The sequence below is a fragment of the Rutidosis leptorrhynchoides genome, chromosome 11, assembly GCF_046630445.1.
Source record: "Rutidosis leptorrhynchoides isolate AG116_Rl617_1_P2 chromosome 11, CSIRO_AGI_Rlap_v1, whole genome shotgun sequence".
Lineage (NCBI taxonomy): Eukaryota > Viridiplantae > Streptophyta > Magnoliopsida > Asterales > Asteraceae > Rutidosis > Rutidosis leptorrhynchoides.
This window is the reverse complement of record NC_092343.1, coordinates 402,096,285-402,168,373: the sequence shown is the minus strand read 5'-3', so window position 1 is coordinate 402,168,373 and position 72,089 is coordinate 402,096,285. Positions and strand designations below refer to the sequence as shown.

Below are 72,089 nucleotides of genomic sequence, written 5' to 3'. Positions count from 1 at the left end.
CACGAACCTATAACAATATATACATATATATCAAAGTATGTTCAAAATATATTTACAACACTTTTTATATATTTTAATGTTTTAAGTTTATTAAGTCAGCTGTCCTCGTTCGTAACCTACAACTAGTTGTCCACAGTTAGATGTACAGAAATAAATCGATAAATATTATCTTGAATCAATCCACGACCCAGTGTATACGTATCTCAGTATTGATCACAACTCAAACTATATATATTTTGGAATCAACCTCAACCCTGTATAGCTAACTCCAACATTCACATATAGAGTGTCTATGGTTGTTCCGAAATATATATAGATGTGTCGACATGATAGGTCGAAACATTGTATACTTGTCTATGGTATCTCAAGTTTACATAATATATAATACAAGTTGATTAAGTTATGGTTGGAATAGATTTGTTACCAATTTTCACGTAGCTAAAATGAGAAAAAATTATCCAATCTTGTTTTACCCATAACTTCTTCATTTTAAATCCGTTTTGAGTGAATCAAATTGCTATGGTTTCATATTGAACTCTATTTTATGAATCTAAACAGAAAAAGTATAGGTTTATAGTCGGAAAAATAAGTTACAAGTCGTTTTTGTAAAGGTAGTCATTTCAGTCGAAAGAACGACGTCTAGATGACCATTTTAGAAAACATACTTCCACTTTGAGTTTAACCATAATTTTTGGATATAGTTTCATGTTCATAATAAAAATCATTTTCCCATAATAACAACTTTTAAATCAAAGTTTATCATAGTTTTTAATTAACTAACCCAAAACAGCCCTCGGTGTTACTACGACGGCGTAAATCCGGTTTTACGGTGTTTTTCGTGTTTCCAGGTTTTAAATCATTAAGTTAGCATATCATATAGATATAGAACATGTGTTTAGTTGATTTTAAAAGTCAAGTTAGAAGGATTAACTTTTATTTGCGAACAAGTTTAGAATTAACTAAACTATGTTCTAGTGATTACAAGTTTAAACCTTCGAATAAGATAGCTTTATATGTATGAATCGAATGATGTTATGAACATCATTACTACCTTAAGTTCCTTGGATAAACCTACTGGAAAAGAGAAAAGTGGATCTAGCTTCAATGGATCCTTGGATGGCTCGAAGTTCTTGAAGCAGAATCATGACACGAAAACAAGTTCAAGTAAGATCATCACTTGAAATAAGATTGTTATAATTATAGAAATTGAACCAAAGTTTGAATATGATTATTACCTTGTATTAGAATGATAACCTACTGTAAGAAACAAAGATTTCTTGAGGTTGGATGATCACCTTATAAGATTGGAAGTGAGCTAGCAAACTTGAAAGTATTCTTGATTTTATGAAACTAGAACTTTTGGAATTTATGAAGAACACTTAGAACTTGAAGATAGAACTTGAGAGAGATCAATTAGATGAAGAAAATTGAAGAATGAAAGTGTTTGTAGGTGTTTTTGGTCATTGGTGTATGGATTAGATATAAAGGATATGTAATTTTGTTTTCATGTAAATAAGTCATGAATGATTACTCATATTTTTGTAATTTTATGAGATATTTCATGCTAGTTGCCAAATGATGGTTCCCACATGTGTTAGGTGACTCACATGGGCTGCTAAGAGCTAATCATTGGAGTGTATATACCAATAGTACATACATCTAAAAGCTGTGTATTGTACGAGTACGAATACGGGTGCATACGAGTAGAATTGTTGATGAAACTGAACGAGGATGTAATTGTAAGCATTTTTGTTAAGTAGAAGTATTTTGATAAGTGTATTGAAGTCTTTTAAAAGTGTATAAATACATATTAAAACACTACATGTATATACATTTTAACTGAGTCGTTAAGTCATCGTTAGTCGTTACATGTAAGTGTTGTTTTGAAACCTTTAGGTTAACGATCTTGTTAAATGTTGTTAACCCAATGTTTATAATATCAAATGAGATTTTAAATTATTATATTATTATGATATTATGATGTATGAATATCTCTTAATATGATATATATACATTAAATGTCGTTACAACGATAATCGTTACATATATGTCTCGTTTCAAAATCATTAAGTTAGTAGTCTTGCTTTTACATATGTAGTTCATTGTTAATATACTTCATGATATGTTTAATTATCATAATATCATGTTAAATATATATATAACCATATATATGTCATCATATAGTTTTTACAAGTTTTAACGTTCGTGAATCACCGGTCAACTTGGGTGGTCAATTGTCTATATGAAACATATTTCAATTAATCAAGTCTTAACAAGTTTGATTGCTTAACATGTTGGAAACATTTAATTATGTAAATATCAATCTCAATTAATATATATAAACATGGAAAAGTTCGGGTCACTACAGTACCTACCCGTTAAATAAATTTCGTCCCGAAATTTTAAGCTGTTGAAGGTGTTGACGAATCTTCTGGAAATAGATGCGGGTATTTATTCTTCATCTGATCTTTAGGCTCCTAGGTGAACTCGGGTCCTCTACGAGCATTCCATCGAACCTTAACAATTGGTATCTTGTTTTGCTTAAGTCTTTTAACCTCACGATCCATTATTTCGACGGGTTCTTCGATGAATTGAAGTTTTTCGTTGATTTGGATTTCATCTAACGGAATAGTGAGATCTTCTTTAGCAAAACATTTCTTCAAATTCGAGACGTGGAAAGTGTTATGTACAGCCGCGAGTTGTTGAGGTAACTCAAGTCGGTAAGCTACTGGTCCGACACGATCAATAATCTTGAATGGTCCAATATACCTTGGATTTAATTTCCCTCGTTTACCAAATCGAACAACGCCTTTCCAAGGTGCAACTTTAAGCATGACCATCTCTCCAATTTCAAATTCTATATCTTTTCTTTTAATGTCAGCGTAGCTCTTTTGTCGACTTTGGGCGGTTTTCAACCGTTGTTGAATTTGGATGATCTTCTCGGTAGTTTCTTGTATAATCTCCGGACCCGTAATCTGTCTATCCCCCACTTCACTCCAAAAAATCGGAGACCTGCACTTTCTACCATAAAGTGCTTCAAACGGTGCCATCTCAATGCTTGAATGGTAGCTGTTGTTGTAGGAAAATTCTGCTAATGGTAGATGTCGATCCCAACTGTTTCTGAAATCAATAACACATGCTCGTAGCATGTCTTCAAGCGTTTGTATCGTCCTTTCGCTCTGCCCATCAGTTTGTGGATGATAGGCAGTACTCATGTCTAGACGAGTTCCTAATGCTTGCTGTAATGTCTGCCAGAATCTTGAAATAAATCTGCCATCCCTTTCAGAGATAATAGAGATTGGTATTCCATGTCTGGAGACGACTTCCTTCAAATACAGTCGTGCTAACTTCTCCATCTTGTCATCTTCTCTTATTGGTAGGAAGTGTGCGGATTTGGTGAGACGATCAACTATTACCCAAATAGTATCAAAACCACTTGCAGTCCTTGGCAATTTAGTGATGAAATCCATGGTAATGTTTTCCCATTTCCATTCCGGGATTTCGGGTTGTTGAAGTAGACCTGATGGCTTCTGATGCTCAGCTTTGACCTTAGAACACGTCAAACATTCTCCTACGTATTTAGCAACATCGGCTTTCATACCCGGCCACCAAAAATGTTTCTTGAGATCCTTGTACATCTTCCCCGTTCCAGGATGTATTGAGTATCTGGTTTTATGAGCTTCTCTAAGTACCATTTCTCTCATATCTCCAAATTTTGGTACCCAAATCCTTTCAGCCCTATACCGGGTTCCGTCTTCCCGAATATTAAGATGCTTCTCCGATCCCTTGGGTATTTCATCCTTTAAATTTCCCTCTTTTAAAACTCCTTGTTGCGCCTCCTTTATTTGAGTAGTAAGGTTATTATGAATCATTATATTCATAGATTTTACTCGAATGGGTTCTCTGTCCTTCCTACTCAAGGCATCGGCTACCACATTTGCCTTCCCCGGGTGGTAACGAATCTCAAAGTCGTAATCATTCAATAATTCAATCCACCTACGCTGCCTCATATTCAGTTGTTTCTGATTAAATATGTGTTGAAGACTTTTGTGGTCGGTATATATAATACTTTTGACCCCATATAAGTAGTGCCTCCAAGTCTTTAATGCAAAAACAACCGCGCCTAATTCCAAATCATGCGTCGTATAATTTTGCTCGTGAATCTTCAATTGTCTAGACGCATAAGCAATCACCTTCGTTCGTTGCATTAATACACAACCGAGACCTTGCTTTGATGCGTCACAATAAATCACAAAATCATAATTCCCTTCAGGCAATGACAATATAGGTGCCGTAGTTAGCTTTTTCTTCAATAACTGAAACGCTTTCTCTTGTTCATCCTTCCATTCAAATTTCTTCCCTTTATGCGTTAATGCTGTCAAGGGTTTTGCTATTCTGGAAAAGTCTTGGATGAACCTTCTGTAGTAACCAGCTAGTCCTAAAAACTGGCGTATGTGTTTAGGAGTTTTCGGGGTTTCCCACTTTTCAACAGTTTCTATCTTTGCCGGATCCACCTTAATACCTTCTTTGTTCACTATGTGACCGAGGAATTGAACTTCTTCCAACCAAAATGCACACTTTGAAAACTTAGCGTACAATTCTTCCTTCCTCAATACTTCTAACACCTTTCTCAAATGTTCACCGTGTTCTTGGTCATTCTTTGAGTAAATAAGTATGTCATCAATGAAAATAATGACAAACTTGTCAAGGTATGGTCCACACACTCGGTTCATAAGGTCCATGAACACAGCTGGTGCATTAGTTAAACCAAACGGCATGACCATAAACTCGTAATGACCGTAACGTGTTCTGAAAGCAGTCTTTGGAATATCATCTTCTTTCACCCGCATTTGATGATACCCGGAACGTAAGTCAATCTTTGAATAAACAGACGAGCCTTGTAGTTGATCAAATAAGTCGTCGATTCTCGGTAGTGGGTAGCGGTTCTTGATGGTAAGTTTGTTCAACTCTCGGTAGTCGATACACAACCTAAATGTACCATCTTTCTTCTTGACAAACAAAACAGGAGCTCCCCACGATGATGTGCTTGGTCGAATGAAACCATGCTCTAAAAGTTCTTGTAATTGGCTTTGCAGTTCTTTCATCTCGCTGGGTGCGAGTCTGTAAGGAGCACGAGCTATTGGTGCAGCTCCTGGTACAAGATCTATTTGAAATTCAACGGATCGATGTGGGGGTAATCCCGGTAATTCTTTCGGAAATACATCGGGAAATTCTTTTGCAATGGGAACATCATTGATGCTCTTTTCTTCAGTTTGTACTTTCTCAACGTGTGCTAGAACAGCATAGCAACCTTTTCTTATTAGTTTTTGTGCCTTCAAATTACTAATAAGATGTAGCTTCGTGTTGCCCTTTTCTCCGTACACCATTAAGGGTTTTCCTTTTTCTCGTATAATGCGAATTGCATTTTTGTAACAAACGATCTCTGCTTTCACTTCTTTCAACCAGTCCATACCGATTATCACATCAAAACTCCCTAACTCTACTGGTATCAAATCAATCTTAAATGTTTCGCTAACCAGTTTAATTTCTCGATTCCGACATATATTATCTGCTGAAATTAATTTACCATTTGCTAATTCGAGTAAAAATTTACTATCCAAAGGCGTCAATGGACAACTTAATTTAGCACAAAAATATCTACTCATATAGCTTCTATCCGCACCCGAATCAAATAAAACGTAAGCAGATTTATTGTCAATAAGAAACGTACCCGTAACAAGCTCCGGGTCTTCCTGTGCCTCTGCCGCATTAATATTGAAAACTCTTCCGCGGCCTTGTCCATTCGTGTTCTCCTGGTTCGGGCAATTTCTAATGATGTGGCCCGGTTTTCCACATTTATAACAAACTACATTGGCATAACTTGCTCCGACACTACTTGCTCCGCCATTACTCGTTCCGACACCATTTGTTCCTTTCGTTCTATTAACCCCTGGTCCGTAGACCTCACACTTCATCGCGCTATGACCATTTCTTTTACACTTGTTGCAAAATTTAGTGCAGAACCCCGAGTGATACTTTTCACACCTTTGGCATAGCTGCTTCTGATTGTTATTGTTGTTGCGGTTATTATTGTTGTTGGGATGATTGTTGTAGTTGCTGTTGTTGTTGTTGTTGTTGTTGTTGTTGTTGTTGTTGGGCCGTTTGTTGTAGTTGCGATTGATGTTGCGATTGTTGGGATAATTGTTGCGATTATTGTTGTAATTGCTGTTGTTGTTGTATTGGTGATTCTTATCACCGTTTTCCTCCCACTTTCTTTTGACTTGCTTCACATTGGCCTCTTCAGCAGTCTGTTCTTTAATTCTTTCTTCAATCTGGTTCACTAGTTTGTGAGCCATTCTACATGCCTGTTGTATGGAGGCGGGCTCGTGTGAACTTATATCTTCTTGGATTCTTTCCGGTAATCCTTTCACAAACGCGTCGATCTTCTCTTCCTCATCTTCGAATGCTCCCGGACACAATAGGCACAATTCTGTGAATCGTCTTTCGTACGTGGTAATATCAAATCCTTGGGTTCGTAACCCTCTAAGTTCTGTCTTGAGCTTATTGACCTCGGTTCTGGGACGGTACTTCTCGTTCATCAAGTGCTTGAATGCTGACCACGGTAGTGCGTACGCATCGTCTTGTCCCACTTGCTCTAGATAGGTATTCCACCATGTTAACGCAGAACCTGTGAAGGTATGCGTAGCGTACTTCACTTTGTCCTCTTCAGTACACTTACTTATGGCAAACACCGATTCGACCTTCTCGGTCCACCGTTTCAATCCGATCGGTCCTTCGGTTCCATCAAATTCCAAAGGTTTGCAGGCAGTGAATTCTTTGTAGGTGCATCCTACACGATTTCCTGTACTGCTAGATCCAAGGTTATTGTTGGTATGTAGCGCAGCCTGTACTGCGGCTATGTTTGAAGCTAGAAAAGTACGGAATTCCTCTTCATTCATATTCACGGTGTGTCGAGTAGTCGGTGCCATTTCCTTCAAAATAGTCAAATGGAACAAGTTAATCATACAGAATATTAAGAGTAGTTAATAGTATTTCGTAGCATAATATGAACTCATTTATAAAAGCTTTTTCTTCATATTAGCGTTTTATAAGTTTAAATTCGGGTAGTACCTACCCGTTGAGTTCATACTTAGTAGCTAACATACAATTCAACTACTACAATTCTATATGAAAAACTGATTATAATAATATTTCGCGTTCAAACTTTTACACAATATTTTACAAACTTACAATACCGCTTATTTTACATATAGCATGAAATATAGCACACAATAAATTTGATACAAGATGGTTGTGAAGATAATTCTAGCTAGTACACAAGTCGTTCAGCAAAGGCAATAAAGACACGTAATTCATACGTCCAGAAACAAGTCATGCATTCTGGTTTTACTAGGATTACTTCCCATCCTTGGTCTTGTGGAACATAACCGTTATGGCCATTGATAAGACAGCGTGTTGTAACGTCGTCAAAGGGACGAGGGTTACGTAATGTCCAACAGTCCCGTAACAATCTAAAACCCTCATTTCTTACCCCAATTACCGACTCCGTCACTTGTGGGAACGTTTTGTTTAATAGTTGTAGACCGATGTTCTTGTTCTCACTTTGGTGAGAAGCGAACATTACTAATCCGTAAACATAACATGCTTCTTTATTTTGCATTTTAGCCGCTTTTTCTAAATCACGAAGTCCAATATTCGGATATATTGAGTCAAAATAATTTCTTAACCCATTGCGTAAAATAGCATTTGGGTTCCCCGCAATATATGCGTCAAAGTAAACACATCGTAACTTATGGATTTCCCAATGTGATATCCCCCATCTTTCGAACGAAAGCCTTTTATAAACCAAGGCATTCTTGGAACGTTCTTCGAATGTCTTACAAACTGATCTCGCCTTAAATAGTTGTGCCGAAGAATTCTGACCGACTCTAGACAAGATTTCATCAATCATGTCTCCGGGTAGGTCTCTTAAAATATTGGGTTGTCTATCCATTTTGTGTTTTTATACTGTAAAATAGACAAGAGTTAGATTCATAAAAAAAAATACTTATTAATACAAGCAATTTTTACATATATCATAAAGCATAAGCACACTATATTACATATATTACACCACACGAATACAACTATCTTATTCCGACTCGCTTGTTTCTTCTTCTTCGGTTTTGGTTCGTTTTGCCAGGTTTCTAGGGATATATGATGTTCCCCTAATACGAGCCGTAATTTTCCACATTGGTTTAGAAAAACCTGGTGGTTTAGAGGTTCCCGGGTCATTGTTACAACTTAAGGACTTCGGGGGTTGACGATACATATAAAGTTCATCGGGGTTGGAATTAGATTTCTCTATTTTTATGCCCTTTCCCTTATTATTTTCTTTTGCCTTTTTAAATTCAGTTGGGGTAATTTCTATAACATCATCGGAATTCTCGTCGGAATCCGATTCATCGGAGAATTGGTAATCCTCCCAATATTTTGCTTCCTTGGCGGAAACACCATTGACCATAATTAACCTTGGTCGGTTGGTTGAGGATTTTCTTTTACTTAACCGTTTTATTATTTCCCCCACCGGTTCTATTTCTTCATCCGGTTCCGATTCTTCTTCTGGTTCCGATTCTTCTTCTGATTCCGACTCTTCTTCCGGTTCCTCTTCGGGAACTTGTGAATCAGTCCACGAATCATTCCAATTTACATTTGACTCTTCATTATTATTAGGTGAGTCAATGGGACTTGTTCTAGAGGTAGACATCTATCACATAATATCAAACGCGTTAAGAGATTAATATATCACATAATATTCACATGTTAAAAATATATAGTTTCCAACAAAATTTGTTAAGCAATCATTTTTTTAAGTAAACACGGTCGAAGTCCAGACTCACTAATGCATCCTAACAAACTCGATAAGACACACTAATGCAAAATTCTGGTTCTCTAAGACCAACGCTCGGATACCAACTGAAATGTCCCGTTCTTATTGATTAAAAAGGTTCCATATTAATTGATTTCGTTGCGAGGTTTTGACCTCTATATGAGACGTTTTTCAAAGACTGCATTCATTTTTAAAACAAACCATAACCTTTATTTCATAAATAAAGGTTTAAAAAGCTTTACGTAGATTATCAAATAATGATAATCTAAAATATCCTGTTTACACACGACCATTACATAATGGTTTACAATACAAATATGTTACATCGAAATCAGTTTCTTGAATGCAGTTTTTACACAATATCATACAAACATGGACTCCAAATCTTGTTCTTATTTTAGTATGCAACAGCGGAAGCTCTTAGTATTCACCTGAGAATAAACATGCTTTAAACGTCAACAAAAATATTGGTGAGTTATAGGTTTAACCTATATATATCAAATCATAACAATAGACCACAAGATTTCATATTTCAATACACATCTCATACATAGAGATAAAAATCATTCATATGGTGAACACCTGGTAACCGACATTAACAAGATGCATATATAAGAATATCCCCATCATTCCGGGACACCCTTCGGATATGATATAAATTTCGAAGTACTAAAGCATCCGGTACTTTGGATGGGGTTTGTTAGACCCAATAGATCTATCTTTAGGATTCGCGTCAATTAGGGTGTCTGTTCCCTAATTCTTAGATTACCAGACTTAATAAAAAGGGGCATATTCGATTTCGATAATTCAACCATAGAATGTAGTTTCACGTACTTGTGTCTATTTTGTAAATCATTTATAAAACCTGCATGTATTCTCATCCCAAAAATATTAGATTTTAAAAGTGGGACTATAACTCACTTTCACAGATTTTTACTTCGTCGGGAAGTAAGACTTGGCCACTGGTTGATTCACGAACCTATAACAATATATACATATATATCAAAGTATGTTCAAAATATATTTACAACACTTTTTATATATTTTGATGTTTTAAGTTTATTAAGTCAGCTGTCCTCGTTAGTAACCTACAACTAGTTGTCCACAGTTAGATGTACAGAAATAAATCGATAAATATTATCTTGAATCAATCCACGACCCAGTGTATACGTATCTCAGTATTGATCACAACTCAAACTATATATATTTTGGAATCAACCTCAACTCTGTATAGCTAACTCCAACATTCACATATAGAGTGTCTATGGTTGTTCCGAAATATATATAGATGTGTCGACATGATAGGTCGAAACATTGTATACTTGTCTATGGTATCTCAAGATTACATAATATATAATACAAGTTGATTAAGTTATGGTTGGAATAGATTTGTTACCAATTTTCACGTAGCTAAAATGAGAAAAAATTATCCAATCTTGTTTTACCCATAACTTCTTCATTTTAAATCCGTTTTGAGTGAATCAAATTGCTATGGTTTCATATTGAACTCTATTTTATGAATCTAAACAGAAAAAGTATAGGTTTATAGTCGGAAAAATAAGTTACAAGTCGTTTTTGTAAAGGTAGTCATTTCAGTCGAAAGAACGACGTCTAGATGACCATTTTAGAAAACATACTTCCACTTTGAGTTTAACCATAATTTTTGGATATAGTTTCATGTTCATAATAAAAATCATTTTCCCATAATAACAACTTTTAAATCAAAGTTTATCATAGTTTTTAATTAACTAACCCAAAACAGCCCTCGGTGTTACTACGACGGCGTAAATCCGGTTTTACGGTGTTTTTCGTGTTTTCAGGTTTTAAATCATTAAGTTAGCATATCATATAGATATAGAACATGTGTTTAGTTGATTTTAAAAGTCAAGTTAGAAGGATTAACTTTTATTTGCGAACAAGTTTAGAATTAACTAAACTATGTTCTAGTGATTACAAGTTTAAACCTTCGAATAAGATAGCTTTATATGTATGAATCGAATGATGTTATGAACATCATTACTACCTTAAGTTCCTTGGATAAACCTACTGGAAAAGAGAAAAGTGGATCTAGCTTCAATGGATCCTTGGATGGCTCGAAGTTCTTGAAGCAGAATCATGACACGAAAACAAGTTCAAGTAAGATCATCACTTGAAATAAGATTGTTATAGTTATAGAAATTGAACCAAAGTTTGAATATGATTATTACCTTGTATTAGAATGATAACCTACTGTAAGAAACAAAGATTTCTTGAGGTTGGATGATCACCTTATAAGATTGGAAGTGAGCTAGCAAACTTGAAAGTATTCTTGATTTTATGAAACTAGAACTTTTGGAATTTATGAAGAACACTTAGAACTTGAAGATAGAACTTGAAAGAGATCAATTAGATAAAGAAAATTGAAGAATGAAAGTGTTTGTAGGTGTTTTTGGTCGTTGGTGTATGGATTAGATATAAAGGATATGTAATTTTGTTTTCATGTAAATAAGTCATGAATGATTACTCATATTTTTGTAATTTTATGAGATATTTCATACTAGTTGCCAAATGATGGTTCCCACATGTGTTAGGTGACTCACATGGGCTGCTAAGAGCTGATCATTGGAGTGTATATACCAATAGTACATACATCTAAAAGCTGTGTATTGTATGAGTACGAATACGGGTGCATACGAGTAGAATTATTGATGAAACTGAACGAGGATGTAATTGTAAGCATTTTTGTTAAGTAGAGGTATTTTGATAAGTGTATTGAAGTCTTTCAAAAGTGTATAAATACATATTAAAACACTACATGTATATACATTTTAACTGAGTCGTTAAGTCATCGTTAGTCGTTACATGTAAGTGTTGTTTTGAAACCTTTAGGTTAACGATCTTGTTAAATGTTGTTAACCCAATGTTTATAATATCAAATGAGATTTTAAATTATTATATTATTATGATATTATGATGTATGAATATCTCTTAATATGATATATATACATTAAATGTCGTTACAACGATAATCGTTACATATATGTCTCGTTTCAAAATCATTAAGTTAGTAGTCTTGCTTTTACATATGTAGTTCATTGTTAATATACTTCATGATATGTTTAATTATCATAATATCATGTTAACTATATATATAACCATATATATGTCATCATATAGTTTTTACAAGTTTTAACGTTCGTGAATCACCGGTCAACTTGGGTGGTCAATTGTCTATATGAAACATATTTCAATTAATCAAGTCTTAACAAGTTTGATTGCTTAACATGTTGGAAACATTTAATTATGTAAATATCAATCTCAATTAATATATATAAACATGGAAAAGTTCGGGTCACTACAGTGGATTGATTCAAGATATATATTAAATTATTCATGTACGATCAATTGTGGACTTCTAACGTTGGACCGCTAACTGGACAACTAAAATCATCAACACGTAATAAAGAAAATATTGTGAATATATTTCGATCATATTTTGATATATATGTATATATTGTTATAGGTTCGTGAATCAACTCGTGGCCAAGTCTAATTCCCGACGAAGTGATAATCGGTGAAAGTGAGTTATAGTCCTACTTTTAAAATCTAATATTTTTGGGATGAGAATACATGCAGTTTTATAAATGCTTTACAAAATAGACACAGGTATGTGAAACTACATTCTATGGTTGAATGATCGAATTTGGATATGCCCCTTTTAGCTTGGTAGCCTAAGAATTAGGGAACAGACACCCTAATTGACGCGAATCCTAAAGATAGATCTATCGGGCCCAACAAGCCCCATTCTGGAATTTGGAATGTTTTAGTACTTCGATTTTATCATGTCCGATGGGTGTCTCGGAATGATGGAGATATTCTATATGTATCTAATTAATGTCGGTTACCAGGTGTTCACCATATGAATGATTTTTATCTCTGCAGTTTGCGAAATGCCTGATGTGAGATGGTTGTTATGAAAAATGAAATCTTGTGGTCTATTATTATGATTTGATAAATGTAGAAATTAAATCTATAACTCACCAACATTTTTGTTGACGTTTAAAGCATGTTTATTCTCAGGTGATTATTAAGAGCTTCCGTTGTCGCATACTTAAATAAGGACAAGATTTGGAGTCCATGCTTGTATGATATTGTGTAAAAACTGCATTCAAGAAACTTATTTCGATGTAACATATTTGTATTATAAACCATTATGTAATGGTCGTGTGTAAACATGATATTTTAGATTATCATTATTTGATAATCTACGTAAAGCTTTTTAAACCTTTATTGATGAAATAAAGGTTATGGTTTGTTTTAAAAATGAATGCAGTCTTTGAAAAACGTCTCATATAGAGGTCAAAATCTCGCAACGAAATCAATTAATATGGAACGTTTTTAATCAATAAGAACGGGACATTTCAAACAACACCAATTACTAGCTTCAAACTTTCATTAATGAGCTAGATGAGTTTTCTCAAGAACTTACCAGTTAAAACCCTAACATGAACATCAAATCAAACAAATAAAATTCACAGTTAGAACTTACCACTACTACCACAACGTAGCTAGGAACGAGATGAGCAACTTTAATACTAGCACTTTGATGAGATTTTCACTTCTTCTTCTCCAAACCAAGCTTTCTCACTCTAGGAATCACTCTCTCTCTTAAAATAAGATGGGAGTGTTTTGTGTGGGTGAAAATGAGGCTTGAAAGAGCCTTGGATCAATTTTGATGATCCCAAACCGACCCTCAAGTGAAAAGACTAAAACGCCCTCAAAATACCCCTTAAAACGTGTTTAGGAAGCTTCCAAACTGAATTCTCGTGACCGCAATAGCCGGAATCGCGCTCGCAATCTCACTCTTAAAAAAAAGAGTTGTTCGTTGCACTGTATTTCGCGACCAAAATTTAAACTCTTGCGACCGCGAGATTACCTTTCTCACATCTAATTTTCTGCGCGAGGGCCAATGTCGCAACCGCGACTTCCTGTTTTCTAGCTGCTTCTTCGTTTTAAATTACACGATTCACATGCGGTCCACGTTTAACGTTCCACGAGCTTTAACACATAGCGAAGGACATAGTTACCGCCACTAGTACACGATACGAAAAACGGGGTGTTACATTGATTACCCGGGGTTTTACCTTCTATGGGAAGCCAATGTGCTCGTTCATACAGACGTTTCCTCGTTTACCCAAAAAAAATTATTTTTTACCCAATGCCTACTCATATTTTTTGCAGATTACCCAAAATCTATGTATAAAAAAAAATTGCCATTCATGACAATTTACCTTTAAAATTTTACTATGTTACGTTACAATCAAAATCTTATATTTCCTCCTAAAACTTGAAACTTGCCTATAGAGTCACTTTCAAGGTAACATGTGTCTGTCGAATTCACTTTGATGAATGATTTGAGAGACTAGCGAATGAAATTGTGTGACATTTTTTTTTCGTAATTTTTGAGTGGCTCTAGCATTGTTGAATGTACATACAATCAGGAGAACTAGTGATCTTATTATTTCCAAATGACAAGAAAAAAAATAGTGATCTTGATATAATCAAATATAATATATGTTGATTCCAGTTTAAGTGTCACGAAAACTTACTTGAAACATATCACTTAACATAACCCCCAAAACGTATTCAAGGCCATGTATAATTCAAAGTAAGGTTTTCATATAGATTTTCTTATATTGGTCTAAACTCGAGACCACTATGGTACCTGTAGAACTCAATCTGGTAACTATGGAAACACACACACACACACAATTAAATGAAGATTACACAGTGATATGCCCTTAAACGATGTGCAGTTTTCTGAATATATTATCAAATGAAAGATGCCTTTTAAATAGGCTTACAACTGGACTACTAAGCAACTACCACTACTTCCATGATTTTAGCCACTACACAATGACTAAATCAATAACATCAAATCAGGAACAAATAACTGACTTATTCAAATAAAAAGAAAGAAAGAAAGTACCAGATAGATAGTTGTCTGACTAAGTCATAGACTTAGTCATTATTGGTGTTGTACATTTTACACTCCCCTTCAACACCAACTTCCTTCATTCCTATTTGACCATACAAATATTCAAACTTGCTGCCAACTAAGCTTTTAGTAAACATATCTGCAACTTGATCTTCTGTTCGAACATGCTCCAACTTGATCTCTCCCTTTAATACCTTCTCACGTATGAAGTGGTAATGAACTTCCACATGTTTCGTTCTAGCATGAAAGACTGGATTTTCAGCGAGATGAATCGAAGACATATAATCACAATATAAAGGGATACCATGTTCAACTTCTTGATGTAACTATGATAATAATTGCACGATCCAAGTAGTTTCTTGGGCTGCCATGGTTGCTGCTAGATATTCTGCTTCTGTAGTCGATAAAGAAACAGTTGGTTGCCTTTTACTGCACCACGAACAGCTCCATCTCTGAGTAGAAACACGAAACTAGTGGTTGATCTTCGAGTTGTTGGAGTGCGAAGTTCGAATTAAACAACGTTTGCTGAATCAGTGAATTTGGTGACCATGAGTTTTTGAGTTATGGTCGCAAAAATCACATGTGTGCTGAGAAAACAAAACTCGCGACCACCAGAATTTAGTTGCGGTCGCGAAAATGGTGCTGACGGGAGAAAATTCTAGAATTGAGTTTTCTTGCTCGTTAAGTAGTTTCCTTGTTTAGATTTACCTATATAAACACCCTATGTAACCCATACAATGTGTGCACGAATATAATAGTGAAAAATATCTGGTTTGCGCCCGTGGATTAAACCCTTCTCTGTGTTTGGAGTTGGGATATAACTACGTTAAATCCTTGTGTCTTTTTATGCTTTTATTTATCGTTCTTATGCTTTAATCATTTTTGTTTGTCGTTCGTGGGTTGTTTGTGATTGACGATACCACAATCACATGTTCTTGTTTGGGTCCTAATTCCTAACAAGTGGTATCAAGAGCTTCAAGATTACGAGTTCGGGCACGATGGCGAATTGAAAGCAAGTGTTTTCGATATGGTTGATGATTCAGTTTTTTCATCAAGGTTAGATCAAATGACGGGCAGAGGGATTTGTTTTGCAACATCTATCGAGACCATGTGACTTAATTGGTCGCGATGAACTCATGGATATGTCTATGTATCCGGGAGAGTTGATCACACAAGATTCGGGTATCGGTTCTTGGAAGTTATTTTTTAATCGGGACGTTGATTGCATCATAATGGTGATTTTTTCGCGAAGGGTTTCGGAGTCAGAGGTCGGTTTGATGGGTTCGTAGCGGAGAGATTTTTCGGGAGATCCGGGTGTCGGATCTGAGTTCTCGTTCTTCGCGATCCCGTACGAAAGAATGATTGAACTATCAAATTAGGAGTTTCAGGAGCTGCTGTAGTAGAAATTTCGTAGCGAGTTCGTTAATCGTTGGATAGACTTGAATTTTTGTGTGTGGATAGTAGACTTACTAATCTACACGTGCTAAAAATTTGAGGCTGATCTGACCGTTAATTCTTGAGATATGATTTTTCGAATCTGGGCAGTTTTCGGGATGAAGTTTTTCGAGTTTGATGGCGCGAGCGTGAGATGGTTTTGTCTCGGAAACTTCGAGCGATACGAGCTATGTTTTAGTAGATGTGGGTTTGTTATGGAAGCTTAGGAGGGTGTTGTTCTCTCGGTTTAGAGCAGTTGTTGTAATGAACAAGATGCATCGGGGAAGTTTGATGCTTGTGGTTTGGAAACGGGATGACCAATGGTGTATGGTCAATATTCCATGATCTATGGAGTATGCGGGTGGATTAGAGTTCCTTGTCACTAAGGAAATTGATTGTCGAAGGGTGTCGGATAGAACGCGTTCGACGGTTGCTCGGGTTTGGTTGATGTTTCAACAAAAAGAGCGGTTTCCTTCGAGGGTGATCAATTAGGAGTCTTTAGGTGATGGAAGAGGGGAGGATAATCTTGTAAGTCCCGGAACTTGAGCTTTCTAGGATCGTTGAGGGTGTCGGGAACTAGGTATGAGTTTGGTAATCGACAGAAGTTATCGAGCTAGTGGGAGTTAGTCAACTAGTAGAGTGGTGGAGATGATTATGCGACGTTGTCTCCAATGTTCTCAAGATTAATGTGATGATTCCGGTTAACACTAGGGCTTCGAGTACTTGTTTTACTCTCCGATGGCAAAGAAATTTGTGACTGACTGGTGGTACGAACCAAGTTTCTTCTCGAGTAGCCGCGGTTTTATTTCTTACTCGTACAGTGGGAGCGTGCTTGGGATGAGAAGATGGGTTTGTGAAATGCATAGCTATGAGGAGGTTAGTGAACTAGCGAGAGAGCGGAAAGTTGAAAAGTTAGTAGCTTTCAAGGTTGTGATTGCGTTGTCACTGGAGCCTTTATGAAGAGTCTACGAGGAGTCTGTTGGATTTTCTAATTGTTGGGAAGGAAAATCATAGATAGACTGTGAAATCCTGTACGAGGGTGATCATTGACATGTGTGTTCGGGATTGGACATGTCTAGGGTGATCGGTGAGGCAGTGCAGTCTCATGAAGAATCCTATAATTGAAGAGTCGCATGCTTCAATTGGTCTTCTGATGTAAGAAGATGATCTTCGTGTTAGAAGATGGTGGCGATAGAAACCGAGATGGCCCAAGCTAGTAACTATGAGATTGTATTATCACTCAGCGGTGGTTTTTGGTGTCTGCTCGTAGGCTAACGAGTGAAGTGCGGTGTGATTTGGGTGTCTCATCCGGCGGTATCAAAAGGAGTTGGTAATCTGCTAATCTGGAGTTATTGTGGGTTGTTGAAGAAACATAGTGACGGGTTGGCGAAGGTTGTTTAATGTCTCCTTCGAGTGGGAGATTGTTGGAGTGCGAAGTTCTAATTAAACAAGGTTTGCTGAATCAGTGAATTTGGTGACCACGAGTTTTTGAGTTATGGTAGCAAGAATCACATCTGTGCTGAGAAAACAAAACTCGCGACCACCAGAATTTAGTTGCGGTCGCGAAAATGGTGCTGATGGGAGAAAATTCTAGAATTGAGTTTTCTTGCTAAGTAGTTTCCTTGTTTAGATTTGCCTATATAAACACCCTATGTAACCCATACAATGTGTGCACGAATATAATAGTGAAAAATATCTGGTTTGCGCCCGTGGATTAAACCCTTCTCTGTGTTTGGAGTTGGGATATAACTACGTTAAATCCTTGTGTCTTTTTATGCTTTTATTTATCGTTCTTATGCTTTAATCATTTTTGTTTGTCGTTCGTGGGTTGTTTGTGATTGACGATACCACAATCACATGTTCTTGTTTGGGTCCTAATTCCTAACAAGTGGTATCAAGAGCTTCAAGATTACGAGTTCGGGCACGATGGCGAATTGAAAGCAAGTGTTTTCGATATGGTTGATGATTCAGTTTTTTCATCAAGGTTAGATCAAATGACGGGCAGAGGGATTTGTTTTGCAACATCTATCGAGACCATGTGACTTAATTGGTCGCGATGAACTCATGGATATGTCTATGTATCCGGGAGAGTTGATCACACAAGATTCGGGTATCGGTTCTTGGAAGTTATTTTTTAATCGGGACGTTGATTGCATCATAATGGTGATTTTTTCTCGAAGGGTTTCGGAGTCAGAGGTCGGTTTGATGGGTTCGTAGCGGAGAGATTTTTCGGGAGATCCGGGTGTCGGATCTGAGTTCTCGTTCTTCGCGATCCCGTGCGAAAGAATGATTGAACTATCAAATTAGGAGTTTCAGGAGCTGCTGTAGTAGAAATTTTGTAGCGGGTTCGTTAACCGTTGGATTGACTTGAATTTTTGTGTGTGGATAGTACACTTACTGATCTACACGTGCTAAAAATTTGAGGCTGATCTGACCGTTAATTCTTGAGATATGATTTTTCGAATCTGGGCAGTTTTCGGGATGAAGTTTTTCGAGTTTGATGGCGCGAGCGTGAGATGGTTTTGTCTCGGAAACTTCGAGCGATACGAGCTATGTTTTAGTAGATGTGGGTTTGTTATGGAAGCTTAGGAGGGTGTTGTTCTCTCGGTTTAGAGCAGTTGTTGTAATGAACAAGATGCATCGGGGAAGTTTGATGCTTGTGGTTTGGAAACGGGATGACCAATGGTGTATGGTCAATATTCCATGATCTATGGAGTATGCGGGTGGATTAGAGTTCCTTGTCACTAAGGAAATTGATTGTCGAAGGGTGTCGGATAGAACGCGTTCGACGGTTGCTCGGGTTTGGTTGATGTTTCAACAAAAAGAGCGGTTTCCTTCGAGGGTGATCAATTAGGAGTCTTTAGGTGATGGAAGAGGGGAGGATAATCTTGTAAGTCCCGGAACTTGAGCTTTCTAGGATCGTTGAGGGTGTCGGGAACTAGGTATGAGTTTGGTAATCGACAGAAGTTATCGAGCTAGTGGGAGTTAGTCAACTAGTAGAGTGGTGGAGATGATTATGCGACGTTGTCTCCAATGTTCTCAAGATTAATGTGATGATTCCGGTTAACACTAGGGCTTCGAGTACTTGTTTTACTCTCCGATGGCAAAGAAATTTGTGACTGACTGGTGGTACGAACCAAGTTTCTTCTCGAGTAGCCGCGGTTTTATTTCTTACTCGTACAGTGGGAGCGTGCTTGGGATGAGAAGATGGGTTTGTGAAATGCATAGCTATGAGGAGGTTAGTGAACTAGCGAGAGAGCGGAAAGTTGAAAAGTTAGTAGCTTTCAAGGTTGTGATTGCGTTGTCACTGGAGCCTTTATGAAGAGTCTACGAGGAGTCTGTTGGATTTTCTGATTGTTGGGAAGGAAAATCATAGATAGACTGTGAAATCCTGTACGAGGGTGATCATTGACATGTGTGTTCGGGATTGGACATGTCTAGGGTGATCGGTGAGGCAGTGCAGTCTCATGAAGAATCCTATAATTGAAGAGTCGCATGCTTCAATTGGTCTTCTGATGTAAGAAGATGATCTTCGTGTTAGAAGATGGTGGCGATAGAAACCGAGATGGCCCAAGCTAGTAACTATGAGATTGTATTATCACTCAGCGGTGGTTTTTGGTGTCTGCTCGTAGGCTAACGAGTGAAGTGCGGTGTGATTTGGGTGTCTCATCCGGCGGTATCAAAAGGAGTTGGTAATCTGCTAATCTGGAGTTATTGTGGGTTGTTGAAGAAACATAGTGACGGGTTGGCGAAGGTTGTTTAATGTCTCCTTCGAGTGGGAGATTGTTGGAGTGCGAAGTTCTAATTAAACAAGGTTTGCTGAATCAGTGAATTTGGTGACCACGAGTTTTTGAGTTATGGTAGCAAGAATCACATCTGTGCTGAGAAAACAAAACTCGCGACCACCAGAATTTAGTTGCGGTCGCGAAAATGGTGCTGATGGGAGAAAATTCTAGAATTGAGTTTTCTTGCTAAGTAGTTTCCTTGTTTAGATTTGCCTATATAAACACCCTATGTAACCCATACAATGTGTGCACGAATATAATAGTGAAAAATATCTGGTTTGCGCCCGTGGATTAAACCCTTCTCTGTGTTTGGAGTTGGGATATAACTACGTTAAATCCTTGTGTCTTTTTATGCTTTTATTTATCGTTCTTATGCTTTAATCATTTTTGTTTGTCGTTCGTGGGTTGTTTGTGATTGACGATACCACAATCACATGTTCTTGTTTGGGTCCTAATTCCTAACAAGTGGTATCAAGAGCTTCAAGATTACGAGTTCGGGCACGATGGCGAATTGAAAGCAAGTGTTTTCGATATGGTTGATGATTCAGTTTTTTCATCAAGGTTAGATCAAATGACGGGCAGAGGGATTTGTTTTGCAACATCTATCGAGACCATGTGACTTAATTGGTCGCGATGAACTCATGGATATGTCTATGTATCCGGGAGAGTTGATCACACAAGATTCGGGTATCGGTTCTTGGAAGTTATTTTTTAATCGGGACGTTGATTGCATCATAATGGTGATTTTTTCTCGAAGGGTTTCGGAGTCAGAGGTCGGTTTGATGGGTTCGTAGCGGAGAGATTTTTCGGGAGATCCGGGTGTCGGATCTGAGTTCTCGTTCTTCGCGATCCCGTGCGAAAGAATGATTGAACTATCAAATTAGGAGTTTCAGGAGCTGCTGTAGTAGAAATTTCGTAGCGGGTTCGTTAACCTTTGGATTGACTTGAATTTTTGTGTGTGGATAGTACACTTACTGATCTACACGTGCTAAAAATTTGAGGCTGATCTGACCGTTAATTCTTGAGATATGATTTTTCGAATCTGGGCAGTTTTCGGGATGAAGTTTTTCGAGTTTGATGGCGCGAGCGTGAGATGGTTTTGTCTCGGAAACTTCGAGCGATACGATCTATGTTTTAGTAGATGTGGGTTTGTTATGGAAGCTTAGGAGGGTGTTGTTCTCTCCGTTTAGAGCGGTTGTTGTAATGAACAAGATGCATCGGGGAAGTTTGATGCTTGTGGTTTGGAAACGGGATGACCAATGGTGTATGGTCAATATTCCATGATCTATGGAGTATGCGGGTGGATTAGAGTTCCTTGTCACTAAGGAAATTGATTGTCGAAGGGTGTCGGATAGAACGCGTTCGACGGTTGCTCGGGTTTGGTTGATGTTTCAACAAAAGGAGCGGTTTCCTTCGAGGGTGATCAATTAGGAGTCTTTAGGTGATGGAAGAGGGGCGGATAATCTTGTAAGTCCCGGAACTTGAGCTTTCTAGGATCGTTGAGGGTGTCGGGAACTAGGTATGAGTTTGGTAACCGACAGAAGTTATCGAGCTAGTGGGAGTTAGTCAACTAGTAGAGTGGTGGAGATGATTATGCGACGTTGTCTCCAATGTTCTCAAGATTAATGTGATGATTCCGGTTAACACTAGGGCTTCGAGTACTTGTTTTACTCTCCGATGGCAAAGAAATTTGTGACTGACTGGTGGTACGAACCAAGTTTCTTCTCGAGTAGCCGCGGTTTTATTTCTTACTCGTACAGTGGGAGCGTGCTTGGGATGAGAAGATGGGTTTGTGAAATGCATAGCTATGAGGAGGTTAGTGAACTAGCGAGAGAGCGGAAAGTTGAAAAGTTAGTAGCTTTCAAGGTTGTGATTGCGTTGTCACTGGAGCCTTTATGAAGAGTCTACGAGGAGTCTGTTGGATTTTCTGATTGTTGGGAAGGAAATTCATAGATAGACTGTGAAATCCTGTACGAGGGTGATCATTGACATGTGTGTTCGGGATTGGACATGTCTAGGGTGATCGGTGAGGAGGTGCAGTCTCATGAAGAATCCTATAATTGAAGAGTCGCATGCTTCAATTGGTCTTCTGATGTAAGAAGATGATCTTCGTGTTAGAAGATGGTGGCGATAGAAACCGAGATGGTCCAAGCTAGTAACTATGAGATTGTATTATCACTCAGCGGTGGTTTTTGGTGTCTGCTCGTAGGCTAACGAGTGAAGTGCGGTGTGATTCGGGTGTCTCATCCGGCGATATCAAAAGGAGTAGGTAATCTGCTAATCTGGAGTTATTTTGGGTTGTTGAAGAAACATAGTGACGGGTTGGCGAAGGTTGTTTAATGTCTCCTTCGAGTGGGAGATTGTTGGAGTGCGAAGTTCTAATTAAACAAGGTTTGCTGAATCAGTGAATTTGGTGACCACGAGTTTTTGAGTTATGGTAGCAAGAATCACATCTGTGCTGAGAAAACAAAACTCGCGACCACCAGAATTTAGTTGCGGTCGCGAAAATGGTGCTGATGGGAGAAAATTCTAGAATTGAGTTTTCTTGCTCGTTAAGTAGTTTCCTTGTTTAGATTTGCCTATATAAACACCCTATGTAACCCATACAATATGTGCACGAATATAATAGTGAAAAATATCTGGTTTGCGCCCGTGGATTAAACCCTTCTCTGTGTTTGGAGTTGGGATATAACTACGTTAAATCCTTGTGTCTTTTTATGCTTTTATTTATCGTTCTTATGCTTTAATCATTTTTGTTTGTCGTTCGTGGGTTGTTTGTGATTGACGATACCACAATCACATGTTCTTGTTTGGGTCCTAATTCCTAACAAGTGGTATCAAGAGCTTCAAGATTACGAGTTCGGGCACGATGGCGAATTGAAAGCAAGTGTTTTCGATATGGTTGATGATTCAGTTTTTTCATCAAGGTTAGATCAAACGACTGGCTGAGGGATTTGTTTTGCAACATGTATCGAGACCATGTGACTTAATTGGTCGCGATGAACTCATGGATATGTCTATGTATCCGGGAGAGTTGATCACACAAGATTCGGGTATCGGTTCTTGGAAGTTATTTTGTAATCGGGACGTTGATTGCATCATAATGGTGATTTTTTCGCGAAGGGTTACGGAGTCAGAGGTAGTTTGATGGGTGCGTAGCGGAGAGATTTTTCGGGAGATCCGGGTGTCGGATCTGAGTTCTCGTTCTTCGCGATCCCGTGCGAAAGAATGATTGAACTATCAAATTAGGAGTTTCATGAGCTGCTGTAGTAGAAATTTCGTAGCGGGTTCGTTAACCGTTGGATCGACTTGAATTTTTGTGTGTGGATAGTAGACTTACTGATCTACACGTGCTAAAAATTTGAGGCTGATCTGACCGTTGGATCTTGAGATACGATTTTTCGAATCTGGGCAGTTTTCGGGATGAAGTTTTTCGAGTTTGATGGCGCGAGCGTGAGATGGTTTTGTCTCGGAAACTTCGAGCGATACGAGCTATGTTTTAGAAGATGTGGGTTTGTTATGGAAGCTTAGGAGGGTGTTGTTCTCTCGGTTTAGAGCGGTTGTTGTAATGAACAAGATGCATCGGGGAAGTTTGATGCTTGTGGTTTGGAAACGGGATGACCAATGGTGTATGGCCAATATTCCATGATCTATGGAGTATGCGGGTGGATTAGAGTTCCTTGTCACTAAGGAAATTGATTGTCGAAGGGTGTCGGATAGAACGCGTTCGACGGTTGCTCGGGTTTAGTTGATGTTTCAACAAAAGGAGCGGTTTCCTTAGAGGCTGATCAATTAGGAGTCTTTAGGTGATGGAAGAGGGGCGGATAATCTTGTAAGTCCCGGAACTTGAGCTTTATAGGATCGTTGAGGGTGTCGGGAACTAGATTTAAGTTTGGTAACCGACAGAAGTTATCGAGCTAGTGGGAGTTAGTCAACTAGTAGAATGGTGGAGATGATTATGCGACGTTGTCTCCAATGTTCTCAAGATTAATGTGATGATTCCTGTTAACCTTAGGGCTTCGAGTACTTGTTTTACTCTCCGATGGCAAAGAAATTTGCGACTGACTGGTGGTACGAACCAAGTTTCTTCTCGAGTAGCCGCGGTTTTATTTCTTACTCGTACAGTGGGAGCGTGCTTGGGATGAGAAGATGGGTTTGTGAAATGCATAGCTATGAGGAGGTTAGTGAACTAGCGAGAGAGCGGAAAGTTGAAAAGTTAGTAGCTTTCAAGGTTGTGATTGCGTTCTCACTGGAGCCTTGATGAAGAGTCTACGAGGAGTCTGTTGGATTTTCTGATTGTTGGGAAGGAAAATCATAGATAGACTGTGAAATCCTGTACGAGGGTGATCATTGACATGTGTGTTCGGGATTGGACATGTCTAGGGTGATCGGTGAGGCGGTGCAGTCTCATGAAGAATCCTATAATTGAAGAGTTGCATGCTTCAATTGGTCTTCTGATGTAAGAAGATGATCTTCGTGTTAGAAGATGGTGGTGATAGAAACCGAGATGGCCCAAGCTAGTAACTATGAGATTGTATTATCACTCAGCGGTGGTTTTTGGTGTCTGCTCGTAGGCTAACGAGTGAAGTGCGGTGTGATTCGGGTGTCTCATCCGGCGGTATCAAAAGGAGTTGGTAATCTGCTAATCTGGAGTTATTGTGGGTTGTTGAAGAAACATAGTGACGGGTTGGCGAAGGTTGTTTAATGTCTCCTTCGAGTGGGAGAATGTTGGAGTGCGAAGTTAGAATTAAACAAGGTTTGCTGAATCAGTGAATTTGGTGACCACGAGTTTTTGAGTTATGGTCGCAAGAATCACATCTGTGCTGAGAAAACAAAACACGCGACCACCAGAATTTAGTTGCGGTCGCGAAAATGGTGCTGACGGGAGAAAATTCTAGAATTGAGTTTTCTTGCTCGTTAAGTAGTTTCCTTGTTTAGATTTACCTATATAAACACCATATGTAACCCATACAATGTGTACACGGATATAATAGTGAAAAATATCTGGTTTGCGCCCGTGGATTAAACCCTTCTCTGTGTTTGGAGTTGGGATATAACTACGTTAAATCCTTGTGTCTTTTTATGCTTTTATTTATCGTTCTTATGCTTTAATCATTTTTGTTTGTCGTTCGTGGGTTGTTTGTGATTGACGATACCACAATCACATGTTCTTGTTTGGGTCCTAATTCCTAACAAGTGGTATCAAGAGCTTCAAGATTACGAGTTCGGGTACGATGGCTAATTGAAAGCAAGTGTTTTCGATATGGTTGATGATTCAGTTTTTTCATCAAGGTTAGATCAAACGACGGGCTGAGGGATTTGTTTTGCAACATGTATCGAGACCATGTGACTTAATTGGTTGCGATGAACTCATGGATATGTCTATGTATCCGGGAGAGTTGATCACACAAGATTCGGGTATCGGTTCTTGGAAGTTATTTTTTAATCGGGACGTTGATTGCATCATAATGGTGATTTTTTCGCGAAGGGTTACGGAGTCAGAGGTCAGTTTGATGGGTTCGTAGCGGAGAGATTTTTCGGGAGATCCGGGTGTCGGATCTGAGTTCTCGTTCTTCGCGATCCCGTGCGAAAGAATGATTGAACTATCAAATTAGGAATTTCAGGAGCTGCTGTAGTAGAAATTTCGTAGCGGGTTCATTAACCGTTGGATCGACTTGAATTTTTGTGTGTGGATAGTAGAATTACTTATCTACACGTGCTAAAATTTTGAGGCTGATCTGACCGTTGGATCTGGAGATACGATTTTTCGAATCTGGGCAGTTTTCGGGATGAAGTTTTTCGAGTTTGATGGCGCGAGCGTGAGATGGTTTTGTCTCGGAAACTTCGAGCGATACGAGCTATGTTTTAGAAGATGTGGGTTTGTTATGGAAGCTTAGGAGGGTGTTGTTCTCTCGGTTTAGAGCGGTTGTTGTAATGAACAAGATGCATCGGGGAAGTTTGATGCTTGTGGTTTGGAAACGGGATGACCAATGGTGTATGGTCAATATTCCATGATCTATGGAGTATGCGGGTGGATTAGAGTTCCTTGTCACTAAGGAAATTGATTGTCGAAGGGTGTCGGATAGAACGCGTTCGACGGTTGCTCGAGTTTGGTTGATGTTTCAACAAAAGGAGCGGTTTCCTTCGAGGGTGATCAATTAGGAGTCTTTAGGTGATGGAAGAGGGGCGGATAATCTTGTAAGTCCCGGAACTTGAGCTTTCTAGGATCGTTGAGGGTGTCGGGAACTAGGTATGAGTTTGGTAACCGACAGAAGTTATCGAGCTAGTGGGAGTTAGTCAACTAGTAGAGTGGTGGAGATGATTATGTGACGTTGTCTCCAATGTTCTCAAGATTAATGTGATGATTCCGGTTAACCTTAGGGCTTCGAGTACTTGTTTTACTCTCCGATGGCCAAGAAATTTGTGACTAACTGGTGGTACGAACCAAGTTTCTTCTCAAGTAGCCGCAGTTTTATTTCTTACTCGTACAGTGGGAGCGTGCTTGGGATGAGAAGATGGGTTTGTGAAATGCATAGCTATGAGGAGGTTAGTGAACTAGTGAGAGAGCGGAAAGTTGAAAAGTTATTAGCTTTCAAGGATGTGATTGCGTTGTCACTGGAGCCTTGATGAAGAGTCTACCAGGAGTCTGTTGGATTTTCTGATTGTTTGGAAGGAAAATCATAGATAGACTGTGAAATCCTGTACGAGGGTGATCATTGACATGTGTGTTCGGGATTGGACATGTCTAGGGTGATTGGTGAGGCGGTGCAGTCTCATGAAGAATCCTATAATTGAAGAGTCGCATGCTTCAATTGGTCTTCTGATGTAAGAAGATGATCTTCGTGTTAGAAGATGGTGGCGATAGAAACCGAGATGGCCCAAGCTAGTAACTATGAGATTGTATTATCACTCAGCGGTGGTTTTTGGTGTCTGCTCGTAGGCTAACGAGTGAAGTGCGGTGTGATTCGGGTGTCTCATCCGGCAGTATCAAAAGGAGTTGGTAATCTGCTAATCTGGAGTTATTGTGGGTTGTTGAAGAAACATAGTGACGGGTTGGCGAAGGTTGTTTAATGTCTCCTTCGAGTGGGAGATTGTTGGAGTGCGAAGTTCGAATTAAACAAGCTTTGCTGAATCAGCGAATTTGGTGACCACGAGTTTTTGAGTTATGGTCGCAAGAAACACATATGTGCTGAGAAAACAAAACTCGCGACCACCAGAATTTAGTTGTGGTCGCGAAAATGGTGCTGACGGGAGAAAATTCTAGAATTGAGTTTTCTTGCTCGTTAAGTAGTTTCCTTGTTTAGATTTACCTATATAAACACCCTATGTAACCCATACAATGTGTGTACGAATATAATAGTGAAAAATATATGGTTTGCGCCCTTGAATTAAACCCTTCTCTGTGTTTGGAGTTGGGATATAACTACGTTAAATCCTTGTGTCTTTTTATGCTTTTATTTATCGTTCTTATGCTTTAATCATTTTTGTTTGTCGTTCGTGGGTTGTTTGTGATTGACGATACCACAATCACATGTTCTTGTTTGGGTCCTAATTCCTAACAAGTGGTATCAAGAGCTTCAAGATTACGAGTTCAGGCACGATGGCGAATTGAAAGCAAGTGTTTTCGATATGGTTAATGATTCAGTTTTTTCATCAAGGTTAGATCAAACGACGGGCTGAGGGATTTGTTTTGCAACATGTATCGAGACCATGTGATTTAATTGGTCGCGATGAACTCATGGATATGTCTATGTATCCGGGAGAGTTGATCACACAAGATTCGGGTATCGGTTCTTGGAAGTTATTTTTTAATCGGGACGTTGATTGCATCATAATGGTGATTTTTTCGCGAAGGGTTACGGAGTCAGAGGTCGGTTTGATGGGTTCGTAGCGGAGAGATTTTTCGGGAGATCCGGGTGTCGGATCTGAGTTCTCGTTCTTCGCGATCCCGTGCGAAAGAATGATTGAACTATCAAATTAGGAATTTCAGAAGCTGCTGTAGTAGAAATTTCGTAGCGGGTTCGTTAACCGTTGGATCGACTTGAATTTTTGTGTGTGGATAGTAGAATTACTGATCTACACGTGCTAAAAATTTGAGGCTGATCTGACCGTTGGATCTGGAGATACGATTTTTCGAATCTGGGCAGTTTTCGGGATGAAGTTTTTCGAGTTTGATGGCGCGATCGTGAGATGGTTTTGTCTCGGAAACTTCGAGCGATACGAGCTATGTTTTAGAAGATGTGGGTTTGTTATGGAAGCTTAGGAGGGTGTTGTTCTCTCGGTTTAGAGCGGTTGTTGTAATGAACAAGATGCATCGGGGAAGTTTGATGCTTGTGGTTTGGAAACGGGATGACCAATGGTGTATGGTCAATATTCCATTATCTATGGAGTATGCGGGTGGATTAGAGTTCCTTGTCACTAAGGAAATTGATTGTCGAAGGGTGTCGGATAGAACGCGTTCGACGGTTGCTCGGGTTTGGTTGATGTTTCAACAAAAGGAGCGGTTTCCTTCGAGGGTGATCAATTAGGAGTCTTTAGGTAATGGAAGAGGGGCGGATAATCTTGTAAGTCCCGGAACTTGAGCTTTCTAGGATCGTTGAGGGTGTCGGGAACTAGGTATGAGTTTGGTAACCGACAGAAGTTATCGAGCTAGTGGGAGTTAGTCAACTAGTAGAGTGGTGGAGATGATTATGCGACGTTGTCTCCAATGTTCTCAAGATTAATGTGATGATTCCGGTTAACACTAGGGCTTCGAGTACTTGTTTTACTCTCCGATGGCAAAGAAATTTGTGACTGACTGGTGGTACGAACCAAGTTTCTTCTCGAGTAGCCGCGGTTTTATTTCTTACTCGTACAGTGGGAGCGTGCTTGGGATGAGAAGATGGGTTTGTGAAATGCATAGCTATGAGGAGGTTAGTGAACTAGCGAGAGAGCGGAAAGTTGAAAAGTTAGTAGCATTCAAGGTTGTGATTGCGTTGTCACTAGAGCCTTGATGAAGAGTCTACGAGGAGTCTGTTGGATTTTCTGATTGTTGGGAAGGAAAATCATAGATAGACTGTGAAATCCTGTACGAGGGTGATCATTGACATGTGTGTTCGGGATTGAACATGTCTAGGGTGATCGGTGAGGCGGTGCAGTCTGATGAAGAATCCTATAATTGAAGAGTCGCATGCTTCAATTGGTCTTCTGATGTAAGAAGATGATCTTCGTGTTAGAAGATGGTGGCGATAGAAACCGAGATGGCCCAAGCTAGTAACTATGAGATTGTATTATCACTCAGCGGTGGTTTTTGGTGTCTGCTCGTAGGCTAACGAGTGAAGTGCGGTGTGATTCGGGTGTCTCATCCGGCGGTATCAAAAGGAGTTTGTAATCTGCTAATCTGGAGTTATTGTGGGTTGTTGAAGAAACATAGTGACGGGTTGGCGAAGGTTGTTTAATGTCTCCTTCGAGTGGGAGATTTTTGGAGTGCGAAGTTCGAATTAAACAAGGTTTGCTGAATCAGTGAATTTGGTGACCACGATTTTTTGAGTTATGGTAGCAAGAATCACATCTGTGCTGAGAAAACAAAACTCGCGACCACCAGAATTTAGTTGCGGTCGCGAAAATGGTGCTGATGGGAGAAAATTCTAGAATTGAGTTTTCTTGCTCGTTAAGTAGTTTCCTTGTTTAGATTTGCCTATATAAACACCCTATGTAACCCATACAATGTGTGCACGAATATAATAGTGAAAAATCTCTGGTTTGCGCCCGTGGATTAAACCCTTCTCCGTGTTTGGAGTTGGGATATAACTACGTTAAATCCTTGTGTCATTTTATGCTTTTATTTATCGTTCTTATGCTTTAATCATTTGTTTGTTGTTCGTGGGTTGTTTGTGATTGACGATACCACAATCACATGTTCTTGTTTGGGTCCTAATTCCTAACACGAGTATCATGATCTCCAGCGTAATCAGCATCATAGAACCAACTAACTTACATTCTCCACCTTTCTTGAACATCATACCATGCCCTAGTGTTCCTTTGACAAACCTCAGCATCCGTCGAACCACTTCCAGATGAGATTTCTTTGGGCTTTGCATGTATCGGCTCATTACACTCACAGCAAATGAGATTTCGGGTCTAGTCAATGTGAGATAAATGAGGCTACCCACCAGCTTCTGATACATAGTATCATCTCTTAGATCATTTCCCTGATGAGCACAGACTTTGAAATTAGACTCCAAAGGTGTTGAAACAGGCTTGCAATTCAACATTCCAAATTTCTTCAATAATTCCATAGAGTACTTCGTTTGATGAAGGATTATCCCATCGGAACTGTGATCTAGCTCCAGCCCAGAAAATGCTTTAGCTGGCCGAGATTCTTCATCTGAAATCGTATACTCAAATTCTCCTTTACACGAAGAATTTCCTCTTCACTATCACCTGTTATAATGAGATCGTCTACATACACAAGTACAATGGCTAACTTTTTCCCGATTACTTTAACAAATAAACTAGAATCTGATGTGGTTACCATATAGCCAATATGCATTAGAAACTCGGAGATTTTACCATACCACGCTCTTGGCGCTTGTTTAAGCCCGTAGAGTGCTTTTTGAAGCTTACACACTTACTCTGGATGACTTTGATCTTGAAAGCCGATTGGTTGATTCATAAAAATTTCTCGATCCAACTCTCCATGCAAAAATGCATTTTTCACATCCATTTGCCACAAGTTCCACCCTTTATTAGCTGCTAATGCCAATAGTATACGAACCGTAGTTAGCTTGGCTACCAGGCTAAACGTTTCATCATAATCTAGTCCTTATTGTTGTGAAAACCCTCGAGCTACCAATCGTGCTTTGTACCTCTCTATCGAGCCATATGTACGACGTTTTATCTTATATACCCACTTACAGGAAATGGGTTTTACGTCGTTTGGTTTGGGTACTAAATCCCAAGTTTGACTTTGCTCCAAAGCATTAATTTCTTCAACCATTGCTTTCATCCACTCGTCATTTTGGGCAGCTTCTTCAAACGATTTAGGTTCGCTTTCTTCATTGGTTACCATTGCTGCGTTTGCGTACTTAAAATTTGGTTTTCGATTCCTTGTAGACCTCCTCAACTCTTGTACACATTCTTGATTTTCTGATCTTTGATATACACCAGTCCTCCATGGGTCTCCATGTTCCTGATCCTGATCAGTCAGTTGCTCTAAAATCACCAGATGCCTTATCAGATACTGTCTGCTGCTCCCCTTCGGTTACATTAATTGGTGATACTTCTTCATTATTAGAAGGCCACCATGATAAGGCTTCATCAAACACCACATTTCGTGATGTATAACACCTACTAGTTGAAAGATCACAACATCTCCACCCCTTTCGATTCCTTTCATACCCTACAAATATGCATCGAGTAGCCTTCTTTTCCATTTTGCTACGTAAATGGTCAGGTATGAAAATATAACAAACACATCCAAACACTCGAAAATAACTAACAGAGGGTTTAATGTTCCACAATTTTTCAAAAGATGAAAGATAGTCTAATCGTTGTTGGGGAAGCCTATTAATTACATCGGCTGCAGTGCGCATTCCTTCTGCCCAAAACCGACTAGGTACATTTTTACCATGCAACATGCTTCGACATACTTCAGCTAGATGTCAATTCTTGCGTTCAGATACACCGTTTTGCTGGGGTGTATTTGGACATGTAAGGTGATGACGTATTTTGCACTCTCTGAGAAATGTTGTGAATTCATGTGATACATATTCCCATCCATTATCAGTTCGTAGACAAGCAATACTCGAGCCAGTTTCACTTTCACTTTCTTCTTTAAAAAATTTAAATTGTGACAAAGCCTCTAATTTATTTTTAACAAAATAAACCCAAACGTCCCTCGAGTAGTCATCAATGAACGTTATCATATACTTCATCCCTCCTACTGATGCATGCTTCACTGGACCAAACAAATCAGAGTGTACTAAATCGAGCACCTTCTTTGCTTTATACTTTGAATCATCATATGGTAACTCATGTGCCTTACCGTATTGACAACCTGCACACACCATCTCTTTTCTAACTTCTAAAATGGGAAGACCTTTGACCAATGTTTTCTTCATCATCATGTCTAGCTTGTCATAGCTAAAATGACTTAACCTCTTGTGCCACAGCTCCACTGTTTCGTTCTTCTTTGCCTTGTTTACGTATGCTTCCTCGGCTGACATTACATAAAACGACTCCTTTCTTTTTCCCATCAACACTGGCTCACCAACTACTTGGATTTTCTTGTACACTTTGACATCCTACGGACCAAATAACACATATTGACCAGATTCTGTCACCTGTGATACTGAAAACAGATTGGTTTTTTACTCCAGGAACATGATAGACATTTTCCAATGATACCTCTGAACCGCCTTGTGGAGATGACACTGTTGGGTAATCTTGAAGTTCGAGATTGTAGCCCATTATCGAAAATAGAAGCCCAAATATTATATGGGCATTAATAAAGTAAAGAAGCCCGAATGAGTTGAAGAATTTGAGTAGTAAGCGAGTCAAGTACGTGGGCAACGTGGCATGCATTACATAGCATATAGTTAGCTATTAGATCACGTAGTTAGTAGTGGTAAATGTGTACGTGTACTAGTGGTAGTGGATACATGGGTTACTGGGTTAGTACTAGTTTGCATGTATTGGCTATTTAATAGTCATTTTGTTGAATGTGAATTATAAGAGAAAGAATTCAAAATGTAGTCCGATGGTTTTTCTGTGTGTTCTTTCACTCTACATTGAGTGAGTTGTTCATATAAAATAGTATGTTCCAAGTAGTATAAATGAAAGCAAGAATGAAAGGAACTATATGTTCCAACAATTGGTATCAAGAGCTTAGGCTCGATCCCATGAAAGAAATTAGTAGCAAGTTCTAAAAGTTAGTAAGAAGAAGCAAGCAAGTAGCAAGCAAGTAGCAAGAAAGTGAGCAAGCAAGTTAGCAAGAAAGGAGCAAGAAAGTTAGCAAGCAAGTTGAAAAAATAGTAAGAAACAAGTAGTCACAATTTGTGATCAAAAGTATGAAGCAAGGTTGGTCACAAGTGGTGATCAAAAGCTAGAAAAAAAAAAAGAAGCAAGAAGAAAGAAAGAAAGGTGATCACTATTGGTGATCAAGGAGAAGAGCGAATGAAAGAAAGTAGACCGAGACCGAAGAAGACAACCATGGCCGGGTTGTCCGAGAAAGAACAAGACCGTAGAAAGTCTAGATAAAAGACCGAAAAAAGTCTAGACCGAGAAAGGCCGAAGACTGGTGACCGATAGCCGGAGACCGAAAAAGGTGAATGAGACCGGCAGTTTACCTAAGAAAGAAAGAATGGTTGATTGCAACCTTATGCAATCAAAGAAAGAAAGTCAAGTCCGTTTTGATCGAATGAAGGGCGTGATCGAAAGGTGTTCGTTTCAAGATTACGGGGGTGAATGTTTGGTAATCTTGAAGTTCGAGGTTGTAGCCCATTATCGAAAATAGAAACCCAAATATTATATGGGCATTAATAAAGTAAAGAAGCCCGAATGAGTTGAAGAATTTGAGTAGTAAGCGAGTCAAGTACGTGGGCAACGTGGCATGCATTACATAGCAAATAGTTAGCTATTAGATCACGTAGTTAGTAGTGGTAAATGTGTACGTGTACTAGTGGTAGTGGATACATGGGTTGCTGGGTTAGTACTAGTTTGCATGTATTGGCTATTTAATAGTCATTTTGTTGAATGTGAATTATAAGAGAAAGAATTCAAAATGTAGTCCGATGGTTTTTCTGTGTGTTCTTTCACTCTACATTGAGTGAGTTGTTCATATAAAATAGTATGTTCCAAGTAGTATGAATGAAAGCAAGAATGAAAGGAACTATATGTTCCAACAGACACATTAGTAATACAAATATGGGCTATTGGTAATTTAGAATTGTTTGCAGTCACTACCACTTTCCTACCATTAAACTTCACCATGTCTTGCAGCTTGTTCTTGTCACCGGTCATCTAATGGGAACACCCGGAATCAAAAATCCACTCACGTTGATGATCAATCTGTTTTGACTTCGAAGCTGTAAGTGATAGTTCTTCGTCTTCTTCCGTCACCATTAGTGCTTCAACATCCCATTCTTCATCATTCTTAACTCGTGCAGCATTAAGTTCTTCGGTTTTGTGGGCATAGCAATCCCTCGCCAAGTGCCCTTTCTTTTGACATATGTAACATCTAGGAATGTACTTCTTCGCTTTGGACTGATTATATGATCGTTCTTCTGATCGACCGCCTTTACCATTTTCCAGTGAATTTCTCTTTTCATCATGCTTTTACGATCCTCCTCCAGTTTTGTACTTCGAGTTCCGTTTGCTTTTGTTGACGTATAGTGCTTCTTCATTCTTAACAGAAACTGCACCCATCTGCTTCATCAACGCCTCCTGACCAGCTAATAGGTTCTCGAATTCTACAAGTGATGGTTGTACTTGCCATCCTTGTATTGCAGCCACAAAACTTTGAAACTCTGCCTTTAAGCCATGGATGATTATACGCTTCATCCTCGCTTCTCCTATTCGAGCTTCGGGATCAAGTTCTGAGATTTCACGACATAAAGACTTTACTTTGTAAAAGTATTGTGCTATTGTCATGTCACTTTGTGATACCGAAAGCAATTCACCTTCCAGTAAATGAAGCCTGGTATCATTCTTCTTAGAGAAAAGTTTGGCAAATATATCCCAGGCTCCTTCGGTGTATCAGCATTACGAATGTGTTCAAGCACATCTTCTTCAACGGTTGTCTTTAACACAAACATTGCTTTTCCTGCTTTCACTCTCCATTTTCGTAGTACTCCATTGTTGTCCTCAACTTCAGGTTGTTGAACATCGTGACCGTTCACAACCTCCCACAAATCTTGTCCTTGCATATATGACATTATGCAAGTGGACCCGGAATTGTAGTTTTGGTTGTTGAGTTTCTTGATCCCACCAACGACTTGTAGATCGGCCATAACCAAGCTCTAGATACCAAATGTAGAACTCAATCTGAAAACTATGGGAAAACACACACACAATTAAATGAAGATTACGCAGTGATATGCACTTAAACGATGTGCAGTTTTCTGAATATATTATCAAATGAAAGATGCCTTTTAAATAGGCTTACAACTGGACTACTAAGCAACTACCACTACTCCCATGATTTTAGCCACTACACAATGACTAAATCAATAACATAAAATCAGGAACAAATAACTTGGTCATTTTCTTATTCAAATAAAAAGAAAGAAAGTAACAGATAGATAGTTGTCTGACTAAGTCATAGACTTGGTCATTTTTGTTGTTGCACGTTTTACAGTACCTTCATCATAACTTATCAAATTCAAGTTCAAATCATTCTTCAATTCTTGATTGGAGTTGAATTTCCATACAATAACCTCGATTCACCCATCATGCCTTAGTTCCGGAACACGAGTAACATCATTATATTCCATGCGCTTGGCGATATAAAATAATTTATTTCAGCCTCTTTCGGTTCTCGTAGGAATAGATTTCGTAGTTCTGCAGGACAATGCAAACCAGCACATTACCCGAGACTCTCGACACCCGATTTCGACGCATGTATTCGGCGCCCGATTTCGACGCATGGATTCGGCGTACGTTTTCGGCGCATGCTTTCGGCGCGCGTTTTCGTCACGCGTTTAAGGCGCCCGTTTTCGGCTCCCAGTTTCGTCGCGCTTTTTCGACGCCCAGTTTTGAGGCGCTTTTTCGACGCCCGATTTCGTGGTGCGTTTTCGACCCGCGTTTCGGCGCACGTTTTTCGGCTCATGTTTTCGACTCCCTGTTTCGACCCGCGTTTTCGACCCACGTTATCGACGCTTGGTTTCGAGGCTCGTATTCGAGGCGCTTTTTCGACGAGCGTTTTCGACGCCCTGTTTCGACCCCCGTTTTCAGCGCGCGTTTTCGATATCCGTTTTCAACGCGAGTTATCGACTCCCGGTTTCGACCTGCGTTTTTGGCGACCGGTTTCGATGCGTGTTCCAGGCGCGTTTTCGTCGCATGTTTTTTATACACGTTTTTTACGCATGTTTTCGACCCGCATATTCGATGCGCCTTTTTCGAGGCGCGTTTTCGCCGCATCATTTTCGGGGCGTGTGTTCGGAAGAGGTACGTCAAAAAAATACAAATATGAACAATTTTACTAGCCCGAACCAACCGACCCGGGTCTCGACCCAACCCATTTGACCCATGACCCGTTTCGACCCAAACCCATTTAATCTTTGACCCAACCCAATCCATCTCGACCCGTTTACGAGGTATACCCGAGAGCTTGAAAATAATGTAGCACAATCTTGTGACAACATTTGGCTTTTTAATCGTGTAGTTGATAGGAAATACTTTTTGTGGTAGAATCTCAATCACCTCCTAAAATCCCGGTATGTGATACATCAACTAATTACATTTACATACTTCTTTAAAACAACTTCAACTTTATTCATACTTTTAGTCACAACTGATAAAGAGTAAGTTCCAATATTTTGGTACGTATATATTATACGGAGTATATAACTCAGCACATACTTAACTGTACATGTCATGTCACGACTGATAAAGAGTAAGTTCCAACTCAACACATAGTGAACTGACATGTGCTGAGTTACATGTGCTTACCAAAATATCCGTACCACCTAGCAAAAAAATCCGAATTCATATTTATTGACACATAGTCACATACCAAGGTTCTTGCGATGGGTTCGGGGTCCGGTTTCGAGATGGTGGTTCCTTTCTCTCCGAAGGCTAACGAATTTTTTAGGTTAGTTTGGGTTGAATTACGAGGTTTTCCGGTCAAGTATGTTTCCGATGAGAATATTAAGAAAGTTGCTAGCAGTGTGGGTACGGTGGTGAAGGTGGCTCAACCCTCGTCTAATTTATCAAGCATTGGATCTTCGTTTGCTTTTATTGAAACTATTTGTGTTAAACATCTTCATGAGCCTGTCCCGGTGGCGTTAATCTCTGATTCACTTGCTAAAGGACATATTTGGGTTAACGAGCTCTCCGACACATCGGTTGTGGAGAGAATACAGATTCTTTCTTTTTCTTGTGACTTTGTGCAGTAATTAAACGCTTTTGTTTTGAAGGATGTACATTCGAGTGACCTTCCAGGAGCTACGGGAGTCTGTTTCGGATCCTCTGTTTTTGGTGGTGTTGGTCGACATGTTGACAAGGCTGTAATGGTTGATACGGATGTGTCGTCGAGCAGTCCGAGCACTTTGCTCGATGTGATGGCAATTTTGTGTTTGGAAATTTTGAAGTTGTGAGTGCTTCTCGGGTGAATACGGGTCCTCATACAGGTGGCAAGAGCATTGGGGATAAATCTATTGATTGTGCAGGTTTGGGTTTGGATCGGTCTCCATCTGTTACGTTTTCTGTAGACAAGGTTCAAGCGGCTTTAGATTCTCATGGTTTTCGCAGTCGCAAAAGGGCTTGTTGTTTTAGTTTAGGGAATGATGATGTGGTTTCAGAGAATTACAAAACGGATAATGGGGTTTGTGGTTCGGATCGTGTTCCTGATTTTCTGGAGGTGAATGGTGTGTGTTTCTGATGTTCATCCGGTTTGCAACCTGGTGGTGGAGGATGATGGTTGTCCTCAGGTCGATTCGGGTCAAAATAGACAGGCACCGGAGATGGGTCGGGATGCAGGTGTGGTTTTGGGGAGTCTTGATGGGACTGTGCCTGGGTTGTTGGGCCCAGATGAAGGTCAGACATCGGGTTTGGCTACTAGTTTTTTTGAGGAGGTGACGAAAGATCTTGAAGGATGTATTAGGGTGGAAGGTAAACTGCTTAATTCGAAGGCGCTTCCGAAACTTATAGTGAGGAAGGGGTTCAAGGTTAAGAAAAAAGGTTCTATAAAAGGTTAACGTGTAGGTTTATGTAGGGATGGCAAAATGACCCGTACCCGATGGAGAAAACTGAAACCCGTTATAATTGGGCCGGGTCTAACCCGAGTCCACCGGGTCATGGGCCGGGTATGGGGATGGTTACAAAAACAATTCCGGGTTCGGGTTCGGGTATGGTTTTGGATACAAACCCGTATACCCGACCCGTATACCCGACTCGCATACCCGTATACCCGGCCCGAGAAATTTTAATAATAATTTTTATGTAAAAATTTAGTATTAGTTTATATTGTTAATTTATGAAAGATTTCTCTTATGTGTTTTGAAAACGAGTATAACTTTATTCAATATAATCATATATAACAAGTTTTTGAGATGTGATATTTTATATACTTTATGTATTTGAGTATTTAATAAACTTTTCAATCAACATTTTGTATGTGATATTTTATAATACATTAAACATGAAGTGATTAAGTTATTTTCGATATTATGATTTGGTAACTTATTGAAAAATAAATACTGAATGACTAATTGGGTATACCCGTTTACCTATGGAAAAACCCGAAACCCGATAGTATGTAAGTAAATGGGGACCCGACGGGTTTCGGGCCGGGTTTGGGGCAGGGTTTCTTAATCGGATTCGGGTTCGGGATTACCTAAACCCGACCCAAACCCGACCCGATGCCATCCCTAGGTTTATGAAGTTTTCTGGTTTCTTAGTTCTTTAATGTTAGCATGTTAGGTTCTTGTAGTGGTTGTTTAGTCTTGTGCGGGCCTCGGTGCCTCGTTTTGTATCTTTGTTGCGGGTTTTCATCTTTTTGATGAAGCTCGAGTTTTATAAAGTTAAAGTTTTTTGCCAATATATATATATATATATATATATATATATATATATATATATATATATATATATATATATATATATACACACACACACTAGATTTTTTGAGCTCGTGCATCGCACGGTGGATATAATATAATTGATTATAAATGAATTTTTATCAAATTAGTATCAACAAATGATATAATTTTTTTTTAATCACCAAATAAATTTATTTAAATTTGTTGAACAAATATTTTTTGTAAATTGTTCGATTATTCTATGATTAATGATTATAGCTACATCATTAATTGGAGCAACAATTGGTAGTTGTTTTTAAAAATGTGAATGCAAACATTTAGAAGTTATGATATGTAAGTAATAGTTGATGAATCTCATAAAAATGAAACATAGTTCTAATTTTTAACAAAAATAACAATAAACATACATTATAGTTAATAGATGTCGTACAAATGAAAATTATTTAAAACATATTCAAAACTTAAGTATATAAGTGTTGCAAGACTTTTTTGTATACAATATTTTTTGAGCCCGTGCTTTGCACGTGTGTGTAAATAAGGATGAAATATCAAAATACATTAATTTATTTCTACAAATTTCTTCATCTCCTGAACCGACCCGAGTGGACCCATTGGCAAAGTCTTGAGCTTAAGAGTCCATTAACAACCCATACATAGTCAAAGTGATGATGCATGCACCTAAATGAACCTTGATGAAGAGTTGGAGAATGCAAACACATGTTTTGTTGTTCATGTTTTTTAATCATCACTACACCATCACCATCAATTAGCAACAGTCGCTACAACAAATATGATATTTATTAGTTAAACCAAATTGATCCCAAACTCTAGAAACAACATCATACAAATATATTAAGTTATGCATGAATTAAATAGTTTTTCAACACATTTATATATAAAAACCGATTGACTTATACTTGAACTAAATTTTGGTTCACCACATTTGTATATACAAACCTATAATAACTTATGCATGTTCAACACATTTGTAAAATAATTCAATTAGATTTTAGCTAGTAATATCAAAGGCACCGTGACTGAGTAAATGTTATATCGTAGAACATACATACATATAAAAGCACACATCAGATCATGTGAACATTGTTGGTTCCTCTTTGATTCCAACTCGATCAACACCAAACAACCTCCACTGAAACCCAGATCTCGATTAGCGCTACCAACAGAAATTATAAACCCGAACAAACTGACCCCTACACACAGAACCTATATAACCCGAACAAACACCAAACGCTTCTTATTTGTTGAGATTTAAGTTCGGACATAATAATGTATACAGTCTGACCCATTCAACCTGTCAAAAATTTATGCTTTAAAGTGAACACATTTGCTAACTCTAAATAGTTAGATACAGCTTTACTAATACTTAAGATAACATCAAACGAAGAAATTACCTTATGTTGAATATGGAAAACAAAAGACTGGTGACAAGATTATGTGATGCAAAAAGATGGTTGTATAAATTTTCGTATACACCAGCAGCCATGATCAGGAGCATATCTCTTCCGTTCACAATCTCATTAACGTTCTGATATAAAACTATCTCTACATAAGGTTCGAATCATACAACAAAAGATGGGCTATACCACATCTTGTAAGCATTTGCCAACAACGCTCCCCACCAAGCTACCACGCGTATACCCTGTAACAAACCATAGTTAAAAGCGACAGTTTAGTAAAAGAATGATAAGATAAAACTGAAAATAATGGGTTCAGACGACTGTGTCAACTGATAATCTTTGTATTCTTTCAAAATTGTCCACAAACGTTACATTTAAATTAACTTTAAAAGGGTTAAATTTCAAACTTAATGGCTTACTCTTTTTAAACGCGATCTTAGATAATCCACACGAATCATACTTCCACGTCTATACTTTCCATTTGCAGCTGCTATCTGTCTAAATCAAAATAAATATAAAACCAAACCACAATATAAGGTTCAAATAGATCATGTTCTCTCTAGTAAAAGATATTACTACCACGGCTACTATCGATCCGAGTAGATAGAAAAATTGGACGGAAACTATTACATATCAAGAATTGTACAATCAAATTTTCATCTCATAATAGTTGACTTACTCGCTAATAAATATTGATGTCCAATGTCAGCCCATTAACGTGAAAACGGGTCAATTTAGGTTGCATTTTCTAAGTCGATCAAACCTGGAAATACTTTAGTCTCCTATCCTTAGTCTCTTACTTACTTAAGCATAATATCAGTATATAAGACTGAAACAACTACAAATTATGGTACAGTCAATAAAAAGCATGAATCCTATAATTACTGAACCATGAAAACCCATACAATTCAAACAATATTTACAACTTTAAGTATATTACTTGGTTAAGCATAATATCATAAGACTGAAACAACTACAAATTATGGTACAGTTAATAGAAAAAGATTTATAAAACTTAAAAAAGCATTAATCCTATAATAATTGAACCATGAAAACCCATACAATCCAAACAATTTTTACATTTACATGAATGCCAAACATTTGTAGTTTCTAACTTAGTATGTATTTTTTACATTTACAATACAAAGGTAATGAGAGTCATAGTGCTCATTTATTTGAAATAGATAAGATATGGTGAGATATAAAAAACCAAAGTTCATCTACTGAATTTTAGTCAATAATGAAAATCGAAATCAATAACTCGTATTGGTGAAAAATGAAAACCAAAAAGTAGTGTTATATTAATTCACATACCTTTGTGGACCTTTTTGAATTGCGCATCTGAAGCCAATCTTAAAATCCGTGATATAAGGTACCATAAGAGTGACTCCACGAAACAAATCATCATAAATTAGTGGACAAAAATTGAAAATCTTTCCTAGAACCGAAATGAAATGCGTTGTTGCTATAGGTGTATCTGTTGCAAAAGATTTGAACCCATTTTCTTTAATTCAATAGAAATATCATTACCGTTAATCGACAGAAATTCAGGGTTTTGAGTGCTTTAAACCTTACTATGATGAATCATAAACAGATTATTGTACCATTAATCAACAAAAAGTTAAGTTTTTAGAGTTATCGATTTCTATCTAACGATTCAAGTATTACAGAGCACCCTAAATTAATCAACAAAAAAGTAGTAAACATATACATCCACGAAAATTAAAATCAAACTTACCTCGATAATCAAATATTACGGAGAAACCTAAATTGATCATCAAAACGCACGTATGTTTTGATTCAGGATAATGAAATTTTCAAAATAAATGATGGCTATAGTCAATTGCCTATTCAATCGCCTGAAACCCTAAAGGTCTAAAATAAAATCATTAACAATATTGAAATAAAATCAACAATCTAGTCAAAATTTGATTGCAAAAGAAAGCTAGTAGAAGATGACGGGTTACGATCAAAAACCTGCACAATAAAAATGAAACAATTAACAATTTGACAGAAGAACAATTAGGATGAACATTGGGAGAAAAAAAAAAATGTCGTACAGAAGATGAGGAAGAGAGAGATTGGAAAATACAACTGAGTTTATAGATCTACAATTTGAAATCTTTTATTTCAAATTACAAATTTTTAAAACCTACAAACAAAAATTGAAATTTATTGGTAGATGTGTGTACTTGATCACATGGTGTCTCATAAAAAGCCACTAAAAATTGAAATTTAAATCTGATCAGATTTTTTGAAGCCACATGGGATGGGGACTTGGTGTATCTATCTATATATACTAGCCTTTAAGAGCCCGTGCGTTGCACGGCGGGCCCTAATAAAACTAAGTATAAAATGTTAACGAACTTATGAAAAATGAACACTCAGCCAGCCCAAAGGTCCACCCATACACACCGATTGTAGCGAGAAAAACAATTAAATTTTTTTCAACTACCATAAATGAAGCAAAACAAAACTATCAACAAAAACATATATAGGAAAAATGTGGTTTACTCGTGTACAAAAACATGTTTTGCATAGTATAAAATATGAACGTATGACACTAAATGAGGCACAATCACATACCTTTTGTTGATACTTAGGATCACCAGTCCGTTGGGATAGTGCAATAAACTGCAACTGTTCCATCCCAGAATCGGCCAGTATACTATCGCCCTGATGAAGTTAAACATAATATATGAACCCCCATCAACTTTATGGTCAAAATATTTATATTTATCATATTTCAAACTAATATGTCATAACTCACAATAATTAGTAAATTAACTTACCCCAGTCCAACCAGGGTTGTGTGCGTTACCATGAGCCAAGTTGATGATATTGTAGGGTATGCCAGAAGGTGTACTCCATGCAGGGAGCAACCTATCAGCAATGTCTTTTGCCTTTTCAAGGAAAACATTTTCGTCAGATAGATCATATACAAATAATTTAGGAATTAGGTGTGCCTCATCATGTGATAATTACTATATATACCACAAAACAACAGCATACATAGAGGGAAAAAACTATATATTAAACCGTATAAAGCAACCTTATGGTCGTTTCAAACACACTGGCATCATAATTTTTATTGAAGTCCAAAGAGTCTGCAACCCACCTGCCAGAGATAGTATGTTATGATAAAATATACTCTTTACAAAATAAATAACCTTTAAGGAGTATGGAGTGTGCCAACAGTAGATGTTAGAGCATACTCTTTAGCCCTTTGAAACTGCTCATCCAGGCCTATTATGTATAAGGTATCAAGAGAGTCAATCAATGTTGCACCAAGACCACCAAAGCTGTCCACATCATTTTTTGATTGAGGCTAACAAAACAAATTTAGACAACATATCAAAACCAATAATCAATAATCAAGAATATACATTACATGATGATACTAATTAGACAGAAAAAGTGTATACCTGAAGCTTAACATGATATAGTACAGGAAAGGTTAAGGAAGTTCTTCAGTTGCCCTAATTCAAAAATCACAGAAGTCAAAATCACCTGCATAAATGATAAGACCTTTCAATTTATTAGTTATTAGTTTCTACTAAAACTTAAGAACTTTCAATTTATAAGACCACAAATTAGATTCGAGAGTCATTTTTTATCGCTTTTATCAAAATGATAAAACTTTCTTGTTGATGACTCAACCTTTAAAGTAATCATCCTGGGTTGACCCAATTGATACCATAAGTCTATTTAGACATTCTAGACGTGCTAGTGGCTTCTATTTCTCAAAATTACGCATATGGGTCGATATAGCTGCATATGACCCAAGTGGGTTATAAATTCCTATATCAACCAAAATATGCCCAAAATCATTTTCGAGACACTAAAAATTCCAAACTCTCTTATCTCGACATATTAGTCATGTATAGATTGAACGTTACCTAAATTGACCCCATTTGACCCAAACGGGTCAAGTGTCTAAATAGTTAAATCTATATCTTTTCACCATTTTAACTATAGTTAATACTATCAATTCACTTCGAAAAACTCTCACAAACCAACAAAATTTATATAACTGAACATACACACATTTGACCCATAAGGATTGAAAGGATCGAATTGTATTATCGAATGTGTAATTTTGAAAAAAAAAATCTACTTAAGTTACTTAACTTGGCATGCCATAAAGGCTTTCACATTTATAACTTCTATTTTCTTTGGTCAAGCTGATTAAGTCTCTTAAATAAGTGATTCTCATCATAGTTTATATATTGATCAAGAGCTTCTACATTCATTAATATTTATAACCCGCTTCAGTATCAAATAAAAATAATGATATATGTGCAAAATCAAGTAGAACTATAAAGGTACCTTGTTTAAGACTTCAAAGTTCAGAACTAAACTCATAAAAGATTAATGTGTATATATATTTGATGTGTCAGCATGAAGTATCAGTTTCAAGCATGTGCACCCTTTAAGTTATATCTAGTTATATCCAACTATAAATATAATCAATGACAACATGAACCACAAATTCACAAATAAGCTAATATTCTTGTTTGATGAAATTCCCTTTTACAGTATAATACAATAACCAATTGAATCCCAGCAAATACAGTATAAAACCACACTAAATGTCTGTTATAAGAAAATTGTGTGTTGTAAGTAAAAACACATCGCATCATGTTTTATAAATTCATCATCATTTTGTAGAACAATTAATACTGGAATTCACAAAATTACAATCACAATATATTAAAAAACTCATTATAATGGTTGAATCAAATATACAAAATAATAATAAGAACAAAGGAACCTGAACTGTTATTAGAATTTCACATTGCGTTGTGTATGAATCGGCGATTGAACGGCATTTGATTTGAAGCCCGGAATCTACACATGAAATTATGGTCAGAACCGGCGATTCCTTTTTGATCTCGGATGAAATTAGGGTAGAAGAAGTACGACTTGTACCGATCTATTGCTAATTTAATGGCGATTGAAGCATAAACGATGGTTGAAGATTTAATCGGCGGTACGATTTCACCACGACCGGAGTATGAGTGTGAGAGGTGAGGGATTTGGATGAGCGAGGGTTTGAGATAATTAAATCTGAGATACTATGTGTGAATTGCAGAAGTTCCCAATCGAATGGGACACGTGTTGGTGGGTCGTTTTTTCCCGAAAAAAAAAACAAAGTAAAGGAAAAGCTGTGGTTGAATACACGTGGAAGTACATAATAAGTGTGATTAGTGGTCTGACATGTCAGTATAATCTGCACGCTTTATGTGTAGAGAGAGATGTATAGGTATGTGTGAGGTAAAAAAAATAGGAACAAATTTTGTGTATGTAGAGGTTTTTTGTGAGATAAGTATCTCTCCTACATGGCCCTTAAATCATGGGTTGAATGATATTTGGAAAAAAGCTTATAGATCTATATGTAGTTAAATATATATATATATATATATATAGTGGTAGGATCAAGAGAGAAGTAACCAATCGGGGGGAAGCAAAAATTTTTTTTTTTTCGTTTTTTGAAAAAACTTTGTTCACGAACATTATAGATGAGATGAAAATATGAACATTTAATAAAGACACTTTGTGATAAATGTTTTTATTTTGGCGAAAAAACGCTCGAAGAAGTAATATATAACAATTATCGTGTTTTTCGAGCGTATGTTGAGGTTTTAGCTATTGGGATTTAGATATTAGGGTTTATAGGATTTAGATATTAGGGTTTAGAAATTTAGGGTTTAGGATTTAGATTGAGTTTTTAACACGAACGGTTTAGAGTTTAGGGTTTAGGGTTTAGGGTTTAGGGTTTGGTGTTTTGGGTTTATGGAATAAACCCAAAACACCAAACCCTAAACCCTAAACCAAACTCTAAATCGGGCTAAATTTTACTTCACAAAACATGAAGAAAAAAACGTTCATATTCTTCACGAACAATATTATCTTGAATGTTATTTTTGTCGATCGTTTTCCCATCTAAATAATAACATTCATCACGAAGTGTCTCTTCTAAATGTTCATATTTTCATGTGATCTTCATGCCGGAAAAAAAAATTCCAAAAAAAAACGAAAAAAAATTTGCTTCCCCCGCTTCTCCCCGATTGGTTACTTCCCCATTGATCCTGCCCCTATATAGTGGTAGGATCAAGAGGGAAGTAACCAATCAGGGGGAAGCGGGGGAAGGCAAATTAAATTTTTTTTTTCGTTTTTTGAAAAAACTTTGTTCACGAACATTATAGATGAGATGAAAATATGAATATTTAGTATAGACACTTTGTGATAAATGTTTTTATTTTGGCGGGAAAACGCTCGAAGAAGTAATATATAACAATTATCGTGTTTTTCGAGCGTATGTTGAGGTTTTAGCTAATGGGGTTTAGATATCAGGGTTTAGATATTAGGGTTTAGATATTAGGGTTTAGAAATTTAGGGTTTAGGGTTTAGATTTAGGGTTTAGATTTAGGATTTAGATTGAGTTTTTAACACGAACGGTTTAGAGTTTAGGGTTTAGGGTTTAGTGTTTGGTGTTTTGGGTTTATGGAATAAACCCAAAACACCAAACCCTAAACCCTAAACCCTAAATCTTAAACCCTAAACTCTAAATCGGGTTAAATTTTACTTCACAAAACATGGGAAAAAAAAACGTTCATATTCTTCACGAACAATATTATCTTGAATGTTATTTTTGTTGATCGTTTTCCCGCCTAAATAATAACATTCATCACGAAGTGTATCTTCTAAATGTTCATATTTTTGTGTGATCTTGATGCCGGAAAAAAAAATTCCAAAAAAAAATGAAAAAAAAAAAAATTTGCTTCCCCCGATTGGTTACTTCCTCATTGATCCTGCCCCTATATATATATATATATATATATATATATATATATATATATATATATATATATATATATATATATATATATATATATATATATATATATATATAATATGTACTGTATATATCTTTGGCTTTGAATAATATAAGATTAATATTTGTATTTATGTATCTTTAAAAAAAAAAAAAAAAAAGTATCTTTGCCTTTATAAAAAGTAAAAGATAACAATGTGAATATGATGTTCAATTAAGGGAACCCGATTCATTCATTTGTTTAAAGAAAGATTGTAATTATTTTTGAAATATTTTAAAAGCACGATCGACGAGACCCTATCAACAAGATGTTTATTCCCAGAAGAACCCAACATATATACTTTACAAAAAAACATATATACTTGATAATTAAAATTATACCTAAATAAGTAGACCCAATTTGTATCACCACCTTCAACTAATAACTCCTTTTTTTACAATGCATTCAAATATGACTCTTTTTGTACCTAGCTACTTGCTAGTGTTTTTTTTTTTTTTTTTTAAATAACATGACTCTTTTGGCCGTTTAAAAAAAGAAAAGAAAAAAAACAATGCATTCAAATAACAACTCTTATTCTTCTGGACCTCGATCTTGGATACCTCACGGACCTTTAAGTGAAGGATATGTTGGACCTCCATCTGTACCATCTTTCAATCATGATGGTGTCGTATCCTTACACGAAGAGTTTGCTCGTTTTAAAATCCCGCTTGAAGAAGTATTAAAGGCCACCAGAAACTTTGCAGATGAGAATATCATTGGCCAAGGTGGTTTTGGGCGGGTTTATAAAGGACAACTCGTTTGGTCCGGGCAGCAGACAGTTATCGCCGCAAGAAGATTACACTATAAACATGGCCAAGGAGACCTTGAGTTTTGGCAGGAGATTTCAATGCTTTCTGATCTCAAGCATGATAATCTCGTCTGTTTTCTCGGATACTGTAATGAAAAAGGCGAGAAGATCATCATAAATAAGTACGAGAACCATGAAAGCCTCGAAAACCATCTAAAAGACTCAAACCTTACATGGACCCAACGATTGGAGATATGCGTTGGCGTTGCACGTGCAATGAATTACATCCATTTTGAAGATGGACGCGATTATAGTGTCATCCATCGTAATATTAAAAACTCAAAAATATTACTAGATGAAAACTGGAAACCCAAGTTATCTGGTTTTGAACACGCTCTGAGAAACACAAATCATCGAAGGCATCGTCTTCTTCTTGCTGAAATTATTGGCACAATCGGGTATATAGATCCAACATATGAAAAGACGGGATTTGTGAACCATAAATCAGATGTGTACTCCTTAGGAGTTGTGTTGTTTGAAATCCTTTGTGGTAGAAGAGCCTTTATTCCAGATGACCAAGAGCAAGGTTCTCCTCAAAAATTGGCCAAAAAAGATTCCAAAAATGGAAAGTTTGATGTTGATACACAATTTCATAGTTCAACAGTTAATAACCCTTTTATGGCGTCATCCAATCACATTACATCACTTAGACCGATGAGAATTATCAAATATGGGCAACCGTCTTCTTCTTCGTGTGATGGGCAGTCGTCTAAGTCAGTTGATATGGGGCAGCCGTCTTCATTCGTTGACGAGCAGCCGTCTTCATTCAGTGGTTGTGGGTCCTCACCACGATCATTTTCGTCATGGCAGCGGCAATCAAATTCGCTACCGCCGCAGAAACTAATTTCGTCGAGGGAATCAATTTTGACGTTGCGGCGACAACCAATTTCAATGCCCCGGGGATCAATTTTTGCCGCGGGAATCAATTTTACCGTTGCGGCGGCGACCAATTTCGCCAATGGGATCAATTTCTCCGCCTCCTTCAGTTACTGATGGAGAGTTTGGATACATCCATTCTGTGAAAAGCAACTACTCATGGAAAGAAGAGTTTTACACTCTACATCCTTTATATACCATGAAAAGACTTGAGAAATACGTGCATATGCCAAAAGAGGGGTTACTAGCTCAATTGGCCAAATCATGGTATGATGATGAAAGCCTAGATGATGTGATTAATCCAGCTCTACTAGCACAGATTGACCATGACTCATCGTTCGCAAAGCGAACTCCACCCAAGTCTTACATACGCCTCTAAGCCTAGGCATATTCCATTCCGCTTAATTAGTCGTGCTTTTCAGTCGAGATCACCCGACCTTCCACTCAACGAACCCTTACCAACAATTGCTCACTCTCATGGGAAAGAGTGATCAATCCGACACAATAATTGCGTCAAACACAATCTCAACACTTCAATATAACTTTCAGCCTAACCGACCATTAAGTACATCACCGGCTCGCCGGTCATCTTTACCCGTCCATCACTTAAGAGCAACAAGATTCACTCATCTATCACTTCATAAGAAGTATTCACCGCAATGCTCTTAAACTTCGACTTTTGAGACCGTCGAATTACTATCACCTGTCGATCACTATTGTAATCTCTGCTACTTCCAAGGATATCTCACTGCCATCCTAAGCACAAAGTGATCACTCCACTACCGGAGTTGAACATTACACTAGCAGGTATAAGGAGGCACCTGACGCAGTGTCATGCAGACTCCCACCATAATCTACCGAGATTTAGAAACTCGATCTTTAGGTTCCATACACCCGATGCCACCCATCTCTCTATAATAATGACCCGAAGTCATACCTACTTGACAAACCTTACGGTTTACTGTCTTATCGAAACTTCCTAGCGATCACATGCTACCCGCAATTTCCACAAGGTCAAACGATATAGCCTCACGAAACCTTTCATCTAACACTAAAGAGATGCTTGGGAACACCAAGTCTTACACCCTTTCACACATCGGCACAACCACAACTACACGGGATATTCCGTTAGGAATGTGTAACACCCCAGCTTAACATGACCACAATATTGTCCGCTTTGCCCGCAGGCGCACGACTTTTTCTTGGCGACCACACACGAGAAGCACTTTCCCAGGAGGTCACCCATCCTGGTAGTGCTCTCGCCCGAGCACGCTTAACCACAACGTACTAACACTTCTACTCAGCCTGTGATCCCAAAACGCGTTGTGTCATTTAAGCGTGAGTATTACCTTATAATCCCATGATCACTCATGTCTGTGGGCGATGTGAGATTTGCCTAGGGTGTTACATTCACCCCCCCTCAGGGACTCATCGTCCTCGATGAGGTTTGCCCCACCACCCCCAACGGCACATGAGTGGCTCTGATACCATTCTGTAACACCCCAGCTTAACATGACCACAATATTGTCCGCTTTGCCCGCAGGCGCACGGCTTTTTCTTGGCGACCACACACGAGAAGCACTTTCCCAGGAGGTCACCCATCCTGGTAGTGCTCTCGCCCGAGCACGCTTAACCACAACGTACTAACACTTCTACTCAGCCTGTGATCCCAAAACGCGTTGTGTCATTTAAGCGTGAGTATTACCTTATAATCCCATGATCACTCATGTCTGTGGGCGATGTGAGATTTGCCTAGGGTGTTACAAATGTTACCCTATAATTCACAACACACTAACACACTATCGCAAACATCATCATATGGGTCCCACTCCCATGAGTTTAACGACCCGAAGAGTCCTTGACTCGCCAATTCCAAGGCGACTCACAACTAGAATCCTACACGATTCTCTAACCACACACACTCTACCGAGTGTAACCCAATACCACCATCATTAGACTTGTTGCATCCCATTACGGAATTCAAGTCCTCGACGCACACACACGAATATATTAATCGGTCATTCAAGTTACGATGGGTAACTACAACCATTCACAATCTCAACAATGCACCCACTACTTAGGGTGACTAAGCACGCACGAAACTCGTGAGTTTGCCCACTCACCTTAGCTAACCGAAACCATCGTAACAATTCCTGACTCACAAAGAACCCGATGTGAAAACAAGCACATCACTCGAGACCACTATATCCTAGGAACCAATAAAAGATTCATAATTTGTCCCGATTCTACCCCAACCATGCCACGTTTTCCCTCTGCACGGTACTCGTCATGTCATGCTTGGTGTCAAGATACACGGTTGTAATAATGGTGATCAGTCACTATTACAATTGCGTACCTTACCATTTTTGCATGGTCACGCAAAGTACTTTACCCGGACTGACGCGATATCCACACCAAATAACACGCGATAACTCCTAGTACCCGAATTACCAAAGTCCTTACGGTGAACTTGATCACTCACAACCGCCAAACATCCGAATCTCTCCAATAGATTCGTCTCTAGGACACCGCATTAATAGATACATGTATATGCACCTATATACAATATAATAATAAATATACACACGTACACCGCAACAACAAGTCAACCTACAACCTAGGTGACTATCACTAAAACAACATTCAAGTTCGCCTACTTACATTAGGCACTAGCTATATAAGGCACTAATTTACGCACAAAATAAGGCCCCATATAATCACACTTTGGACAAGCACTAATCCTAGTTAGTCACCTACTCTAAGGCACTAACAATTCTCAATCCGACCAGTATTCCTACAAGTCCCGCAATTAACGCACCACTGTCAATAAGTCTAAGACTAGGCACCTACTCCAAGGCCACCTAATTCTCTTAGACTATGCTCTGATACCACTTGTGACGACCCCAAAACGTAACACGAGAAAACACGACTTTTTTTAAACAATGATAGTTTCAGCCTGACCATATGCGCGGCGTGCATATGGGTGCGCGGTGCGCATTACAACACGAATCAAAGTCAAAACTTGACAACTGGGCAGACCACCAGCAAATGGCCATTTGCGCGGCGCGCGGGCCTGTAGTGACCCGAACTTTTCCATGTTTATATATATTAATTGAGATTGATGTTTACATGATTAAATGTTTCCAACATGTTAAGCAATCAAACTTGTTAAGACTTGATTAATTGAAATAGGTTTCATATAGACAATTGACCACCCAAGTTGACCGGTGATTCACGAACGTTAAAACTTGTAAAAAAACTATATGATGACATATATATGGTTATATATATAGTTAACATGATATTATGATAAGTAAACATATCATTAATTATATTAACAATGAACTACATATGTAAAAACAAGACTACTAACTTAATGATTTTGAAACGAGACATATATGTAACGTTTATCGTTGTAACGACATTTAATGTATATATATCATATTAAGAGATATTCGTACATCATAATATCATGATAATATAATAATTTAAAATCTCTTTTGATATTATAAACATTGGGTTAACAACATTTAACAAGATCGTTAACCTAAAGGTTTCAAAACAACACTTACATGTAACGACTAACGATGACTTAACGACTCAGTTAAAATGTATATACATGTAGTGTTTTAATATGTATTTATACACTTTTGAAAGACTTCAATACACTTATCAAAATACTTCTACTTAACAAAAATGCTTACAATTACATTCTCGTTCAGTTTCATCAACAATTCTACTCGTATGCACCCGTATTCGTACTCGTACAATACACAGCTTTTAGATGTATGTACTATTGGTATATACACTCCAATGATCAGCTCTTAGCAGCCCATGTGAGTCACCTAACACATGTGGGAACCATCATTTGGCAACTAGCATGAAATATCTCATAAGATTACAAAAATATGAGTAATCATTCATGACTTATTTACATGAAAACAAAATTACATATCCTTTATATCTAATCCATACACCAACGACCAAAAACACCTACAAACACTTTCATTCTTCAATTTTCTTCATCTAATTGAACTCTCTCAAGTTCTATCTTCAAGTTCTAAGTGTTCTTCATAAATTCCAAAAGTTCTAGTTTCATAAAATCAAGAATACTTTCAAGTTTGCTAGCTCACTTCCAATCTTGTAAGGTGATCATCCAACCTCAAGAAATCTTTGTTTCTTACAGTAGGTTATCATTCTAATACAAGGTAATAATCATATTCAAACTTTGGTTCAATTTCTATAACTATAACAATCTTATTTCAAGTGATGATCTTACTTGAACTTGTTTTCGTGTCATGATTTTGCTTCAAGAACTTTGAGCCATCCAAGGATCCATTGAAGCTAGATCCATTTTTCTCTTTTCCAGTAGGTTCATCCAAGGAACTTAAGGTAGTAATGATGTTCATAACATCATTCGATTCATACATATAAAGCTATCTTATTCGAAGGTTTAAACTTGTAATCACTAGAACATAGTTTAGTTAATTCTAAACTTGTTCACAAACAAAAGTTAATCCTTCTAACTTGACTTTTAAAATCAACTAAACACATGTTCTATATCTATATGATATGCTAACTTAATGATTTAAAACCTGGAAACACGAAAAACACCGTAAAACCGGATTTACGCCGTCGTAGTAACACCGCGGGCTGTTTTGGGTTAGTTAATTAAAAACTATGATAAACTTTGATTTAAAAGTTGTTATTCTGAGAAAATGATTTTTATTATGAACATGAAACTATATCCAAAAATTATGGTTAAACTCAAAGTGGAAGTATGTTTTCTAAAATGGTCATCTAGACGTCGTTCTTTCGACTGAAATGACTACCTTTACAAAAATGACTTGTAACTTATTTTTCCGACTAGAAACCTATACTTTTTTTGTTTAGATTCATAAAATAGAGTTCAATATGAAACCATAGCAATTTGATTCACTCAAAACGGATTTAAAATGAAGAAGTTATGGGTAAAACAAGATTGGATAATTTTTCTCATTTTAGCTACGTGAAAATTGGTAACAAATTTATTCCAACCATAACTTAATCAACTTGTATTATATATTATGTAATCTTGAGATACCATAGACACGTATACAATGTTTCGACCTATCATGTCGACACATCTATATATATTTCGGAACAACCATAGACACTCTATATGTGAATGTTGGAGTTAGCTATACAGGGTTGAGGTTGATTCCAAAATATATATAGTTTGAGTTGTGATCAATACTGAGATACGTATACACTGGGTCGTGGATTGATTCAAGATAATATTTATCGATTTATTTCTGTACATCTAACTGTGGACAACTAGTTGTAGGTTACTAACGAGGACAGCTGACTTAATAAACTTAAAACATCAAAATATATTAAAAGTGTTGTAAATATATTTTGAACATACTTTGATATATATGTATATATTGTTATAGGTTCGTGAATCAACCAGTGGCCAAGTCTTACTTCCCGACGAAGTAAAAATCTGTGAAAGTGAGTTATAGTCCCACTTTTAAAATCTAATATTTTTGGGATGAGAATACATGCAGGTTTTATAAATGATTTACAAAATAGACACAAGTACGTGAAATTACATTCTATGGTTGAATTATCGAAATCGAATATGCCCCTTTTTATTAAGTCTGGTAATCTAAGAATTAGGGAACAGACACCCTAATTGACGCGAATCCTAAAGATAGATCTATTGGGCCTAACAAACCCCATCCAAAGTACCGGATGCTTTAGTACTTCGAAATTTATATCATATCCGAAGGGTGTCCCGGAATGATGGGGATATTCTTATATATGCATCTTGTTATTGTCGGTTACCAGGTGTTCACCATATGAATGATTTTTATCTCTATGTATGGGATGTGTATTGAAATATGAAATCTTGTGGTCTATTGTTACGATTTGATATATATAGGTTAAACCTATAACTCACCAACATTTTTGTTGACATTTTAAGCATGTTTATTCTCAGGTGATTATTAAGAGCTTCCGCTGTCGCATACTTAAATAAGGACAAGATTTGGAGTCCATGCTTGTATGATATTGTGTAAAAACTGCATTCAAGAAACTTATTTTGTTGTAACATATTTGTATTGTAAACCATTATGTAATGGTCGTGTGTAAACAGGATATTTTAGATTATCATTATTTGATAATCTACGTAAAGCTTTTTAAACCTTTATTGATGAAATAAAGGTTATGGTTTGTTTAAAAATGAATGCAGTCTTTGAAAAACGTCTCATATAGAGGTCAAAACCTCGCAACGAAATCAATTAATATGGAACGTTTTTAATCAATAAGAACGGGACATTTCAGTTGGTATCCGAGCGTTGGTCTTAGAGAACCAGAAAATTTGCATTAGTGTGTCTTATCGAGTTTGTTAGGATGCATTAGTGAGTCTGGACTTCGACCGTGTTTTCTTTAAAAATGATTGCTTAACATTTTTGTTGGAAACTATATATTTTTAACATATGAATATTATGTGATATATTAATCTCTTAACGTGTTTGATATTATGTGATAGATGTCTACCTCTAGAACAAGTCCCATTGACTCACCTAATAATAATGAAGAGTCAAATGTAAATTGGAATGATTTGTGGACTGATTCACAAGTTCCCGAAGAGGAACCGGAAGAAGAGTCGGAACCGGAAGAAGAATCGGAACCGGAAGAAGAATCGGAACCGGATGAAGAAATAGAACCGGTGGGGGAAATAATAAAACGGTTAAGTAAAAGAAAATCCTCAACCAACCGACCAAAGTTAATTATGGTCAATGGTGTTTCCGCCAAGGAAGCAAAATATTGGGAGGATTACCAATTCTCCGATGAATCGGATTCCGACGAGAATTCCGATGATGTTATAGAAATTACCCCAACTGAATTTAAAAAGGCAAAAGAAAATAATAAGGGAAAGGGCATAAAAATAGAGAAATCTAATTCCAACCCCGATGAACTTTATATGTATCGTCAACCCCCGAAGTCCTTAAGTTGTAACAATGACCCGGGAACCTCTAAACCACCAGGTTTTTCTAAACCAATGTGGACAACGACGGCTCGTATTAGGGGAACATCATATATCCCTAGAAACTTGGCAAAACGAACCAAAACCGAAGAAGAAGAAACGAGCGAGTCGGAATAAGATAGTTGTATTCGTGTGGTGTAATATATGTAATATAGTGTTCTTATGCTTTATGATATATGTAAAAATTGCTTGTATTAATAAGTATTTTTTTATGAATCTAACTCTTGTCTATTTTACAGTTTAAAAACACAAAATGGATAGACAACCCAATATTTTAAGAGACCTACCCGGAGACATGATTGATGAAATCTTGTCTAGAGTCGGCCAGAATTCTTCGGCACAACTATTTAAGGCGAGATCAGTTTGTAAGACATTCGAAGAACGTTCCAAGAATGTCTTGGTTTATAAGAGACTTTCGTTTGAAAGATGGGGGATATCACATTGGGAAACCCATAAGTTACGATGTGTTTACTTTGACGCATATATTGCGGGGAACCCAAATGCTATTTTACGCAACGGGTTAAGAAATTATTTTGACTCAATATATCCGAATATTGGACTTCGTGATTTAGAAAAAGCGGCTAACATGCAACATAAAGAAGCATGTTATGCTTACGGATTAGTAATGTTCGCTTCTCACCAAAGTGAGAACAAGAACATCGGGCTACAACTATTAAACAAAACGTTTCCACAAGTGACGGAGTCGGTAATTGGGGTAAGAAATGAGGTTTTTAGATTATTACGGGACTGTTGGACATTACGTAACCCTCGTCCCTTTGATGACGTTACAACACGCTGTCTTATCAACGGCCATAACGGTTATGTTGCACAAGACCAAGGATGGGAAGTAGTCCTAGTAAAACCAGAATGCATGACTTGTTTCTGGACGTATGAATTACGTGTCTTTATTGCCTTTGCTGAACGACTTGTGTACTAGCTAGAATTGTCTTCACAACTATCTTGTATCAAAGTTATTGTGTGCTATATTTCATGCTTTATGTAAAATAAGCGGTATTGTAAGTTTGTAAAATATTGTATAAAAGTTTGAACGCGAAATATTATTATAATCAGTTTTTCATATAGAATTGTAGTAGTTGAATTGTATATTAGCTACTAAGTATGAACTTAACGGGTAGGTACTACCCGAATTTAAACTTATAAAACGCTAATATGAAGAAAAAGCTTTTATAAATGAGTTCATATTATGCTACGAAATACTATTAACTACTCTTAATATTCTGTATGATTAACTTGTTCCATTTAACTATTTTGAAGGAAATGGCACCGACTACTCGACACACCGTGAATATGAATGAAGAGGAATTCCGTACTTTTCTAGCTTCAAACATAGCCGCAGTACAGGCTGCACTACATACCAACAATAACCTTGGATCTAGCAGTACAGGAAATCGTGTAGGATGCACCTACAAAGAATTCACTGCCTGCAAACCTTTGGAATTTGATGGAACCGAAGGACCGATCGGATTGAAACGGTGGACCGAGAAGGTTGAATCGGTGTTTGCCATAAGTAAGTGTACTGAAGAGGACAAAGTGAAGTACGCTACGCATACCTTCACAGGTTCTGCGTTAACATGGTGGAATACCTATCTAGAGCAAGTGGGACAAGATGATGCGTACGCACTACCGTGGTCAGCATTCAAGCACTTGATGAACGAGAAGTACCGTCCCAGAACCGAGGTCAATAAGCTCAAGACAGAACTTAGAGGGTTACGAACCCAAGGATTTGATATTACCACGTACGAAAGACGATTCACAGAATTGTGCCTATTGTGTCCGGGAGCATTCGAAGATGAGGAAGAGAAGATCGACGCGTTTGTGAAAGGATTACCGGAAAGAATCCAAGAAGATATAAGTTCACACGAGCCCGCCTCCATACAACATGCATGTAGAATGGCTCACAAACTAGTGAACCAGATTGAAGAAAGAATTAAAGAACAGACTGCTGAAGAGGCCAATGTGAAGCAAGTCAAAAGAAAGTGGGAGGAAAACGGTGATAAGAATCACCAATACAACAACAACAGCAATTACAACAATAATCGCAACAATTATCCCAACAATCGCAACATCAATCGCAACTACAACAAACGGCCCAACAACAACAACAACAACAACAACAACAACAACAACAGCAACTACAACAATCATCCCAACAACAACAACAATCAGAAGCAACTATGCCAAAGGTGTGAAAAGAATCACTCGGGGTTCTGCACCAAATTTTGCAACAAATGTAAAAGAAATGGTCATAGCGCGGCGAAGTGTGAGGTCTACGGACCAGGGGTTAATAGAACGAAAGGAACAAATGGTGTCGGAACGAGTAATGGCGGAGCAAGTAGTGTCGGAGCAAGTTATGCCAATGTAGTTTGTTATAAATGTGGAAAACCAGGCCACATTATTAGAAATTGCCCGAACCAGGAGAACACGAATGGACAAGGCCGTGGAAGAGTTTTCAATATTAATGCGGTAGAGGCACAGGAAGACCCGGAGCTTGTTACGGGTACGTTTCTTATTGACAATAAATCTGCTTACGTTTTATTTGATTCGGGTGAGGATAGAAGCTATATGAGTAGAGATTTTTGTGCTAAATTAAGTTGTCCATTGACGCCTTTGGATAGTAAATTTTTACTCGAATTAGCAAATGGTAAATTAATTTCAGCAGATAATATATGTCGGAATCGAGAAATTAAACTGGTTAGCGAAACATTTAAGATTGATTTGATACCAGTAGAGTTAGGGAGTTTTGATGTGATAATCGGTATGGACTGGTTGAAAGAAGTGAAAGCGGAGATCGTTTGTTACAAAAATGCAATTCGCATTATACGAGAAAAAGGAAAACCCTTAATGGTGTACGGAGAAAAGGGCAACACGAAGCTACATCTTATTAGTAATTTGAAGGCACAAAAACTAATAAGAAAAGGTTGCTATGCTGTTCTAGCACACGTCGAGAAAGTACAAACTAAAGAAAAGAGCATCAATGATGTTCCCATTGCAAAAGAATTTCCCGATGTATTTCCGAAAGAATTACCGGGATTACCCCCACATCGATCCGTTGAATTTCAAATAGATCTTGTACCAGGAGCTGCACCAATAGCTCGTGCTCCTTACAGACTCGCACCCAGCGAGATGAAAGAACTGCAAAGCCAATTACAAGAACTTTTAGAGCGTGGTTTCATTCGACCAAGCACATCACCGTGGGGAGCTCCTGTTTTGTTTGTCAAGAAGAAAGATGGTACATTCAGGTTGTGTATCGACTACCGAGAGTTGAACAAACTTACCATTAAGAACCGCTACCCACTACCGAGAATCGACGACTTATTTGATCAACTACAAGGCTCGTCTGTTTATTCAAAGATTGACTTACGTTCCGGGTATCATCAAATGCGGGTGAAAGAAGATGATATTCCAAAGACTGCTTTCAGAACACGTTACGGTCATTACGAGTTTATGGTCATGCCGTTTGGTTTAACTAATGCACCAGCTGTATTCATGGACCTTATGAACCGAGTGTGTGGACCATACCTTGACAAGTTTGTCATTGTTTTCATTGATGACATACTTATTTACTCAAAGAATGACCAAGAACACGGTGAACATTTGAGAAAGGTGTTAGAAGTATTGAGGAAGGAAGAATTGTACGCTAAGTTTTCAAAGTGTGCATTTTGGTTGGAAGAAGTTCAATTCCTCGGTCACATAGTGAACAAAGAAGGTATTAAGGTGGATCCGGCAAAGATAGAAACTGTTGAAAAGTGGGAAACCCCGAAAACTCCGAAACACATACGCCAGTTTTTAGGACTAGCTGGTTACTACAGAAGGTTCATCCAAGACTTTTCCAGAATAGCAAAACCCTTGACTGCATTAACGCATAAAGGGAAGAAATTTGAATGGAATGATGAACAAGAGAAAGCGTTTCAGTTATTGAAGAAAAAGCTAACTACGGCACCTATATTGTCATTGCCTGAAGGGAATGATGATTTTGTGATTTATTGTGACGCATCAAAGCAAGGTCTCGGTTGTGTATTAATGCAACGAACGAAGGTGATTGCTTATGCGTCTAGACAATTGAAGATTCACGAACAAAATTATACGACGCATGATTTGGAATTAGGCGCGGTTGTTTTTGCATTAAAGACTTGGAGGCACTACTTATATGGGGTCAAAAGTATTATATATACCGACCACAAAAGTCTTCAACACATATTTAATCAGAAACAACTGAATATGAGGCAGCGTAGGTGGATTGAATTATTGAATGATTACGATTTTGAGATTCGTTACCACCCGGGGAAGGCAAATGTGGTAGCCGATGCCTTGAGCAGGAAGGACAGAGAACCCATTCGAGTTAAATCTATGAATATAATGATTCATAATAACATTACTACTCAAATAAAGGAGGCGCAACAAGGAGTTTTAAAAGAGGGAAATTTAAAGGATGAAATACCCAAAGGATCGGAGAAGCATCTTAATATTCGGGAAGACGGAACCCGATATAGGGCTGAAAGGATTTGGGTACCAAAATTTGGAGATATGAGAGAAATGGTACTTAGAGAAGCTCATAAAACCAGATACTCAATACATCCTGGAACGGGGAAGATGTACAAGGATCTCAAGAAACATTTTTGGTGGCCGGGTATGAAAGCCGATGTTGCTAAATACGTAGGAGAATGTTTGACGTGTTCTAAGGTTAAAGCTGAGCATCAGAAACCATCAGGTCTACTTCAACAACCCGAAATCCCGGAATGGAAATGGGAAAACATTACCATGGATTTCATCACTAAATTGCCAAGGACTGCAAGTGGTTTTGATACTATTTGGGTAATAGTTGATCGTCTCACCAAATCAGCACACTTCCTACCAATAAGAGAAGATGACAAGATGGAGAAGTTAGCACGACTGTATTTGAAGGAAGTCGTCTCCAGACATGGAATACCAATCTCTATTATCTCTGATAGGGATGGCAGATTTATTTCAAGATTCTGGCAGACATTACAGCAAGCATTAGGAACTCGTCTAGACATGAGTACTGCCTATCATCCACAAACTGATGGGCAGAGCGAAAGGACGATACAAACGCTTGAAGACATGCTACGAGCATGTGTTATTGATTTCGGAAACAGTTGGGATCGACATCTACCGTTAGCAGAATTTTCCTACAACAACAGCTACCATTCAAGCATTGAGATGGCGCCGTTTGAAGCACTTTATGGTAGAAAGTGCAGGTCTCCGATTTGTTGGAGTGAAGTGGGGGATAGACAGATTACGGGTCCGGAGATTATACAAGAAACTACCGAGAAGATCATCCAAATTCAACAACGGTTGAAAACCGCCCAAAGTCGACAAAAGAGCTACGCTGACATTAAAAGAAAAGATATAGAATTTGAAATTGGAGAGATGGTCATGCTTAAAGTTGCACCTTGGAAAGGCGTTGTTCGATTTGGTAAACGAGGGAAATTAAATCCAAGGTATATTGGACCATTCAAGATTATTGATCGTGTCGGACCAGTAGCTTACCGACTTGAGTTACCTCAACAACTCGCGGCTGTACATAACACTTTCCACGTCTCGAATTTGAAGAAATGTTTTGCTAAAGAAGATCTCACTATTCCGTTAGATGAAATCCAAATCAACGAAAAACTCCAATTCATCGAAGAACCCGTCGAAATAATGGATCGTGAGGTTAAAAGACTTAAGCAAAACAAGATACCAATTGTTAAGGTTCGATGGAATGCTCGTAGAGGACCCGAGTTCACCTGGGAGCGTGAAGATCAGATGAAGAAGAAATACCCGCATCTATTTCCAGAAGATTCGTCAACACCTTCAACAGCTTAAAATTTCGGGACGAAATTTATTTAACGGGTAGGTACTGTAGTGACCCGAACTTTTCCATGTTTATATATATTAATTGAGATTGATGTTTACATGATTAAATGTTTCCAACATGTTAAGCAATCAAACTTGTTAAGACTTGATTAATTGAAATAGGTTTCATATAGACAATTGACCACCCAAGTTGACCGGTGATTCACGAACGTTAAAACTTGTAAAAAAACTATATGATGACATATATATGGTTATATATATAGTTAACATGATATTATGATAAGTAAACATATCATTAATTATATTAACAATGAACTACATATGTAAAAACAAGACTACTAACTTAATGATTTTGAAACGAGACATATATGTAACGTTTATCGTTGTAACGACATTTAATGTATATATATCATATTAAGAGATATTCGTACATCATAATATCATGATAATATAATAATTTAAAATCTCTTTTGATATTATAAACATTGGGTTAACAACATTTAACAAGATCGTTAACCTAAAGGTTTCAAAACAACACTTACATGTAACGACTAACGATGACTTAACGACTCAGTTAAAATGTATATACATGTAGTGTTTTAATATGTATTTATACACTTTTGAAAGACTTCAATACACTTATCAAAATACTTCTACTTAACAAAAATGCTTACAATTACATTCTCGTTCAGTTTCATCAACAATTCTACTCGTATGCACCCGTATTCGTACTCGTACAATACACAGCTTTTAGATGTATGTACTATTGGTATATACACTCCAATGATCAGCTCTTAGCAGCCCATGTGAGTCACCTAACACATGTGGGAACCATCATTTGGCAACTAGCATGAAATATCTCATAAGATTACAAAAATATGAGTAATCATTCATGACTTATTTACATGAAAACAAAATTACATATCCTTTATATCTAATCCATACACCAACGACCAAAAACACCTACAAACACTTTCATTCTTCAATTTTCTTCATCTAATTGAACTCTCTCAAGTTCTATCTTCAAGTTCTAAGTGTTCTTCATAAATTCCAAAAGTTCTAGTTTCATAAAATCAAGAATACTTTCAAGTTTGCTAGCTCACTTCCAATCTTGTAAGGTGATCATCCAACCTCAAGAAATCTTTGTTTCTTACAGTAGGTTATCATTCTAATACAAGGTAATAATCATATTCAAACTTTGGTTCAATTTCTATAACTATAACAATCTTATTTCAAGTGATGATCTTACTTGAACTTGTTTTCGTGTCATGATTTTGCTTCAAGAACTTTGAGCCATCCAAGGATCCATTGAAGCTAGATCCATTTTTCTCTTTTCCAGTAGGTTCATCCAAGGAACTTAAGGTAGTAATGATGTTCATAACATCATTCGATTCATACATATAAAGCTATCTTATTCGAAGGTTTAAACTTGTAATCACTAGAACATAGTTTAGTTAATTCTAAACTTGTTCACAAACAAAAGTTAATCCTTCTAACTTGACTTTTAAAATCAACTAAACACATGTTCTATATCTATATGATATGCTAACTTAATGATTTAAAACCTGGAAACACGAAAAACACCGTAAAACCGGATTTACGCCTTCGTAGTAACACCGCGGGCTGTTTTGGGTTAGTTAATTAAAAACTATGATAAACTTTGATTTAAAAGTTGTTATTCTGAGAAAATGATTTTTATTATGAACATGAAACTATATCCAAAAATTATGGTTAAACTCAAAGTGGAAGTATGTTTTCTAAAATGGTCATCTAGACGTCGTTCTTTCGACTGAAATGACTACCTTTACAAAAATGACTTGTAACTTATTTTTCCGACTAGAAACCTATACTTTTTTTGTTTAGATTCATAAAATAGAGTTCAATATGAAACCATAGCAATTTGATTCACTCAAAACGGATTTAAAATGAAGAAGTTATGGGTAAAACAAGATTGGATAATTTTTCTCATTTTAGCTACGTGAAAATTGGTAACAAATTTATTCCAACCATAACTTAATCAACTTGTATTATATATTATGTAATCTTGAGATACCATAGACACGTATACAATGTTTCGACCTATCATGTCGACACATCTATATATATTTCGGAACAACCATAGACACTCTATATGTGAATGTTGGAGTTAGCTATACAGGGTTGAGGTTGATTCCAAAATATATATAGTTTGAGTTGTGATCAATACTGAGATACGTATACACTGGGTCGTGGATTGATTCAAGATAATATTTATCGATTTATTTCTGTACATCTAACTGTGGACAACTAGTTGTAGGTTACTAACGAGGACAGCTGACTTAATAAACTTAAAACATCAAAATATATTAAAAGTGTTGTAAATATATTTTGAACATACTTTGATATATATGTATATATTGTTATAGGTTCGTGAATCAACCAGTGGCCAAGTCTTACTTCCCGACGAAGTAAAAATCTGTGAAAGTGAGTTATAGTCCCACTTTTACAATCTAATATTTTTGGGATGAGAATACATGCAGGTTTTATAAATGATTTACAAAATAGACACAAGTACGTGAAATTACATTCTATGGTTGAATTATCGAAATCGAATATGCCCCTTTTTATTAAGTCTGGTAATCTAAGAATTAGGGAACAGACACCCTAATTGACGCGAATCCTAAAGATAGATCTATTGGGCCTAACAAACCCCATCCAAAGTACCGGATGCTTTAGTACTTCGAAATTTATATCATATCCGAAGGGTGTCCCGGAATGATGGGGATATTCTTATATATGCATCTTGTTATTGTCGGTTACCAGGTGTTCACCATATGAATGATTTTTATCTCTATGTATGGGATGTGTATTGAAATATGAAATCTTGTGGTCTATTGTTACGATTTGATATATATAGGTTAAACCTATAACTCACCAACATTTTTGTTGACATTTTAAGCATGTTTATTCTCAGGTGATTATTAAGAGCTTCCGCTGTCGCATACTTAAATAAGGACAAGATTTGGAGTCCATGCTTGTATGATATTGTGTAAAAACTGCATTCAAGAAACTTATTTTGTTGTAACATATTTGTATTGTAAACCATTATGTAATGGTCGTGTGTAAACAGGATATTTTAGATTATCATTATTTGATAATCTACGTAAAGCTTTTTAAACCTTTATTGATGAAATAAAGGTTATGGTTTGTTTAAAAATGAATGCAGTCTTTGAAAAATGTCTCATATAGAGGTCAAAACCTCGCAACGAAATCAATTAATATGGAACGTTTTTAATCAATAAGAACGGGACATTTCAGGGCCTACGCGCGGTGCGCGTTTTAACTGGAGAACAAGATCAGCTCGTTTTAGCATAATAAACCTTTTTCTCAAACACAAATCTTTTAAATGTTAACTCGTTCAACGACCGACATAACTCGTATGATTCAAATGACTACGTGTTTACAAAAAGAGGTTTTAACAACCCATACAACCAAACGGTGTAAATTCGACCCAATATACATTTAGACGAGTTAGGACTCAATAACCCAACCCGATACCAAGAGCATAATCCTGAGGACCACTAAATCCCCAAATCTGCATGCAAATATCCAAAAGCTACCTCGTCGAGCCCAAGCGCTCCTACGCATCTGGTCTAATAAGTAGCTAGCTTCACAATCACAATACCTGTAAAAAGGTAAACAACGAGAGGGGTAAGCATGAAGCTTAGTGAATGCAATAATTATACATATACATATATAATCTACTTACTTGCAAACACTTACACAAATACCGCATACGAGCTAGCAATTCAACAACCATGCAATCACAATGCATAAACTAAATATCCGCAATTCACAATAAGCTAGCATTGCCAATAGCATATAGTTTACAATTTAATATGCTAAAACGAAACTCACATAACCATGGTTAACCAACCGTACAAAGGAATGGTGCTCGCGAAAAACCATCGGAGTTCTCAAAATCCATTAGTGTACTTAACACCGCGTATCACTAACCCCCGGGTGGCATCTTAACACCTCGATACTTCACCCCCGGGTGGCATCTTAACACCTCGATGCTTCACTCCCGAGTGGCATCTTAACACCTCGATGCTTCATTCATCATGTTTCTTAAAGAGGTGTCTTAACACTTCGACACTTCACTCGTCACGTGAAATGTGTTGTCTTAGCACTCCGACACTTCACATCTCACGTTACGCAAATAAATATATTATATACATACACATATAATTATTCCACTCACCTTGGAATGCCCCCACAAGTCATGTATAACATGATCTCCGTCCTCAAATCCGAGCAAGTAACCACCTATTTCACACATAGGTACAATATACACATAAATAGTCATTCTCTAAATGAGAACACGACACAAACATCCCTTAGCCGAGGGATCACACCTTGCTCGTCAAGACCCGCCCATTTAACACCTAATGGACACAAACCAATTACCACTTCAGGTGGTAATTCAAACCCCCTCTATAAAGTACAATTTAACCCAAATTACACGTTACACCAATTAGACCAACCTAGGTTCCAACACTAGATTATTACTAAGGTAGTGATCATTTCAAATGCCATGTACACCAAAACCATAACACGTGCAATATTGACCCATATTGCTTTTTGACCACCTTTGACTTATGTTAAAATACCATTTTAACCCAAAATCACTTCCAACGATTACTTTAATACAAAAATGCTATTTAACACTTAGCAAACGCGTTTAACATCTATTTAATCCAAAATTAGTGTCATTACCAAATTTGACCTAATTCAATTCACCCATTTTGACATAAGTCCCAAAAATGCCCAAACTAACCAATAATCACTAACACAAGTGAAAATGGCCCTTGATATGCTACTAACAGACGGTTTAATGTGTGTGGTGTCATTAGGTCGCAGGATGTCTGATTCGGTAACACACAGTGTCTTCGTTTAGGCCTAAATTTACTTTTACTTTCTAAGGTGTAAAAGGTGTAAGTTAACCTAGTGTCGTATTTTTGCTGATTAACGAATTGAAGATCAAGTGGATAATTGTCTTTTTGTTAAATTACCTGGATAAGAGATAGTAGTTGATTTTAGCTAAAGGTCCTAAATGCTGAAAAGTAAATAAAGTGGAAGGATATCCGGAGTATGCAGATCAGGGAAATGTTGACCAAGATATCAGTATTGGGTTAGGGAAAGGTAATTATGCTTATGTTAAGGCTATGCTTGGAATGATGTAGATCTGGTTGGATAAGCCAATTACACAGACCTACTTATCTCCGATCTCTCGGAGTTCTCTTTGACCAGCGAGAAGTATGTCACTTGGTCGTATAATTGAAGGGTAACAATACCTCGAAGGTTAACCTCAGTAAAGTACTAGGTTTATTAGTGAGTTAAGCTCTAATCCTAACCCTCGTTATCAGTTTAGGTAACTGAATAACAACGTGCCGTGTTGATTGAACACTGTCACAAATGGAAGGAATCCGTCGGTTTAAGTTGGCAAAACCTTAAATGAAAACTAACAACCATTCCATCATACTAATGAGATCACAACAATTCAAATATTATACAGCATCACAGTTAATATACTGATAGTAAAGCAGATAGAAACCTAATGAATACATAAACAGCAGATATGACTAAGACCTAAGGCAACAATCAAACAAGAACATGCAATAGGCTTGGGTCACATAGTGAAGGTACTAACTAGATCTTAACACCTCCTAACAGGTCTCCTCGGAACAGTCAATAGGCATACTAGGTCATTCATGTCTCAATTCCTAAGTTCCGTGTCCTAAAAGTGCATTAGATGCCTCTCAGGAACTCCGGCCATACGATATTCATAGAATCTTCAGATACAGTATAACCAGGGGTCTTAATCCTATAAAGTAGCTAATTTCATATAGGTGGACAAGTCCTGATCACAACCTAGGTTGGTCAATCCTTAAGATGCTAGCATACAAATATATCAGACTTCCTAGTTCAGTATTATAACAGTAATCGTACTAAATTAACATAATTACGCTAACCCAAACTTCTATCATGGCAACATACAGATTAATTAAGCTATCATGGCAATATCGGAACGCAATATTAAACATAAAAAGTAAGAACACATGTTTAATACAAAAGACAAACGTTTTGGATAAAAACCTGAAAAGGCCGAAGAAATCTGTCCGAGATCGCAGGGACTCGCCGGGATATCCTCCGGAAAATAAAAGCTAAGCTAACTACTACTAAAAACTAACTAAAAGCTTGAAAATATGAAATGAATTACAAATTGAGTGTGTGTTAGAATCGATGGAGAGAGCGCTTTAAATAGACTCCATTTTTACCTGCAAACGGCTGGCAAGCCGTTTGGCAAGCCGTTTGGCAGGCCGTATTTGGCAAGCCGTTTGCAAGGCAAGCCGTTTATCGAGCCCGTTTGCCTGACCGTTTGGCAGGCCGTTTGCCATACTGGCAAGCCGTATTGCAGGCCGTTTTTGTGCCTGGTCAGTCTTGATTCACTGGATCATAACTTGATTTCTTGTCTTTCACCGTTTTCGCTCTAGAATCTTCGTTTTAGCTCCGTTTTACCTGATTCTTTTTGCATCGCCTTCGTAATTACTTATCTACAAAATCAACCGAAAAAGCGATAATTTTGCCGACAAATTTTGAATCTTTATTGTTCTAGGGCTTAATATTGGGGATAAAAATGTGACTTTTTGCCCGATATCGCTTTGCTTGTCCTCAAGCAAAAAGCGGGAATATCTGGATCTTCCTAATAGACTCTCCCTTGCCCCACCCGTAGATTTTTTTATTATGCCTTCATCAGAAGTCGGCACATCTTTCGAAAGTATTAGAAAAAGTTTCGAGCTTCGATGATTTGGTCGCTAGATTCCAATTGCGTCCATAGTGAAAAAAGGCGTACTTTTCAACTCTCAGATGTAGAGTATAAATGATCAGGCTCCTCACTATTGGATCACTCATATCACTCAAGTGTTTAGGGTGTCCTATTCTAATTGTATTGTCGCTCAGACGCCAGTCGTGTAACAGTTCTCATCATAGGCTTGGTAAAGCATCGATATCTCCACCGGTTAAGTAAGGATGGCACAGATCTTCTTCATAAACATTCTTTTAAGAGGAAGACGAGTTATAGGGTTTGGTTGGGAATTTATGGATTGGTGAAAGGTATTCAGATCTTTTGATTTTTGAGAGAATTTGATAGACTTCGATTCTTCAGAGTATCCATTTTTGGATAGAGAATGGCTCAGAATTCCATAAAAGTTTTCTTCGGAAGAGGCGGATTTTGCTAAGACTTTGTCTAGAATTTTCTTTTGCTCTTCCAGCATTCTTCTTCAGGGCATCTTCTCGGGTTTTTCTTTTGTCCTTATTTATAGAGACTTTGCTCTATAATCATTTTTTTTTTCAGCATACCCTTTCTTCATAACTTTTATCTTTCGTTCCTGGTACCCAGAGAGGAAGTGATAATCCACTGAAAATAGGTCTTTGACCTATCAAAAACAATTAGGGGTTCGGAATCTTTCAACAAGTGCTTTTGAAGCGAATTTGATCGATCTTTCTCTTTATTAATCTCTGGATCTTTTGATGAATGGAAAGGGAAGTGAATGGTGAATGGTGTATTTTGGGAGTGAATTTGGGGTGAATATTTCTGATTCATGAACTCTTTATGTGAGTTGGTTGGTTTAAATTGCGTGGACTGGAAACCGAAATGAAAGGCTTTTTGTCTTCTCTATTCAGAATGATTTCAGAAGGAGTATCGCACCTGCACCACGTATGGCACTCACTAACCATTGGTCTTGAAAAGTATGTCTGAAACAAGTTCTAACTTGAACCGTACACCGGCACACTTATCAATTGAAATAACAAAGTACTGTAGATTTGATGGGTCATACAGATACTTTGGGTCCAAGATTCCTTACCTTTTTGAGAGTAGGGGTCGTGCTTGATCATGCGTAGCCTTTTACATATTTTTTTAAAAGAAATGTTTTGACACAAAACATAAGTTTCAGCTTAATCATTTCGTTCTAATAAATGTTCTGAAAACCGATTTCTAGCACTTTTATTAGATCTTTTAGGCAAAAATAAGGTACGAATTTTTCAAAATTACCCAATATACATTGCTTTAATTACTTTTTGGACAAAATAATTTTTCAAAACTTGGCGTTTTATGGTTACTTGACTATTAAAACTTTAACCTATAAAACCCTTACCCATTACCCCACACTTAGAAGAACATTGTCCCTAATGTTCTCTAGAAAGAATATTTTAATACTTTATAAATTAAGTACATTGACTTCTAAAATTCTAAGTTAGTTGCGGGGTTACCCCACACTTAGACATTTTAGTGCGTTATAATCGAAATAGGTTTGAGGAAGGATTACTTCCCTATGGTCGTGTTACTTTCCTAGTGCTGGGCCTTCCTACGGTCAATCTCCTAGGGACCAATCTCTTTTGATAATATTTCTGCATGAAGAACAAAAAAGAGAAAGGCAGCATTTCCACTATATATAACTTTTTTAGTACAATGCTTCAAAAAGATAAAACTAAAAGTAAAACAAAGATAAAGTAGTCTATGGGATACTATCCTGGCTAATGTGCTGAGTCGGCTCTGCGAAGTATCCAAAGATCTCATCATTGTGTCGGCAAGTACTCGAGAGGTTGCCCTATATCCAACTCAGGGCCTAGTAGTGAATCCAGACATAAGTCTGACGGAAACTCCAGGTGGGATAAGCTCGGGAAAGGCTCCTCGTCAGGTATGCTCCCGGTGATCTCAAATGCCTGGGCCGTTGGCGGCTCAACTGAAATGGGAATAGTGACTAGGTGATAGCCCTCAGGTAACTCAGTGACTGGAACTGGCTCAGTGACTGGAGCAGGCGGCGTGATAAGAATAGGAGTAGCATGTGCAGGCATGGCAGCAGAGGCAACTGAGTGAACTGAGGCCGGTGTGGAACGCCTGGGTGTAGCTTGTCGCGTCAGATGAACACGGCGCGCTATCCTAAATGAAGATGGGCCCAGAGTACTACGAGGCATCCCCTCGCGCTGGAGGTATGCTCTTAGAGCTCGGTAGAGTCTCTTCTAATCTCTGAGTAGTGCCCATGCAACATCAGGGTCACTTAAGGTGGCTCCGTAATGTATCACTGTCTGTGGCTCATGTGTCTGTGGCAACTGTGTGTGCTCGGCTGGTCTCCTGGCTAAACGTCTAGATCGTCGATCGGGAGGAGCTGGCGGTGCTGTGCCGATATCCTCCTCAACGCTCTCCAATATCAATCGCCTTGGGCCTAATTGCCCCGTTGATGGCATGTTCTGATCAGCACTGCTTCCGGATGAGTAAACTCTAGGAGTCCTCCTCCTGCGAACTGGGATGTAAGCTGAAGCTCCTGAACTTAGCATTTTTGCCTGAACACATTCAACAAACTTGTATGTACTAAGCGCAAGTATGGCGCTTAGTTTTTAGTACACAGAGATAATATCTTAAGGCTGAAAATAATTGAAATAAAAATAAATAAAAGTAAAAAGGATAAGTAAGGGGTGCCTCCCAAGAGCGCTTTGTTTATCAAGTCGTTACAGCTCGACTTTTCCTTGCCAGATCTTCAAAATGGATCAAAGGAGAAGAGGTGCTCCTCCTTATTGTGGTGTTCTAGATAAGCTTTCAACCGGTGACCGTTGACTTTGAACTTACCAGTAGGTCCTTCCAATTCCGCGGCTCCGTGTGAAAAAGCATGTACAACTTTGTATGGGCCACTCCATCTTGATCTAAATTTTTCTGCGAACTTCTTGAACCGAGAATTAATGAGAAGAACTTTATCTCCAGGGGCGAACTTTGTAAGAATCAATTTTGCGTCATGCGTAAGCTTCGTTCGTTCCTTGTAGATGTATGACGTTTCATATGCTTGGTCTCTCAATTCGACGAGTTCGTTCATTTTCATTTTCCGATGCTTTGCGGTGACTGAGGGATTGAGGTTACAGGTCTTCAGCGCCCAGAGAGCTTTATATTCAAGTTCCAGCGGAAGGTGACAGGATTTTCCATAGATCATTCGGTGGGGTGTAGTTCCTAGAGGATTCTTGTAAGCAGTCCGGAATGCCCACAGAGCATCGTCTAGTTTTTCGGCCCATTTATTTCCATGATGGCCGACAGTTCTAAGATTCTTTTGAGTGCTCTGTTCGTGACCTCTGCTTATCCATTGGTCTGCGGATGATAGGCAGTGGACATTTTGTGGGTAACTCTGTATTGTTTCATCACCTTCATAAATTGTGTATTACAGAAGTGTGTACCTCTATCACTTATTATAGCACGGGGAGCTCCAAATCTGCAGAAGAGTCTCTTCAGGAAGTTGGTGACGACTTTAGCATCATTAGTTGGAAATGCTTGGGCTTCGACCCATCTGGGGACGTAATCTACTGCTACGAGGACATATTCTTTCCCA

General features: G+C 37.7%; 1 protein-coding gene and 1 long non-coding RNA gene across 3 annotated transcripts; both read right to left on the bottom strand.

Annotated features, from left to right (window-relative positions):
• Window positions 1–39,286: 39,286 nt before the first annotated feature.
• LOC139876857 (uncharacterized) lies at window positions 39,287–41,976 on the bottom strand. Of its 2 annotated transcripts, XR_011768334.1 has the most exons (4): window positions 41,559–41,975; window positions 40,239–40,486; window positions 39,897–40,138; window positions 39,287–39,605 (listed from the first exon to the last, which is right to left on the bottom strand). It is a non-coding gene; the product is annotated as an uncharacterized lncRNA (long non-coding RNA). The 2 variants fall into 2 exon arrangements; XR_011768333.1 differs by lacking the exon at window positions 39,287–39,605 and having other exon boundaries at window positions 39,812–40,138; window positions 41,559–41,976.
• A 185-nt stretch (window positions 41,977–42,161) lies between these two features.
• Window positions 42,162–43,854, bottom strand: LOC139876127 (mannosyl-oligosaccharide 1,2-alpha-mannosidase MNS2-like). The gene is made up of 6 exons (XM_071863428.1): window positions 43,816–43,854; window positions 43,460–43,572; window positions 43,284–43,362; window positions 43,037–43,210; window positions 42,831–42,920; window positions 42,162–42,221 (listed from the first exon to the last, which is right to left on the bottom strand). The coding sequence occupies exons 1-6, from the start codon at window positions 43,852–43,854 to the stop codon at window positions 42,162–42,164; spliced, it is 555 nt and encodes a 184-aa protein (XP_071719529.1).
• Window positions 43,855–72,089: the final 28,235 nt, after the last annotated feature.

Excerpts from the sequence above, each read along its gene's own strand:
- LOC139876127 (XM_071863428.1), bottom strand. The coding sequence starts at position 43,854 with ATGACTCTCGAATCTAATTTGTGGTCTTATAAATTGAAA. Across the intron at positions 43,573-43,815 it reads TGTGGTCTTATAAATTGAAA|CCTCAATCAAAAAATGATGT; the intron begins GTTCTTAAGTTT and ends TTGTTTTGTTAG. Across the intron at positions 42,921-43,036 it reads ACAACCCTGGTTGGACTGGG|GGCGATAGTATACTGGCCGA; the intron begins GTAAGTTAATTT and ends TAACTTCATCAG.